Consider the following 60948-nt stretch of genomic DNA (forward strand, 5'->3'; position numbering starts at 1 on the left):
CTGGCATATGGTATGTGCAATAAATGGTGATGGTTATTATTATTATCTGCCCCATTGAATATGATATATTCTCTCCATAGTGGTAAGTAGAATGTAGAAATATCCATAGTGGTAAGTAGAATATACAAATAGAAATATTTTTCTATTGCACTAGGCATTCTAAGATAGACCATGTATGCAGGACAACCTAGCTCTTGACATGAACAGCATTATTCAAGTGCAATTTCCTTGTGTCAGCCTATCAGGCATCTGTACTTTTGGATATCTTAACATCTAGGTGCCTGCAGCTTCCTAAGGCTTGCATTTTGAGAAATCAGCCAAGTAGGAAGCAGGCCTCCTGAAACCTGTTCCGCCCTCTAACTTTGCACCTGCCATCTCCACAGCAGGATTGGTCTTCTAGGCACCCTCAGTACCAATTGATCTGGGTCCAGGTCTGCCCCTGGTGCCATGACAGTTGCCCAAAGTTCCCAAAGCCAGATGTCACCACTCCCATCTTACCTCTCAGATCAGATCACCCCTTGCATGCCATTGTCTGGCTGCGAGTTTAGCCACTCTCCCTGGGCTTAGATGTTAAGACTTCGATACATCTCTCCAGCTAAGAGAGGGTCCACCTTTTCAATCAATTGCTTTCCTACTGCCGCCTTATCCCAGGCTCTGTTTCCCACCCAACTCAACCCATCCTAGCATGCCACATGACACAAATAACTACCTGTCCTGTAAAAGATACTCACTAAATATTTGTTGAATTAATGATGTTCATGTTAATGATGGGGTTGGGGATATTCAGCTGGTATGGGCATGGGTGTGAGTAATTCTATATGTAATTGTATATTTAATACTTAGCACTAGACCTTATCTTGATGTCTTTCTTATTGTTTTGATTTCTGAATCTCATTCTCTGGTATATTCCTGGGAAAGGCACATGAGAACAGCATTCCTTGATAGCAGTTTATTTGTGCCCTTTATATATATATTTTCCTCATTAAACTTTTGTTTTAATGGGTCTCAAAATTCTTTTTTTTTAAGGTTTTATTTATTTATTTGTGTGTGAGAGAGAGAGAACACAAGCAGGGAGAGTGGCAGGCAGAGGGAGAAGCAGGCTCCCTGCTGAGCAAGGAGCCAATGTGGGACTTGATCCCAGGACCCTGGGATCATGACCTGAGCCGAAGGCAGACACTTAACTGACTGAGCCACCCAGGCTTCCCAGGGTCTCAAAATTCTGTGACAGATTTTTGGTCAAGTTGTTTCCGTTAAAGAGTACTGATTTTAAAAACTAGTAACTTAAAACTGCCACACACATAAAAAACCAAATGGTCCACAAAACATTCTCCTTTCCTTCTGGATTTTACGATGCATTATTATCATTAACCAGTGTTTTACTATTAAACGTAAATGACCAGTTGACACAAACAGTTCTGAGACTCTTCTTCCACCACTGATTAAGACTGGCATGGCAGGTATTAGGGATAATATTTGTTTAGCCTTCTGAGCTTTCTGGGCAGACTTGGTGACCTTGCCAGCTCCAGCTGCCTTCTTGTCCACTGCTTTGATGACACCCACAGCAAGCGTCTGTCTCATGTCAGGAACAACAGAACAGCCCAGAGGAGAACAGTCAGAGAAGCTCTCAATACACACAGACTTGCCAGGAACCATATCAACAATGGCAGCATCACCAGATTTCAAGAACTTGGGACCATCTTCCAGCTTTTTTCCGCAACGACGATCTATCTTCTTAAGCTCAGCAAACTTGCAAGCAATGTGAGCTGTGTGACAGTCCAGCACAGGTGCATATCCAGCACTGATTTGGCCTGGATGGTTCAGGATAATCACCTGAGCTGTGAAGCCAGCTGCTTCCATGGGTGGGTCATTTTTGCTGTCACCAGCCACATTGCCACAACAAACATCTTTGACAGAAAGTCTTTTTTTTTCTAAATATATTTTAATTACAAACCAATAACATTATTAACATTCACTCATAAATCAATAACAAAGGTTACATACAAAACTTTCTTCTGTGGCCTGAAGTTAGAATAAAGGACTAAGTAGCTTCGGGATTTCTTTATATAGAAACCCTATCCACCAGATTATTGTACTATAAAGCTGAAATAAATCCTGTCTCAAGAATCTTAACATACAACCTTAAGTCTTTCCTGTACTCAATTTTAAAGCCCCAAAGTCAAGGATGTTTTCCCTGAGAACCCAAGTAAACTTTCTCCAATGTGACAAAATGGGTGCTACCAGACCTTCCTATACAGGTACCTCAATCATAGGAGTAGGCTAGACATTTTTTTTTAATTTTATTATGTTAGTCACCATACATTACATCATTTTTTTAAAAATTTTTATTTATTTATTTGACAGCGAAAGAGCACAAGCAGGGGGAGCAGCAGAGGGAGAGGAAGAAGCAGGGCCCCTTCCGAGCAGGGAGCCTGATGTGGGACTCGATCCCAGGACCCTGGGATCATGACCTGAGCCGAAGGCAGATGCTTAACCATCTGAGCCACCCAGCCGTCCACATCATTAGTTTTTGATGTGGTGTTCCATGACTCATTGTTTGCATATAACACCCAGTGCTCCATGCAATATGTGTCCTCCTTAATACCCATCACTGGGCTAACCCATTCCCCCACCCCCTTACCCTCTAAAACCCTCAGTTTGTTTCTCAGAGTCCATAGTCTCTCATGGTTCGTCTCCCCCTCTGATTCCCCCCCTTCATTTTTCCCTTCCTACTATTTTTTTTTAACATATAATGTATTATTTGTTTCAGAGGTGCAGGTCTGTGATTCATCAGTCTTACACAATTCACAGCACTCACCATAGCACATACCCTCCCCAATGTCCATCACCCAGCCACCCCATCCCTCACCCCCCACCACTCCAGCAACCCGCAGTTTCCTGAGATTAAGAGTCTCTTATGGTTTGTCTCCCTCTCTGGTTTCATCTTGTTTCATTTTTCCCTCCCTTCCCCTATAGTCCTCTGTCTTGTTTCTCAAATTCGTCGTATCAGTGAGACCATATGATACTTGTCTTTCTCTGATTGACTTATTTCACTTAACATACTACCCTCTTGTTCCATCCACGTCATTGCAAATGGTAAGATTTGGGGTTTTTTGATGGCTGCATAATATTCCATTATATATATATATATATATATATATATATATATATATACACATACATACACACACCAGATCTTCTTTATCCATTCATCTGTTGATGAACATCTTGGCTCTTTCCATAGTTTGGCTATTGTGGACATTGCTGCTATAAACATTGGGGTGCATGTACCCTTTCGGATCACTACATTTGTATCTTTGAGGTAAATACCCAGTAGTGCAATTGCTGGGTCATAGGGTAGCTCAATTTTCAACTTTTTGAGGAACCTCCATACTGTTTTCCAGAGTGGCTGCACCAGCTTGCATTCCCACCAACAGTGTAGGAAGGTTCCCCTTTCTCCCCATCCTCGCCAACATCTGTCGTTTCCTGACTTGTTAATTTTAGCCATTCTGGGGGCGCCTAGGTGGCTCAGTCATTAAGCGTCTGCCTTCGGCTCAGGTCATGATCCCAGAGTCCTGGGATCGAGCCCTGCATTGGGCTCCCTGCTCCGTGGGAAGCCTGCTTCTCCCTCTCCCACTCCCCCTGCTTGTGTTCCCTCTCTCGCTGTATCTCTCTCTGTCAAATAAATAAATAAAATCTTAAAAAAAAAATTTAGCCATTCTGACTGGTGTGAGGTGCAGGTCATTGAAGTTTTGATTTGGATTTCCCTGATGCCGAGTGATGTTGAACACTTTTTCATGTGTCTGTTGGCCACTTGGAAGTCTTCTTTGCAGAAATGTCTGTGCGTGTCTTCTGCCCATTTCTTGATTGGATTATTTGTTCTTTGGGTGTTGAGTTTGATAAGTTCTTTATAGTTTTTGGATACTACTCCTTTATCTGATATGTCATTTGCAAATATCTTCTCCCATTCTGACAGATACATTCTTGACATTGAAGCCCACATTGTCCCCAGAAAGAGCCTCACTCACAGCTTCATGGTGCATTTCAACAGACTTTACTTCAGTTGTAACATTGACTAGAGCACAGGTGACCACCATGCCAGGTTTAAGAACACCAGTCTCCACTTGGCCCACAGGGACAGTACCAATACCACCAATTTTGTAGACGTCCTGGAGAGGCAGAGGCAAGGGCTTGTCAGTTGGACATGTTGGTGGCAGAATGCAATCCGAGTTCCAAGCAGCGTGGTTCCACTAGCATTCCCATCTTTATGGGTGACTTTCCATCCCTTGAACCAAGGCATGTTAGCACTTGGCTCCAGCATGTTGTCACCATTCCAACCAGAAGTTGGCACAAATGCTACTATGTCAGGGTTATAAACGATTTTATTAATGTAGGTGCTGACTTCCTTAATGATTTCCTCGTATCTCTGGCTATAGGGTGGCTCAGTGGAATCCATTTTGTTAACACCAGCAATTAGTTGTTTTACACCCAGTGTGTAAGCCAGAAGGGCACGCTCAAATTCACCAACACCCATAGCAACAATCAGGACAGCACAGTCACCCTGAGATGTGCCTGTAATCATGTTTTTGATAAAGTCTGTGTCCTGGGGCATCAGTGATGGTCACATAATACTTGCTGGTCTTGAATTTCCACAGGGAGATATCAATGGTGTTACCATGTTCATGTTCAGCTTTCAGTTTATCCAGACCCAGGCATACTTGAAGGAACCCTTCCTATCTCAGGAGCCTCCTTCTCAGATTTTTTGATAGTTCTTTTGTCGATCCCACCACATTTGTAGATCAGATGACCAGTAGTGGTAGACTTGCCCGAATCTAGTTGTCCAATGATGACGATGTTGATGTGAGACTTTTCCTTTCCATTTTGGTTTAGGCTGAGTGGTGGTTTTCACAACACATGTGTTCTGGCGGCAAACCCATAGCAATAAAAGCTGTGCCCTTTATATTTGAGTCAGTTTTGCCCCACAACGGTAATTTCAGCCTTCAGCGTCTCAAACTTCTCAAAGCTCTGGTCATTCCCTTCTACCCTCTTTGGCAATAGCAAGCCTACCTCCTATGCAATAGAAGAAATAGAAGCCCCATTTTCCCAATATAAAATATAAGCCTACTTCCCTCCTTCCTATTGTTACAACAGAGAGCCCATCCTTATTGCTCTTTAAAGTTAATCCTTGGCACCTGGGTGGCTCCATCGTTAAGCGTCTGCCTTTGGCTCAGGTTGTGATCCCAGGGTCCTGGGATCGAGCCCCGCGTCAGGCTCGCTGCTCAGCGGGAAGCCTGCTTCTCCCTCTCCCACTACCCCTGCTTGTGTTCCCTCTCTCACTGTGTCTCTCTCTGTCAAATAAATGAATAAAATCTTAAAATAAATAAATAAATAAATAAAGTTAACCCCTCTTCTCTGTTTAGATTCCATTCCCTCCCTCTAAGGAACATTACACTGTCAGTTATCATTTTCTGTTCTTGTATGTTCAAACTTTCTCTCTCCTGATTAGACCCTTCTTATCAAGTTTTAAATACATTCAAGTCATCCCCAATTTTTTTAAAAGGTCACTCAATCCTACATCCACCTCCAACTATCATCTTATAATCTTCCCTTTTGGACACACTTTTTCAACATATGATTTGTACATGTTATGTAGCTGCTATGGGTGCCTTCTCAATATCCAGCTCCCCTGTTTGCTATAGAAACTGATTTTGTTAGGAACAATAATGATTCAAACTGAAGAGCTACATTTTCCAGCTGCCCTTATAGCTAGGAGTAGCCATATGACACAGTCCTGGCCAATGATAAGTAAGCTGAAGTCAGCTGAAGATTTACAGAAAATGTTTGCTTTCCTGGAATGGATACCAGACCTTTCCCCTTGATGTTTCTTTCTTCTGCCTATCTGAAACACTGGGTTGAGAGTTAGCAGCCATCTTGCATGCACAATGGGAAAAAAAGCCACATACTGGGGATGACAGAGCATAAAGAAGGACTCTAGGACATTGGTGACATCATGGAGTCACTGCACCAGTCTTAACTGTCTCCCTCCGTCATTCTTGTTATATGAGGAAAATAACCCTATTTAGTTAAGCAACCGTCATCAGGATCCATTACATGTGACCAAATGCAATTCTTAATCTATACTCTTGCTCCCTACATTTCCTCACCTTCTACTCACTCTCAAAGCATTCCATTCTGGCTTCTGGCCCATCATTCCACTGGGCTCACCAATGACCTGCATGTTGTGAAATCAGGGGATATTTTCAGTTCTCATATTTCTTAACCTCTCAGCAGCATTTGACTCTTGTCCACGGCCTCCTCTTTGAAACACTGTCTTCCCGTGGCTTCCATGAAGAGTTTGTTCCTTCACCTCCAGCTGCTCCCTCTCTGTTTCCTTTGTGGATTACTCTTCCTCTTCTAGCCACACTCACAGTCTCTTGGTCTCTAAGACAGACCATTGCCTTAGTCACATGCTCTTCCCTGTGTTGTGAATGTTCTCCTCTCCTTCCTTTTGCCAGCTTAGTCTTCCTTATCCCTCAGTTCTCCATCCATTCTTCATTTCCTCAGGGAAGCTTCCTCTGACTTCCTTGTGAGGTCATATTTCCCTATTGTATATTCCTTCATAGCTCTTACATAGTTACAACTTCACCTTTTTTGGTGTGACTGAGTAAGCTGCCTACTCAGAATGTAGGCTCCATGAAGAGAGGGATGGTCTACTTTTGCTCATCATTTTATCCTGAGAATACAAAATGTTCCCCAACACATAATATGTGCTCAATAATTAGTTCCTGAATGCATAGATGGATGAATGTATAATTATATAGGGATTTATTTGCCTGTTTATCACCTGTCTTCTTCCAGCTCCATGAGAGAAGGAAACATACCTATTTTGTTCACAACCACATGTGCATTACCTAACACATACTGCATGGCACATAGTAGGAAACACAATACATTTTTTAACGAATTAAAGAATGAAAGAGAGAGACATTCCAATAGTTCTTTCCCTAACATGTCAGTGTTTGGAGATTATTTTACTACCTTTTCATAAAGTTTCTGGTTACAATAGAGTACCAAATACCTTTGTTGTCTCTAGAGAAGAGTCTTCTGGAAAATATTATCTGCTACCTTGTTTTCCTTACAATAAGGCATGTCTAAAATAGGTTGTCTATAAAAATCTTGAATGTATACACTTCTTCCCCTCTTCGTTGCCACCACCCTAGTCAAGCTCACATATTTCCCCTGGGCTGAATTTGGACTATACACCTTTCCTTAAGCATGATTTATTAAACTATAAATAAACTTGGTTGATTCAGAGTTTTGACTGTACCTCAGGGCCAAGGATCATATCTGTTTATGTTATCTCCAAAGAAACCAAAATATGGCACATACATAATTTTTTATTTTGTTGTGGCAGAGAATTATTTCTGTTCAACATTTGACAAAATATTTCATTTACTTAAGGAAAAGAAGTATTTTTAAAATAGCAACAAATCTTAGTTTTCAAATGACCAAACTGAAAACATTCAAAAAAAGCCAATAACATTTTAAGTCCCCCTACCTTCCTGCCCCATGAATTCTTAGTCATTGAGGTACCCCAGATGGGTTCACTGAGATTGACAAGAAGAGTAATTTATGCAATGTGACAGATTTGAGAATGCCCCCAGCCTTGTCATCAGCATATCTGGATTCTGCCCTTCCACCAAGGCCAAGCACCTGTCTTTCTTCCTCGACAGATCTTCCTTTTACTCACTCAGTATGTTTGTATATATCCCTTCTCTCCAGTCAGCCTGGGAAGGATGCAGCCCATATCTTACACATTGTTGTATCCTCAGGACCTAGTACAAAGTCTCGTTGATACAATGTTTTGCTGATGCTGATGCTTATTTTCTTTTTGCTAATAAGATTTACCGAGCACCTACAACTGTCCCAGACACTATGTTATGCTCAGTAGGTGCTATTTTCACTGATGAGAGTTGAAGGAACTTGCACAAGTCTTGTAGCTAGTGAGTAACAGACCCAGGACTCAAACACAGGTTACCAGATTCCAGAGCTGGTGCTCTTAACCACTAGGCAATCCCGCCTGCCATGAATATTCATAGGTTACAAACTCCAGCCAGGCTGCATTTGCTCCTAACTTTCAGAAGGCAGCAAGTGATCAGCTTTGCTTACAACTGATCAGAAGCATTTCAAGTTGTTTTCAAATGAAGTTGTAAGTCTGCAGATAATTAAGAAAGAAACCATTTTGGAAACAGCAGGAAGGGGTGATGTGTAGGCCCACTTTGACATTTTGAAGTGCATTTAAACACATAGCTCAGGGCTATGAAAAGTCACTACACTGAGATTGCAGAAGTATTAAAAATCAAATTGCCTTATTAATTTTTTAGAGAACTGTAAATGACAACCTTTCATCTCTGGAGAAATCTTTCCCTAAAGCTCTAAGCCTCTTGTTGACTAGGATGTAAGTTGGCCTCCATCCTTGTCATGTATCCATTCTCTGTCCCAGAGGGTCAAAGAAAACCATCTCATTTTAAAATGTAAGCTTTATTTGTTGAAGTTTCTAGCCAGTTAAACTAGAAGCAGGAAAATCCATTTCATGTGGCATGAGAGTAGAAAGCATTTTGCCACAGTCCAGCATAATGAGGGAAGACTAGTCAAGGTTATTATTAGGTTTAATCTCCTCATCTAATTGATAAGGTCAATTAATACTCTTCCTGTCAAGAAAAAAAGAAAAAAAAAAGCTTTACGAAGTCTTGACCGTTGATACTTTAACCAGCTTACCCTTTTGTATTTTGAGTGAGAGGCTCTATATCATGAACCACTGAGTTTCCTTGAAAGCTCCAGAGAATCCAACACTTGCAGAAATGTCCAGGAGTAAGATAACCCAGAGACTTGAACCTGCAGCAAAATGGAGTTTCTCCAAATTAGGAATCAGAAGCAGCAGATAAGAGCAACTGGCAACTGGAGATATCCTTGTTACTCTCTGGGCTACAGTCATGCTGGCAGAAGCTTTAACTAACTAAATTTACTTGTGAGTTCTCCAAAGGGAGTGACTGTGTTGCACCAGGGTCATTTTTCATAACATACTACTTTGCAAATAAGTTCCTAGGACCTTGTAAAATATTTGACTTCTGAACCTCAATATAAGTATTAAAATGCCAACATGTCCATTACATATCCCAGCTATAAAAAATATGAGTTTAACTGTTCGCTGGAAATAGAAACTCCAATAATATTTATGACTTATTTGAGCATACAGTCTTCATTTTGAAAGACTTAAAGCCTCTAGGAGGTAATTAGCATCCAGTAACAACACCTTGGGATATCCCTGTTTTGGCAGCATCTGTAGCCAGATCTGGTTACAGTTAATAAACTAATACTGGAGCTGTTGACCTTAGGAGGACAGGTGTCCTCTCTAACAGTAGGTCCATATTCTGGTCAATAAGGAATTTACTTGCTCGATTAAATTGGCTTGAGACCTGGTCTGTTTGCTCCGATATCAGGCCAACATTGTAGCCTCTTCACAAAGACTTAATGGACTTTTCATCTCTTCCTCACATAATGTGCTCTGTAATTAATTGAGCGTTACATTTCCTGAAAGAAATATTGTTTTGTGGCTGAATACATAATACCATTCACTAATTTATTAATTAATCCAATATATATTGAATACCTCGTATGTGTCAAGTACTTGGCAGGTCATGGAGATACAAAAATTAATGACTGCACCTGGGTGGCTCAGTCGTTGAGTGTCTGCCTTCGGCTCAGGTCATGATCTCAGGGTCTTGGGATCGGGCCCTGCATTGGGCTTCCTGCTCAGGGGGGAAGCCTGCTTCTCCCCCTCACACTCCCTCTGCTTGTGTTCCCTCTTGCTGTCTCTCTCTCTCTCTCTCAGATAAATAAATAAATAAAAATCTTTTAAAAAAATGACAAGGAATCTCTACTAATAGCTCAGCTTAGTAGCCCAATATTTGTTTGAAGGATCCAGATCTTTCTATCTATATTTTATCCAGGCAGCCCAATCTGCAAAGCCCAGTTCAGGTCTTATCTCCTCATTTATTCATTTAGGAAAACTTTATTAGGTTCCCTAAACTGTGAGGCACTGGAATGAAAAAGATGAGGAGAATAAGTCTCCAAATCACCAGGAGCTTCCAGCTTTGTAGGGAGGTAAGCAACATAGACAGGACCAGATTGTGGAAGATGTTTCAAGTCAGGCTAATCAAGGAATATGGGTTTTATCCTATAACAGTGAGGAGCTAAGAGACAATATAAAGGAAAACAAGCATGGTTCAATTTACATTTTAGAAAAATCAGTTTGACAATGACAAGGAAGAGTGGCCAGAAGGAAGGAAATCAGAGGGAGGAGAAATCAAATTCCAAAGCAGTTGAAGAAATAGAAATAACAAGATTTTAATAACAAATTGAATGTGAAGACTGAGGGAGAGAATGAAGTCTAGAAAGACTTCTAAGATTCTGTCTAAGTGACATTAGCAGCAGGAGAAAGAGAACAGGGTTAGAAGAAAAATGAGTTCAATTTTGAAAGTATTTTGGGGTGCCTGCATGGCTCAATCAGTTAAGCGTCTGACTCTTGATTTTGGCTCAGGTCATGATCTCAGGGTCATGAGATAGAGCCCCACTTTGGACTCTGCACTGAACAGGGAGTCTGCTTGAGGATTTTCTCCCTCTCCCTCTGCCCCTCCCCCTGCTCATGCTCTTTCTGTCTCTCTCTCAAATAAATAAATCTTTAAAAGAAATTTTTTTTGGAATGTGTTTTGTTGCAGGTGCCTTTGAAACATCCATGTGTCAATATCAAGTTTGCTGTTGTAAATGTTTTTCTGAAACTCATGAAAGAGGTGAGGATTCAGGACTCATCACCTTATAGATTGTAATTGAAACATAATTACGAATGATATTGCCAGTTCTGTAGCCATCCCATGCTACTCCCTAGTCTCAAATGTCTTGTACTCATCCAGCATTCATTTTTAAATTTATTTATTCATTAATTCATTCTTTTACTTGATTGACTAATATAGAAGGAACTCCAATATCATACTCCTGGTGACATTAAAGATTCTGAGTGTACACAGATAAATAAGCTTTAATTCCCTACCCTAAAGGTAACCTGGCTGTTGATTATAGGCTAATTCTCTAATTCTGTGTGCAACTTATTCTCTAAGAAGAAGATAAACTCTCAAAGTAAGACACTCCCTTAAGCGCCTTAAAAATATCCCCATAAAGACCTAGCCCAAGTTCTGCTCTTTGTAGATGCTTAATGTGAACCTTGAGTGATAGATTACTTACTTAAAAACATGGACTCCATGGGGCGCCTGGGTGGCTCAGACGGTTAAGCGGCTGCCTTTGGCTCAGGTTGTGATCCCGGGGTCCTGTGATCAAGCCCCGCATCGTGCTCCCTGCTGAGCAGGGAGCCTGCTTCTCCCTTTCCCTCTGCCTGCTGCTCCCCCTGCTTGTACTTTCTTTCTCTCTAATAAAGAAAAAAAAATTTTTAAAACATGGACCACTTTAGGAGCTGTCTGGGTGGCTCAGTCAGGTAAGGTCTCAGCAGGGAGACTACTTGTCTCTCTCCCTCTGCCTGCTGCTCCCCTGCTCCTGTGCACTCTCTCTCTCTCTTTTTCTGTGTGTCAAATAAATAAATAAAATCTTTTAAAAAAAAAAAAGACTATTTAGAGGCCAAAGGCAGAGACCTATGACTTTTTAAAAATAAAAAGATAGCATGTATACATAAAAGTAAGCTTGATAAAATTTTATAAAATGAACACATGTACATGAAACCTAGGCTAAGAAACAGATAATTACCAGAATCCCAGAAGCCCTCTTCTGCCTTCTTCTAGTTACTACACATCATGGCCACTTTCTTCCCAGAAAGCTCTCTGTCAATGCCTGAGCATGGTATAGGTACTAGTGCCTGGACATTTCTGCCCAACATGGGCCCCCTCTATGAGCTGACCAAGATTTTCTCAGAGCTTCTTCCTACTCTGTCTGAGGCTCTTCCTACTCAGTCCTCTTTTCTCTCCTCTCTCCTTTCCCAGCTGTCAAACCTGCATCATGGTCTAAAGATTTACCCTGTCTACTCCTTTACTCCTTTAACAGATGTTACCAGCAATAAATCTCTTGCAATTCTAACTCTGCCTTGATGTCTGCTGCCCAGAGAACCCATCAACACACATGGTACTGGAAGTGGTCTGCAATGACAAGCTCAGTTTGGGGACTGGACCACACACCTCCCTGCTGGCTAGGAGGACACCATTCAAGTAGTATATGGGCACAGATAGACTCAGATAGAAGGGGTTGTCCAATTGCTAGAAATATCACCAGTCTTGACTTGGGAGTGACATCCCAGTGGAGAATGCCCTGGTGAGATGATTCAAACCCTTTCCTTTTTTTTTTTTAAGATCTTATTTATTTATTTGAGAGAGAGAGTGAAAGAGCACAAGCAGGGGGAGTTGCAGAAGGAGAGGGAGAAGCAGGCTCCCTGCTGAGCAGGGAGCCCAACGTGGAGCTCCATCCCAGGACCCTGGGATCATAACCTGAGCTGAAGACAGACAATTAATTGACTGAGACACCCAGGCGCCCTGATTCAAACCCTTTTAAATGCAGGCGGTCAGGGAAGGGAGAGACTACACATAAGGATAATGGAATTGGCTGGGTTGACAGCCTACAGAAGAAAAATTGGAAAGGGAGGGCAGTTAACAGACAGTTATGGCTAAATATGAGAGCCAGCAGGCCTCTTTGGCAGCTTATAAAGTAGAAAAGCTAGAACCCAGGACCAAATTCAGGATTTGACAGTTAAGAGCCCCCCAAACAGTGGAATGCTCTGCCATAGCAAGTCTGTTATACCCTGGTTGAGAAAACGTGGGACCCTGAAATGGGATGGGAACATCTGGGTGGATACCCTCAAAGATACTGGCTCTGCAGTCTTTCCTGGACCTCCAGAATCTACAGATGTTGCCAATCCCTCCCTGTGCAGGAAGACACTGCAGAGGCCTCTCCTCAAGACAATAGATGCCCCCTCCCCCCCACACACACACCAGGAACTGTGCCCACCTCCTCTTCTGGCTGCCAGGTTGATAATTACCCTTAAATCCCCACATAACTTACTGGGACACAGCGACCTGATGAGGGCACTAGTGTTCCTCAGCTCATACCTGTGGCTGTTGGGGCCATCCAGTATAATCAGCTGAAGCAGAAGGAAAAAGTCCAACCTTGGTTTACAGATGGGTCAGCTCAATTGTGAGTGCAAGCTTTGTCATTGGAACTGGCACAATGGGCACATGAGTGGAGTGGCCATGGTAGCAGAGACAGAAGCTACATATGGGCCTAAAAGCATGGACTCCCACTTATCAAAGCTGGCCTCACTATCACTGCCTCTGAATATCTAACCTGTCAGCAACAGAGACCAACACTCAGCCCATAATATGGCTCTATTCCTTGAGGAGACCCACTGGTAATAAGCAGACTAACTGGGCCCCTTGGACCCCAGAAGACACAGTGATTCATTCTCACATAAATAGACACTTACTCAAATATGGATTTGCTTTTCCCGTCTTCAAGAGCTACAGCCATTACCGCTTTCCAGGGGCTTACAGAGTGATCCACAGGCATGGAATACTACAGGACAGCGTCTGACCAGGGGACCTTGTTCTGAACACAGGAGGTGTGGATATGGGGCCATGACCTTGGGATTCACTGCAGCATCCAGAAGCTGCTGACCTGGTAGGATGACCTGCTGAAAGCATAACTGAAATGTTACCTTGGAGATAAGACTCTTAATGACTGGGCACTCCTCCGGAATGCAGTCTATGCACTGAATCAGAGGCTTCTAAATGGTACTGTGTTCCTGGGAAGAAGAAAACTGTTGCCTAGGAATCAAGAAGTGGAAGCAGGAGGGAGTCCACTTACCATCACTCCAGTGACCCACTGGAAGATTTTATGTTGTCCATCCCTGCAACTCTGGGCTCTGCAGGATTAGAGGGCCTGATAAGGGGATGCACTCTTGCCACTGGGCACAGTGAACTACAAGCTGTGGCTGCTACTTGGGCACCTTGGATTCCCGTGTCTAGGGGCCAGCAGGCAAGAAGGGTCACCATCTTGGCAGAGGTCATTGTCCCTGATCAGCAAGTAGAGGCAGGGCTTCTGTTACACGATGGGGACAGGGAAGAATATGTGTAGAATTCAGGTGACCCACGTGGGTGCCTCTTGGCACTTTATTGTTGAATTGCAAACTTGGATGGACGAGTGCAGCAATCCCAGCCTAAGAAGGATATGGTTAACAAAAGCTCAGACCCCTCCAAGTGGAGCAGCTGCTCCCTGGATCTGTGGAGAGAAGTAAATCTGTGTGGCACAAGGGTGGGCTGTGGCAACCACGGATGGGTGTGCTGTTCAAATGTCCCTTCAAGAAAGAACTTAGCAATTGCGAGAGGAGCAGTTAACTGACAGCCTCAGGTTGCAGCACCTTTGGGCTCTGCTGTAGTTTTTGAGCTGAGGCCAGGCTTTTCCTCAACCAGCGCTAGCCAGTGATTGAGCATGTGCTCAACACTCTCTCTTACATTTGAGAACTTCTCTACCCAAACCCCAACTGTAGGGCTCCAAAAGGAGCAACCATGCTCTTCTATGTCCTGGCTCCCACCACCAAAGTTGATTGGTCTAAGGATGAGTGCCTAACTGAAGATAGGCAGTCACTCATAGTCCTTCCCTTGGATTTTTTTTCTTTTTTTTTTTTTTTAACTGTAACTGAGAAAAGAGTCTCTCTAGTGGGGAAGGTGTAAGAGGTAGACTCTGGAGTTATTGGTTTCTGGCCATGTGAAGAAGCCCATCCACAGTGAATAAGAATGAAGTCAACACACAGAGAAATTCAAAGACAAGAGACAGAGAGTGCCTGCAGAATTCAATTGCTTGAGGTCCACCGGTATCCGACTCTTCTAGGTTTGATTGTTTTAACCTTTTCCTTCTATTGGGTAAGATATTCTAGTATGTTTCCAATAAATAATCTGATCGGAATCAGATATCCATGATATGTGATCGCCTAAGAGATTCTGGCATTTAGGAGTAGTATCCTATACTTATTTTATATTAAAAGTTAACATTGATAGAGTTGAGGGTTTATTATGTTCCAGAGAGTGATCTAAGCACTTTACATATCTGAATTCATTTAATCTTCTCAGCAACAATGAGTCTAACCTAATGTCCTCTATTGTTTTCCCCAATTTACATATAAAGAAATGAAGGCTACTTTATTTTAAAATAAAAAATAAATAAGGGATTCCACCACATGTCCTTTTATTTTTTTTCAAAGATTTTTTTTTATTTATTTATTCATGAGAGACAGAGGAGGAGAGAGAGAGAGGGAGAGAGAGAGAGAGAGAGAAGCAGAGGGAGAAACAGACTCCCAAGGAGCAGGGAGCCCGATGTGGGACTCGATCCCAGGACCCTGGGATCATGACCTGAGCGGAAGGCAGATGCTTAACCATCTGAGCCACCCAGGCGCCCTCCACATGTTCTTTTAATAAGGGCTCCAGAGAGCCAACTTTAGAGATGTACAATCTTTAGCATTTTAGTCTCTCATGTAGTGATGACAGCTCTGATGTATGGCCTGAGCAAGGCAGGTTTGCAGCTGCAGATCCCTTCAACTTCTCAGAAAGGCATGTTTTTAGGAATACGGAGAGTAGGGGCGTCTGGGTGGCTCAGATGGTTAAGCGTCTGCCTTCGGCTCAGGTCATGATCCCAGAGTCCTGGGATTGAGTCCTGCATCGGGCTCCCTGCTCAGTGCATAGCCTGCTTCTCCCTCTCCCTCTGCCATTCCCCCTGCTTGTGCTCTTCTATCTCTCTGTCAAATAAATAAATAAAATCTTTAAAAAAAGGGGGGGGAATAGGGAGAGTAGCTTTACAGTAGTCCCCCGTTATCTCCCATTTTGCTTTCCACAGTCTCAGTTACCCATGCGAGCAGATGATCCTCCTTCTGACAATCATCAGAAGGTTAATAGTAGCCTAATGCTGGGCCACAAGCCTGTGTCATTCACCTCACTTCATCTTATCACATAGGCATTTTATCATCTCAGTTATCACAAAAAAAGGTGAATACAGTACAATAAGGCATTTTGAGAGTAAGACACATATGCACACTTATATAACTTATTACAGTATATTATAATTATTCTATTGTAATATTGTTAATCTCTTACTGTGCCAAATTTATAAATTAAACTTGATCATAGGTATGCATACATAGGGAGACACATAGTATATAGGGTTCTATGCTATCTGTGGTTTCAGGCATCCACTGGGGGTCTTGGAACATACCCTCCCAGATATGGGGTCAACTATATACATAAGCAGAACTGATAATTTCTGTATGTACACATTTTGGAACCATAAAACCAGGGTTCAAGGTTTGACAACTATGAGTACTAATATGGTCAGAACACGTAAGTGGAGACAATCCTGAAGAATGCCACTGGTACCTATCAACAGAGACTCCTAGAAGGCCAAATACCTTCATCACCAAGGCTTGAAATACAATGACAGTGAGTCACTTCTTCATGTGAAACATCCACATGACCTCTCCTGTCTTTTAAAATTAAACACTCTGGAGGGGTACAACTGGGTAATTAATACCTTCCCTACCTGAAGGGTGAGAAGAATGGAGGGGAAGAAAGAATGGAGAGACCTAGAGTAGTAAAAGGCAGGGAAAGGCCTTCCAAACCCACCACTTAATGGAAACTTCTGTTAGTGTCAGGATCCTGCCTCTGGAACAAGGCTGTCCAACAGAAATATAATGCTTGCCACACATTTAATTAACATTTTTCTAGTAGCCACATTAAAATTTGTTTTCTGAAAACAGGTGAAATTAATTTTAAACATATAATTATTTAAACCATCATCAAAAATATTGTCATTTCAACATGTAGCCAATTAAAAGTTAATAAGCTATTTTACATTAATTTATTTGATATGTCTTTGAAATCTAGTGTATATTACATGTTTAGCAAATAACAATTCAGATGCTCACTGTACTTAGATTTCACAAAATTTTAAATGGAAAGAGTAGTTTCATAGATAGACTAAGCTGTTCAAAACATATTTAAAATTTTCCAATAACTAAATCAAGTATCAGTTTTTAAATTTAAACTAAAATTAAATAAAATTTAAAATTTGGTTTTTCAATCACAGTAACCACATCTCAAGTGCTCATTAGCCATGTGTGGCTAGTGACAACCATATTAGCACAGATAGAGAACATTCCACCAGTGCAGAAAGTGTTATGGGACTATGCAGGTCTAGATGGTTCTGGCCTTTAGTGTAAACTTTAATTCACTACTTAGCCATACAGAGTCAGAGAAGTAGGTTATGTACACAAAACAGATTCCTTAACTTTCCAGAAGCCTTGAGATGCCTCTCCCTTGACTCTCAAACTGACTTCTCCAGGTCCCTTCTCTTACTCCATCCCCCCCGCCTCCTTCAAGCCAGTAAAGAGCAAGGACTCTGGAGTCAAAGATCCCAATTTTAATCTCAGCTCATCGCTTACTGGTTGACTTCCAACAGGTTAATTAACTTCTCTGAGCCTTAGTTTTCTCATTAATAAATTGGTGACAGTATTTTAAAGGATTGTTGTGAGTAGTAAGAGAGGTAATGTGCACAAGACATTTAGCATACTGCCTGTCACACAGAAAAAAGAATAAATGGTAGTTATTAAAAAACTAATTCTCTATATATGCTTTGTACATGTCTCCACCACTCTCTGCCATCCATGCCTGGTTATTCCTTGGTATTCTTAAGCAGGGCAGGAGTTAGAAGTAGGGAAGGGCCTGAGCATCTGGGTATTGGCATGCACCCCAGCTCAGCCCTGTGGTTAATTTATGAACACTGTTTGCTGCTACTGTTATCTTCAGCTCTTCCCTCCCCCTTATCTGTTCAGATGGCTTTTGCTCTAGAACTCCAAGTCCTACATGCCCCCCCCAACACTTTCTACTCTGAACTAGAACAAATGATTAACCACACAAAGCAGTCATCAACACTCTTTCCAAGGACATCACTGACCTCATTAAGTCCAAGCTAAGGGGCACTTTCTCCTCTACCTCTGCAGTGTGTGACACTGCTGCTTCTCCCTCCTCATCCTGGTTCTCCTCTAACATCCTACAGACATTCCTCCTTCTCCTCCTCCTCCTGTTCCAAGGCAAATCTCTTTACTGCTCCTTAGGCCTGAGCCTTCCCGGGCACAATCTCATTTACTCCTAAGCTCAGTTCTCCTAAACTGATGGCTCCCAAACCTGTACTGCCAGCTTCCACTTCAGCTTCAGGCCCAACCTACTGCTCCCTGCTGGCCTCTCCTCCCTCACGACCCACCTCTGAACTCAGCCTTGTTCCCCTCAAACTGGGTTCCCAGGTTGCTGTCAGTAGGGGAAGAGAACACACACCGACTCCAAGCTCCTGTGGCCACATCCTGTGCTACGTACTTCCTTTAATCTTCACAACAACTCTGTGAGGAAGGAACTGTGGTCTACATTTTACATCTGGGGGAGAAAAAGACTCAGAAGAAGAAGAAACCAAAATTAGGTCTGTCTGAATCCAGACTCCATTTTCTTTCCAATCCATAGGGCCACCTCCCATAATTCATTCAATGAATTGATGCTTTCTGCCAGGATGGGTAATATACCATCTACCCCCAAACAGTTTGCAATTTAGTGAGAGAGACAGAAAAGATACAGGTAAATTCAATGGTGTGGCAGTGCTATGATAGGATCCAATGGGAATGTGCAGAGGGGAACCTAACTCAGGCTTTGGGGTCAGAAAAAGCTGCTACCAAAGAGAAAATATCTCTGCTGAATCAAGAAAGACTAGTAAGAATCACAAAGGAAGAGACTGGGGTAGGAAGCATGATCTCAGGCAGAGGGAGTAGTGAGAGCAAATGCCTGAAATCTGGGGAGAGAGAGTTGGGAGGCTGCAAGCAGTTCAGTGTGGCAGGAGCCAGACCAGAGGTGGCGTGAGACAGAGGTAATCAAGGCCAGCTGGAATCTAGGTTGAGGGTACAGGAAACCATTAAATCCTTTTAGCAGAGGAGAAGCAGGTTCAGATTTGCATATGAGAAAGAATCACTCTGGCTGGAAGGTAGCCAATGGACTCTAGAGGGAACCAAAAAGGAGAAGGCAGGGAGACCAATTAACAGGCCACGGCCACAGTCCAGGTAAGAGATGATGACAGTGCAAATTAAGGTAATGGCCCCTAGATAAGGAGGGGTAGAAAAAAATCCAGGATGGAGACTGCATGGGACTTGGTGGTTGATTAGATGTTATTAGATGTGGAAGGCAGCTACGGAATCAAGGATAATATTCATATTTGGAAGTGGGCAACTATGTGGATGGTACAGTCATTAAGAGTGAGAGATACACAAGAAAGGACAAGTATGAAGGAATGTTGATGCATTTCACTTGAGACGTGGAGGTGAGGTGCCAGTGGGACACCCAAATCAGGATGTCTGATAGACAGTGGTCTATGGGTTTGTAGCTCAGGAGAAGGAACTGCTGGGGTAGAGACAGAGGTTTGAGTTTCATCAGTGGTAACTTAAGCAATAGGAGTATATGAATACTCCAAAGAGATATAAAATGAGAGGAAACACAGGTTGAAGAAGGAACTGAGACAAACATTTAGGAGTTAAGTAGGAGAAGAAAGACCTTAAAGGAGACAGAGAAGAAGCCAGAGAAGCAGGAGGAAAAACAAAAAAAGTGTAGTCTTGTGGAAGCAAAGGGAGGATAGGAGTAGAGGTAAAGATGCTGACAGTATAACTAGTTTCAATAGTAGGGAGGTTATGCGTGCACTTTTTGAGAGCAATCTAAGACAGTCTGAAGTGGGTTGAGGGAAGACTGGATGGTAAGCAAATGTAGATGGTGAACATAGAAAACTTCAAGTTCGAGCTCCACGTTGGGTGTAAAGATTACTTAAATGAATAAAACTTTTAAAAAGAAAAGAAAAAAACTCCTTCAAAATATCTATTTGCAGTAAGTTCACTGTAAAGATTAAACGAGATGGTGAAAGTAAAGCAATTAGCACAGTGCATGGCACATAATAATTCAGTAAATGTTAGCTACTACTATTATTATATATTAAGGAATATATCTTGGGGTGCGTGGTTGGCTCAGTCAGTTAAGTGTTCAACTTCTGATCTCAGCTCAGGTCTTGATCTCCTAGTGGTGAATTTGAGCCCAATGTGTGGAGCCTAGTTAAAAGGGAAAAAAAGGAATATATCTTAAGGAAGAGGAGAGACAGTGGTAAGCCGTGAGATGTTAAGTTTAGGGAGGATTTTTTTTTAAGGCCTCTCTCTTTACCATATTGAAAAAAAAAAGGGAAAAAAAGTTTTTAAAACCATTAAAGAAATAAATACAAATGGTTAAAAAAAAGCAACAATCCTCTGAGCCACTCTTTGCCAGTCCAGAGGCAACCACTTAGAGCTGCTTCTGTGTTATGGTACCTCCTTATCACTAATTAACCTCATAATGACTCTTTCTTGATTTATCAACCTTAGGCATTATCTATTAACTTCCTGCTATGCTAAATGAGAATTTAGTTCACTTATACCTCTCTCTTCTTTATCATCCAAAGTGGTTGTGTCACCATCCACTGGCCACAAAACCTACATAAACTCTATTTTCATTCCATTAATCACAGCATTTCTTGACTCCCTACATTTAAGATGAGGATGTTAGTAGCCTATTCTTCTCACCACCTCTCAAGGGGAGAGGTTTGTTTTGTTTTGTTTTTTAAATGTGAGAGATTCTTTTTTTTTTTTAAGATTTCATTTATTTATTTGTCAGAAAGAGAGAGAGAGAGCACAAGCAGGGAAAGCAGCAGGCAGAGGGAGAAGCAGGCTCCCCACTGAGCAAGGAGCCTGATGCGGGACTTGATCCTAGGACCCTGAGATCATGACCTGAGCCGAAGGCAGACACTTGACTGACTGAGCCACCCAGGCGTCCCGTTTGTGAGAGATTCTTGAACAGGGTTAAATGGGAAGGAATCAGTGAAAGCGACCAACTGAAGATAGATGGCAAAACAGTTTTTGTCCTGAGGTCCCTGGAGAGACAGAAGAGGATGTGTTCAGAATCCAGTATGGGACATCTCTTCCATAATGGCACAAGTCTAGGAAATTTCTGGAACGTGTGGAACTTCTTTGCACCCTAGATCCAATCAGCTATAAAATTCCATAGATTCCAACTCTTCAGTTACCCTCTTTCCATTCATTTCTCTTCTGCCAATGTCTTTAGTTTGGCCTTTCAGTATTTCTGACTTGTACAGCAGACTTCTAACTGATTTCTCTCTCCCCTCACTTTCCCCACTCACACAATGGGTCCCAGCCCAGCAGGCGTTATTGAAAAGGTGCAAGCTGGGTGGAATGGGGTGGAGGCCAGGGCAAATGGAGCATGTTCCCCAGGTACAAACATAGTTTCTCAGGATTGCCCAGAGCTTCAGGGCCTTACCAGAAGAGATAAAGGCTGGTTAGGCAGCCCAAATGTGCCCGTTGCAAAATCAAATAACCATAGCAGGGGCTCTGATTGAGAAAATCTCTTCATGCTTCCTTCAGAATATCACAAAAGAAGAAATACAAATAGCCAACCAACATTGAACATTTAAATGTTCGACATCATTAGTGTAGAGTGACAGCCATGAGAAAAAGTGTGTATTGTTTTTTGAAGGGCTTCCTTTGTGCCCATTATTAAATTAAATTAGTAACTGGACAGCTCAGCTGGCAGCTGCTTTCCCCTCCTTCTCTGGTCTCAGTCCTTTGGGAACTGGATACGCCTGGCATAGGGCACTAACTGCAGAGAGCATGTGAGGCATGTACCTCTGTATCACGGAAGCTCTGACACTGAGCAAGATTATTTTTAGAGGTGACCTTCTAGGTTCCAAGGAAAAGTAAACAGACAGATGCACATGATTTCCTCTGAGAGACTCGTGGTAAACAAATTGGCATGTGTGCACTCACTATTATCCTGTGCTCTGAATTCAGGGCTCTTAAAGAGCAAGCTCAGGTGAAAAGCTTTAGTGAAAGCCATAACCAACCAAAATGAACAAAGGGGAAACTTAGTGAAAGTTCAGTTTCTAGCTACTGGGTTAGAAAACCACAGATGAAACCCCTTATCTCGTCTAAATTCTTAGAAAACATGTTGTTTGAAATAACATTTCAACACTTTCTCATAAAAACAATGTTAAAACTTATTATTTAATTTCTTGCCTTTTATTTTGTATTATTCTATTTGTGTTACCTTTGAGGTTTTTCCTGTGTGATGTTCATTATTTTTAAGTGAACATTGTAAAAAAAATGTAGAAAGGAAAAAAAATCTCCATAATCCTTCTTATTAATACTTTGTTGTAAAAAAAATACTTTGTTATATATCCTTGAGATTTTTTTTTGCACATACTTATATCTGTATATCAACAAAAGAAAAACATACTGTCTTACAACATTCTTTTGTCATCCAGGACTGTGTCTTGCCATCTTTTCGTGTTGCTATGTATAGGTCTCTCTCATTCTGTTGATGGTCATGTAGGTCATTTCCAGTGTTTTACTGTTACAAACAATATGCATAAGGCATCTTTGAGCACTTGCATGAAACTTTCTGTTGGACAGCTTGTGGGAAGAATTTCTGGATCAAAACCTTTATACATTTTTTAAATTTTGCTTTAGTTATTGCGTTCCACCTGTCCTGCAAAACATGAAAATAAGTTCATTTCTCATGAAGACTTAGAACCTAACACAGTGCCTGGCACATGTTTATTAACTGCTGGTTAGATTAAAGCATCAAATATTAGTTATTGTTCTGGGTGTGAAAAAGTGATGCCTTTGCTCTACTGAAGCACATTGCCTTGCGTGCCTACTCTTTTTTTTTTTTTAAGATTTTATTTATTTATTTGACAGAGAGAGACACAGCGAGAGAGGGAACACAAGCAGGGGAAGTGAGAGAGGGAGAAGCAGGCTTCCCACTGAGCAGGGAGCCGGATGCGGGGCTCCATCCCAGGACCCTGGGATCATGACCTGAGCCGAAGGCAGACGCTTAACGACTGAGCCACTCAGGCGCCCTGCCTGCCTGCCTGCCTCTACTCTTAACTGTCCGAGACAACAAAGGTGTTTAAATGCTGGTAAAATGCTAGATTCATAGTAGTAGTTGTCATTGTAATAAATATAATAAACAAGTGCATTCCAGAATACATAGCACTTCTGATTGTCTCCTTGTTGACAAGCTATTGTTGTCACCTGAAATCATAGAATTCTATCATAAACAGGAGTCTAGACATCAAATAGTCTTTTTTTATTTTTTTATTTTTTAAGATTATTTATTTGACAGAGAAACAGCGAGAGAGGGAACACAAGCAGGGAGAGTGGCAGGCAGAGGGAGAAGCAAGCTTCCCGCGGAGCAGGGAGCCTGATGTGGAACTCGATCCCAGGACCCTGGGATCCTGACCTGAACCAAAGACAGACGCTTAACGACTGAGCCACCCAGATGCCCCTAAATAGTCTTTTTTAAAATGTATATATGAAGAAGCGAAAACTCAGAGAAGTAGTGTTTGGCCAAAGGTTTGAGAACTAATAGATTCTACTGAAAACACCTCTTATTCCCCACCATCCTTTCTTGACTTGAATGCACAGATTTAGTACAATTTTATTTCATTTGACTATGTCATATAAACAAGGCACATTATTGACTGAGATATGTTTCTTAAGATCTTCTTGGTTCTGTCAGTGTACCTGCGTAGAGCTTTTTTTTCTTGTCCTTCTAATTTCCTACTTCAAGTCAGCCAAGGATTAGAAATAAGATCGGCTTAATAGAACTATATGTCAAGTGGTGGGATCTGAGTGTAAGTCTAAGGTTTTCTTGTGAGTGAAACACGGGAGTCTTGGTACGACTTTTTGTCAGCTATTTTAGCTACTCAGGACAGCTTGTGTGTGTGTGTGTGTGTGTGTGTGTGTGTGTGTGTGTGTGTGTGTGTGTACATGTACATGCATATGCACTTCCTAAGTTTTAGCAGCTTAGGAACATGTTGCCATGTTCTGGAGAGATGAGATGGTATTGTATATAAATATTTATGTGGCCTGGAATACCTGGAAGATACTCAGAACCCTTTATATTTAAAAATTTGCCCAATTCTAAGGAAACAAATAGCCAAAGGGTTTGTCTTCAAATGCTCTTAGCATTTGGCCAAAGTCTATTTAAAGGACAGTGAAATAATCTTTTTTCATCCTTTTGCTGATACATAATGCCAACTTTGGTTTCATCATCAGTAATTTCAGGAATGGTATCTGTGGCAGGCTGAATAATGGCTGGTCCTAATTCCTGAAATCTGTGAATAGGTTACCTTATATGGCAAAGGGACTTTGCAGATATCATTAAATTAAGGATCTTGAGGTGGGGAGATTATCCTGGATCATCCAGGTGACCCCAGAGAAATTACAAGAGTCCTTAAAGAGGGAGTCAGAGTCAGAAAAGGAAATATGCTGACAAAAGCAGAGGTCAGAGTGATACTATTGCTGGAGGAAAAGACCATGAGCCAAGGAATGCAGGTGGCCTTTAGAAGCTGGAAAAGGCAGGGGAATGGATTCTCCCTGAGAGCTTCCAGAAGGGAATGCAGCCCACTGCCAACACCTTGATCTTAGTTCAGTGAGAACTTTTTAGATTTCTGACCTCCAGAACTGTAAGATAATAAATTTGTGGGTTTTTTTAAGTCCCTGAGTTTATGGTAATTTGTTGTAACAGCAATAAGAAATTAACACAGTGTCTTACCATAAGGTAGTACAAGTTTGAGTTTTGATTGAAAGACACTGTTCTTTTGCATTTTAATAAAATATTTAAAGAATGTGAAAATGTTTAAAGAAAAAAAGTTGAAAAAATAACCACATAATGATAGTTAACGTTTACTGACCACTTACTGTATACCCGACATTGTGATTTACAAAATTTCGTTTAAGGCTTACTGTGTTATAATGGCACTTATCTGTTTATTTGACAGATAAGAAAGTAAATATAAAAGAGGTGAAGAATTTAATTAACTTCAAAAAGCAAAGAGATCAGCTGAACTCTCCAGTGGGAAAGTACAAAATTCCATCCTCTCAAATCTAGCAGGGAAAAGTTGAAGGTAGTTACCATAAAAATCAGGCAAAGGTAAAACTTGCAAGGGATAGATGATGCCCAGGTTGTAAAAATAAATCCCATCTGAACTGCTTTGAGTTCCTACCACATGGCAGGCAGTTTCCAGCTATTACAAGCTATTACAAGTTCCCAGCGATTACAAGCTGGGTCTGCCAGCTTGTTAATTGGCAGACCTGGTAGAACCCTCAGAAGGTGCACCCCTTCCTCTCCCACCTAAACTTCCCCCATCTGGAATCTTTGACCAAAAACCCCCAAACCATAACCCCAATCTCACGTCTTTGAACTCTGAACATATCAGATTAATGGTGCCAAAATAAATCTCCTGCTCTCTTCCTTGGACAATGTCATTGGATAATGACTGCAGCCCTATTAACATATACATGCTGACGAAATTAACATCATTTTAATGGCACCTTCTATTTACAAGCTGTAGTAACAAACTTTTAACTCACTGTATTGCTTGTGTACATATTCTCTGTATTTAAGTTACTTGGAATATTTTAGAAAGCCTTATAGGTTGAGGAAAAACTCTGACATTAGATTGATTTTTAATTGAAATATTTAGGATTTGACCAATTAGGGATGTAGTGAGTATTTCAATGCTTAAGTGAATTTGACCTAATGTATTGGTTTGATCTTTATGCTGCACAGATGCCTAAGAGAATTTGATCTGGTAGTTTTACACTAACACCATAACATTTGTTGAGCACTTAGTACCCACCGGACACTGTTTTAAGTTTTTTGCATGCACTAACTCAGGTAAGGCTCACAACGACTCTGGGAGTTGTGTACTGTTGCTACCCCCACTTTCAGGTGATAAAGCAGAGGCACAAAGAGTTATATGACTTAACCAAGGTCACACAGCCAGTCAGTAGCAGAGCAGTCTGGCTGGCAGCCCACTCTTCTAACCAGTGTCCTTTCAGTGCTCAGGAGGACTCAGGAATACTCCGTAAGTGCTCTGGACTGGGCAGAAAATGGGCCAAGATGATTTAGAGTGTAAATCTCCCTTGTTAGGGGCATAAAGTACCTGAGACAATCAGAGAGCAATGTGTGAATTTGACATATTTTAAGGGAATTTAATAAATTAAGTTTATAAACAGTGCAAATGTGTAAGACAATTTGGTTTGTTGGATTTGGATGCTTTTGTTACTTTAATATGTAATGCTTAAGAAAATTCTATCACACTTATAGCAGTGTTTAAATAGAAAGTTTAATGTGTCAAATTAATAAGTTCACTGAACATTAAGCAAAGAACAAGTGAAAGTGTTTCATTTTTAACATAAAACTGATAGATTTATAAATGAATTTGAGATTTGTGTTTACATGCTTAATAACAGCTAGGCTTAAAATTTATAACACTAATAAATTTAAATATCAATTAAAAAACAAGCAGCTTTTTGGGTTCTTTCCCATGCACAAAAAGTCCCTTCTGACATTTAAAGTCTCCAGTGACAGTGCCTGGGTGGCTCAGTTGGTTGAGCGACTGCTTTCGGCTCAGGTCATGATCCTGGAGTCCTGGGATTGAGTCCTGCATCGGGCTCCCTGCTCAGCAGGGAGTCTGCTTCTCCCTCTGACCCTCCCCCCTTCTCATGCTCTCTCTATCTCATTCTCTCTCTCAAATAAAAAGAAAAAAAGAATCATGGGGGAAAAAAGCCATGAATTCTAAAAAAAATAAAATAAAATCTCCAGTGACAGTTGGTAAAGTTATAGACCTATTCTACAGAGGGGAAAACTGAGATAAAGAGAAGTAACTTCCCAAGTGGGAAGTGGTGGATCCTGCATTCTGGCCCAGGCAACACCAGACCGCCAAAGCCAGCACACTCAACCATTTCCTGTACTGCTTCAATGTATAGTGAAGCGACAAGATATGGGGAGTCTGTTTTTATAGAAAACAATGTCAGTTCCAAATACATAACCTGGAGAAATATATACCGATATAACAACGCTGGTTTTGCCTGGAGTGTAATTCTAAAGGGCTCTTATTTTAATTTCTATATTACTTAAGATTTGAGTAAAAGGAGTTCTCTACCCTTTCACCCCATTTTTCAACTAATCTTTTGCTGCCAATTTAAAACTAATAGGATTCTGTATCTCTTTATATTTTAATTTCTTCTGTGTTGTCAGTCAGCATTTTGTAATCATTTATTAATCTCTACCTCATGAGCTTTTTTTTTTTAACATTTCTGCTTATGATTCATTGTTTCAAATACCCCCTCAAATGGACATCATTCCTCAGTCAAACCTTTTCTTATACCCTCATCTGCATAAACCTCACAGAATTAGTCACTCCTTCAGTTAGGCTACTTTTGTACCTAGCATATGCTTTTATTAAACATGTAACACTGAATTAGTTGTTTTTCCATTTATAGGCCCTATTAGTGTCTGTGATATATATTTCTTTTTATTTTTTATATTTTTTATTTTAAAGATTTTATTTATTTGAGAGAGAGAGAGAGCACATGAGGGGGGCGGAGGGTCAGAGGGAAAAGCAGACTCCCTGCTGAGCAGGGAGCCCGATGATGCGGGACTCGATCTGGAGACTCCAGGATCATGACCTGACCCGAAGGCAGTCGCTTAACCAGCTGAGCCACCCAGGCGCCCTGTGATATATATTTCTTTTCCCTGGATCTAGCACAGAATTTGGTTGGTTAAACCAAACTTTTTTTTTTTTTTTTGGTGCAAAAAAGGTGGTTTTATTAAAGCATGAGGACAGGATCCATGGGCAGAAAGAGCTGCTAAGTCAAACATATTTTGCAATTACAGAAGCTGAAGAATGCTTCAGTTAAGTAAGCAGAGGTATTTTGTTTTTTGTTTTTGTTTATATTTTTTCTTACTCTCTAGGAATATTCTTTCACTTTATTAGTCTCTGAATGATATATATTATATATATTGTATTTTCATAAGGGTTATTTTAGAGTTTGTTCAGAGCCAGTGATAAAGACAATGTGGTTGTGGTTTATGAGGTATAGGAAGAGATGCTTAACAGTGGGGTTTCCACTGGCTACTGAGTGGAACATCCTCAAAGAATTGATAAAGCCACTCACTGTCCTTTGAGCGATTGTCAACACCCTAACAGGTATGGAGAAAGGGGAAACCAACAGAAAGGGGCTGCCATCCTGGGTGTGGCTTAGTCCAGTATTGTGCATTGTTTTGAGTGCTTGTCTTTAGGAATCTCAAATGTCAGGGTGCTTTAATTTTGCTCTTAGAGTTTTTGAGTTGAAGTATGCTTTGCATAGACAATTAATATACCTCCCTGCCCTTAAAAGGCTTATCAGTCTCCTCTGATCCTTTAACTCTTTGGTCTAGCACTGGGGTAGATGACACAATCAAGACTAAGTTAAACTAAAGGTGGAAGAATTCAATTAAGAAGCTGTTCCAAAGCCAGAAAAAACGAATTCTCTGAAAACACCGATCATTTGCGAGGAGAGTGGAGCCATGTCACATTTTAACAACTTGGGAGGGAGGGAAGATCTTGTCTTTGCTTTCCTTGAGGTGCTCCCTGTCCAGCTGCTTTCAAACTAGTCTAGCCACCACATCTGGTATGTATTTCTAAGGGTCCGGTTTTCTACTTAAAAGAAGAAAAGTTAACCACTTAACCAGAACAATATTTTTAGATAGTTGGGGGCCGGGAATATTTCAGTTACTTATCGTGGCCCCAGTACATTTGCATTTTTATCCCCTCCTGTTTCGGAGGTGGAAATCTTGAGAGTAGTGTTTTGTATGGTACAGCCCTGCAGACCATCTAACCCCCACACCACTGCCCCTGCGCCCTTGCCTGCCGCAGTTAGGAGGCCGTCCTGGGGTCGGAGACGGCGACACCAGGGCTGGCCCCCACCACTTTCTCCACTCCAAGTCTGCGGCCCGATGGGGAAAGTGAAAATGAAAACAGAAGCTACCCTGATTGCCTCCTATCTGGCTGACTACCCGCCCTGGTCACTTAGGCTGTGTGGGAGGTTGGGAAGCGCCACGTGTGCCTTCTCCTGTGTGTAGAGGTGTGCGCGCGTCTGTCGCGGGGCGGGGGAAGGGGTCTCCTTTCTCCTTTTTTCCTGCGCGGACTGGTGCAGCCTCACCAACCATTTTGGGGAGGTGTGATGACCCCCCCTCCCCCCACCCCGCCTCGCTGACTCCGGGCCCAATGCGTATCCACCCCAACGTGTTTCCGCCCGCCCTCTGCTTCCGCCCTCGAGGCCACGCCTCCTGGGAGCCCAAGCCAGCGGGGGGCGGAGCTTCAACGGGGGCACTTCCTTTTCTTCCTCCTCCCCTGTTCCATCTCCTCCTCTGCGCTGCGGGTAGTCGTGGGGACCCGAAGGCCAGGCAGAGACTGGGACCAGAAGAACCCAGGGTATTTTCTCATTAGGGCCCCATCTAGGCCTGGCCGTCCGGAGGTGGCGGGTTGAGTCTCTTTCTCCCGGGCGCATCTCTGCAATGAGAACCTGTCAGGGAGGGTGATCCTGAAGAACCGTTTGGGCACTTCCTCCTGATGCGCCAGCCCCACCCCAAGTGGAAGTGATAAGAAGGGGAATAGGTAAATAGATTGTTGAGAGGAAAATGCCCCTGAATTGCGAAGTGCCTAGCCGAAGGAAAGTCAGGGAGCAAGGACATGACAGTACTAAAATTTTTTGAGGTGAGTTCAGTTAAAAAATACAAATGGCTGGAATCACCATCAAAGTATTGCTAATTTCAAACTAATTAATTACAACTAACAGGATGCCTGTTAATTACAGTTGACACCCATCCTAATACTTGCAGACCAAGTTCAGATCGGATTATATAGAGAAATGCAGGTAGGAAGCAGGAAAATAGGGTATTGATGTTTTCAGAGTTCCTTTCAGGTATCTGAAAGATAATGGGGGAGAAACCTCCAACGAATAAAAATCCCAGGCATAATCAAGAACAACATATAGCCATTGTCATCTGTGTTTCTCTGTGTCTGACATAAGATTGTATTCACAAGTTATTCATTGGCTGGAGTAAGCCCTTGTGATCAAAATGAAGCTAGATGATTTAGGACATACAGTTGTTTGCCTATGTAGGGAGTTTAAAGGAAAAAAAAACACCTACTTCAAGTGCTTAGAATTGTACTTGAACAATTATAGAAGGTATCCTTTAGCTTCTGTGAATTTTTGCATAAGGAAATGTGTAGTTGTGAGACTTCATAACTACCTATTCGTTGTGAAACTTTGTCCTTTAGAAATTATTCAGCAGTGGTTGGTGGTTGGTGGCAGAGTGAAAGGTACATACAACCATATATGCCTGTCAGTGCTAACAAGGATACACTGAAAATTCTGAGCATTGTGGGCAAATGAGATATAATATCATGCTGTTTCTCCAATGTTGCTTCTGCCTCTGACATAAAGAATAAACGAATATGGCAGTCCCAGACAATTCAGGAGGTGCAGGTTTCATGCAGACATGGCCAAGTCCAAGAACTACACCACACACAACGAGTCAAGAAAATGGCATAGAAACAGCATTAAGAAAAAAACCCCGGCCACAAACATCAGAATCTCTTAAGGGGATAGACCCCAAGATCCTGAGGAGCATGTACTTTGCCAGGAAGCATAACAAGAAGGGCCTGAAGAAGATGCAGGACAACTCCACCAAGGCCATGAGTGGACATGCTGAGGCTATCAAGGCCCTAGTCAAGCCCAAGGAGATCAAACCCAAGATCCTAAATGGTGGCAGCTGCAAGCTCAGTCAATTTGCCTACATTGCTCACCCCAAGCCCAGGAAATGTGCCAGTGCCATATTGCCAAGGGTCTCAGGCTCTATGGGCCAAAGGCCAAGGCTCAAACCAAGGCCCAGGCTCCCAAAGGTGCTCCCAAGCCCCCATAAAGGCTACAGTGTAGAGGCTTCTCTCTGCCAATGTGAGGATACAAGTTCTGGTGTGACACCCTCCCCCTCCCTGAGCTTCTAGTTGCATGGGGCTGGTGTCCTCCTGTGCTATATATACAAATAAACATGAGGCAGGATCTGTCAAGAAGAAAAATAATAAAACAAATGAATATGGTGAACAGCCAGAAGTGAGGAAGAAATGATGAGTTCATAGATTTCTATTTGAAAGACCCCAGGTAGAAATTTAGAAATACGAAGTTTTTTTTTATCTCACCTAGTAATAAAAGGTGAAGTGAGAATAGGCTATATTCTGGACATTTACTGTTCTTTTTTTTTTTTTTAAGATTTTATTTATTTGACACAGAGAGACACAGCAAGAGAGGGAACACAAGCAGGGGGAGTAGGAGAGGGAGAAGCAGGCCCCCCCGCGGAGCAGGGAGCCCAACCCTGGGATCATGACCTGAGCCGAAGGCAGACGCTTAACGACTGAGCTACCCAGGCGCCCAACGACTGAGCTACCCAGGCACCCCTACTGTTCATTATTTTACTGTACCTTTACAATTCTGTGAGATCATTATCCTCATTTTACAGGGAGAAGAATCAAGGCTTTGAGAAGTTAAGGTAACTTTCCCAAGGTCACATGGCTAGTAAGTGACCAGTTTAGGATTGAACTCAGGTCACCCATTTCTCCAAATTAGAAACCATGCAGAGGGGCTCCTGGGTGGCTCAGTCAGTTGAGTGTCTGCCTTCTGCTCAGGTCATGATCCCAGGGTCCTGGGATGGAGCTCCATGTCAGGCTCCCTGCTCAGTGCAGAGTCTGCTTCTCCCTCTCCCTCTGACCCTCCCCCCTGCTTTGCTCTCACACTCTCTCTCTCTCAAATGAATAAATAAAAAATCTTAAAAACACCCAGAATGTGGGTGTATCATTTATCTAACTGCATCACAATGTACAATTTAAATAGATACATTTTATGTAAATTATACCCCAGTAAAGTTAATTTTAAAAAATCATGCCGGGGGGTAGGGGGGCAGAGTCTGCTTATCCCTCTCCCTCTGCTCCTTCCCCTGTGCTTTCTCTCTCTCTCTCTCAAATAAATAAAATCTTGTTTAAAAAACCAACATTATAATGATTTCATACATGATAGTTTCAGAGGAAAAAGAGATGGAGGTGAGATATATATATAGAGAGAGAGGAAAGAGAGAGAGAGATAGAATTAACATACTGAAGATTGGTGACACCACAGTTAAGGATTGTTCATTTAGTTGATCTTCCTAAACTTAAGATACAGATATATAGAAACAACAACCAGGATGCTACCACGGCTAAGGGGCATGCAAGTCTGTTGTGGAAATCAACCAAGCAAACTTTCCAACAAAACTGGAAAAGACATCTGAAGTATGTGGTGTCAAATCTGTATAACAAAAGTATGTTCCAAGTACAGAACATTAAAAAATTAGATACTTTTGGGGGCAGCCAGACAGCGCAGTCAGTTAACCATCCAGCTCTTGGTTTTGGCTCAGGTCGTTTTCTTTCCTTTTTTTTTTTTTTTAAGATTTTATTTATTTATTTGACAGAGCTGGGGAACACAAGCATGGGGAGTGGGAGAGGGAGAAGCAAGTTCCCCGCTGAGTAGGGAACCCAATGCAGGGCTCGATCCCAGGACCCTGGGATCATGACCTGAGCTGAAGGCAGTCGCTTAACAACTGAGCCACCCAGGCAGCCCCATTTTCTTTTCTTTAAAAATGGGACTGCCTGGGGCACCTGGATGGCTCAGTCGGTTAAGCGTCTGCCTTCGGCTCAGGTCATGATCCCAGGGTCCTGGGATCGAGTCCCGCATTGGGCTCCCTGCTTAGCGGGGAGTCTGCTTCTCCCTCTCCCTCTGCCTGCCTCTCTGCCTACTTGTGCTCTCTATCTCTCTGTCAAATAAATAAATAAAATCTTTAAAAAAATAAAAATAAAAAAATAAAAATGGGACTGGTACCTATTTGGGTGGCTGTAGGAAGGATTGCATGATACTGTGTATGGAAAAAGCTCTTTGGAAACTGGTCTATTCAAATGATAGTGTCAGAGGACAGAATATTCCTGAAGAAACGTTTAACTAACCATACTTTTATTTCAATGAGATACAAAGTGATTTAAATATTTTTTAAGTTTATTTGAGAGAGAGAGAGAGAGAGAGAGAGAGAGAGAATGAGTGGGGGAGGGGCAAAGGGAGAGGGAGAAACAGAATCCCAGGACCCAGAGATCATGATCTGAGCTGAAGTCAGACACTTAACTAACTGAGCCACCCAGGCACCCACAAAGTGATTTAAATATTGTATTAGAAATAATGTTTAGGGGCATTTGGATGGCTCAGTTGTTTGGGCATCCAACTCGATTTGGGCTCAGGTTGTGATCTCAGGTCCTGGGATATAGCCCCACCTCTGGTTGGAGGGGAGTCTGCTTGAGATTCTCTCTCCCTCTCCCTCTCTTCCTCCTCCCCCCCACCACTAAAATAAATAAATAAATCTTTTTTAAAAAAAGGTGAGATACTGGGCACCTGGGTGGCTCAGTCATTAAGCGTCTGCCTTCAGCTCAGGTCATGATCCCAGGATCCTGGGATAGAGCCCTGCATCAGGCTCCCTGCTCAGCGGGAAGCCTGCTTCTCCCTCTCACACTCCCCCCGCTTGTGTTCCCTCTCTTGCTGTCTCTCTCTCTGTCAAATAAATAAATAAAATCTTAAAAAAAATAAAAATAAAAAGGTGAGATACTTTTGCTGGTAGTATGCATTAAAGTCACATTTTCTGTGTATAATAATGTACTGTACTAAGCACTGTGATTATAAGCTGTGTAGCAGTATTTAAACATTTTTATTTTCAATTAAAACTTACTTGATTCCCTAAAAATAAATAAATAAGTCTTTTTAAAAAGTTTATTTTTTTTAAAGATTTTATTTATTTACTTGACAGAGAGAGACACAGCGAGAGAGGGAACAGAAGCAGCGGGAGTAGGAGAGGGAGAAGCAGGCTTCCCACTGAGCAGGGAGCCCGATGCGGGGCTCGATCCCAGGACCCTGAGATCATGACCTGAGCTGAAGGCAGATGCTTAACGACTGAGCCACCACCCAGGCGCCCCTAAAAAAGCTTATTTGAACGGTTGTTGAAACAAGCAAGGCACACAATTGCATTTGTGTTTAAAGGCTATATTTGGCTGTTTAAAAAGAATATACTGACTCCTTTTTCATTGTATCACACTCCATTTTGAAGTTTCACCAATTTCAGAAACATTTTGAATTTAAGGCTTTAATTACAATTTACAAATCAAATATTTTGTGAATTGAGTATTCTGAACAATTATGGTCACTTACGCACATGTAGAAACAGGGCATCAAACAGCTCAGTTTCTCCCAGAAGTAATAAAACTGGCTTTCTTAGGATGCTTAAACTGGTAGTGGCCGTCCCCACCCAATACAGATACATATGTATTGGTCAATTTAACAGCCCCAGTAATGACAAACTCCACAAGGCCTCAGGATAGGATATGACCAATGAGATTTCATGGTTAGAAATTTTGCACAACTTAAAGTTTTCCAAGAGAATAGTCTCTTCAGTGGCTATTGTGAAGACAGTGACATATCTTGGTGTAAAAGAAAATGATGGAGAGAGAAAGCATGAGTTAGGGCACTTGGTTAGGATGCATATTTAGCGCCCTTTGTGAAATGCAGGAGGAAACTGACCCAGTGCTGCCATAAGGAGAGTTCTTCCCAAGTTTGAGCCTAAAAGTAGAAAATCACCTTTCTTGTTAATCAGATATAACCAGGATGGGTAGTTGGGGAAAAGCACAGAGCCTGAGATGAGACCTCTGTGTGGAGCACCTAGCCTTCCTGATGGTAGTTCCTCTCTTTACTATTTTACTTCCTTAACATTTGTTTAATATTAGTGCAATTTAATTGGCAGTGAAAGCAGCTGCATCTTCTCAGATATGCATAAGCCTATGATTGATAAACTACTAAAAATGTTTTTACTCCAACTAATTCCTAGTATGGTTTTCTTAATTTATTCATAGAATGTATAATGATTCATTCCAGAAATGTGCCATTTACTAGAACCATTCTGAAGAGGTAGCAGCAACTTTAATATATGGATGTGTTATCCATTATAAATGCACATTTTCCCCCTGTCCAGCAGCATATCACCTTGAATTCCTATGTCTGTATGATAAAAATTGAAATACAATTTCAAAACTATACTTTGAATTCTTAAGATATTTTTTGGCAAGGTATATTAAGAATCTTTAAAAAGCTCATGACCTTTGATCCAATAACTACCTTCCTAGAAATCTATCCAAAGAAGATAGAAATTAAAGCAAAGATTTAGATATAAAACATGTTCACTGCATTTATAATGTCAAAGATTGGAAAATCTAATCTAAACAATAGTAAAATCTTTAAATAAATTAATATATCAATTTATGCTTACTTAAAATATGGTCATTTAAAATTTACAGAAATTTTAAAATGTGTTTCAAATTCATGTGATCTTATAGACTATCATCCCAAGTTTGTAAAAATACATGTATAGGCATAGAAAAAGGATGAGAAGCAACTAGATAAGAATGTTATCTGTAGTTATTGCTGAATAGTAAGATTGGGGTCATTTAAATTTTCTTTATCTTTTAATTTTTTCATATTGTTTATAATGAACATTATTTTTTAAAGTCAAGAAAATAATAAATGCTAGTTTTTTTTTTAGAAGTCTTTGTTTATTAGAAAGGGGGGGGCACCTGGGTGGTGCAGGCGTTAAGCATCTGCCTTCGGCTCAGGCCATGATCCCAGGGTCCTGGGATCGAGCCCCGCGTGGGGTTCCCCACTCGGCGGGAAGCCTGCTTCTCTCTCTCCCACTCCCCCTGCTTGTGTTCCCTCTCTCGCGTGTATCTCTCTGTCAAACAAATAAATAATATCTTAAAAAAAGGAAAGAAAGAAAGAGATAGAGAGCGACCATGAGCAGGGGGAGGGGCAGAGACACAGGGAGAAGCAGGCTCCCCGCTGAACAGGGAGCCAGATGCAGGACTCCATCCCAGGACCCTGGGATCATGACCTGAGCCAAAGGCAGATGCTTAATTGACTGAGCCAGCCACATGCCCCATAAATGCTACTTTTTAAAAAGAAAATGATTACGGGGCTTAATAAACATTTCTTGATTCATAACTAATAGAATGAGATATTAGTACTTAGGCATGGTAAATAGCCCAGAAATAACCCCAAATAATGACTACTTTAGAAATCAAGCAGTCTCACTCTGCCTTCTCCTTTCTTTCATTCTTATCCTCATCTAGTTCTTAAAAATGTTTCCTATAGTGGGGTGTCTGGGTGGCTCAGTCAGTTTAACGTTTGACTCTTGATTTCAGCTCAGGTCATAATCTCAGAGTCATAATATCAGCCCCTGTCTGGCTTGCACTGGGCCTGCTTGGGATTCTCTCTCTCTCTCCCTCTCCCTCTGCACTCTCAATGCATGTGCGCGCGCGCGCGCACACACACACACACACACACACACACACACTTTCTCTCAAAAAAAAAAAAATTGTTTCCTATGGTTGAAAGCCTATTACTACCAAAGTAGAATAGTATAACATGAATTAAGTCCAAAAGCTTATACCTACATAAGCCTAAAGTGCTAATTTAAAAAAAGATTAATAACACAAGCCCCCAAACAAATGTTATGTATCAGGACATGTTTCCTTCTTTCTAATAGCCTAAGAGTCCCAGGCCCTGTGCTAAATACAGCAGAATTGCCATAACTGAGGGTTTTTTCTACTAAAATATTCATATACATTTAAATTTAAACATGTCCGGGGCCCCTGGGTGGCTCAGTCGTTAAGCGTCTGCCTTCGGCTCAGGTCATGATCCCAGGGTCCTGGGATCAAGCCCCGCTTTGGGCTCCCTGCTCCGCGGGAAGCCTGCTTCTCCCTCTCCCACTCCCCCTGCTTGTGTTCCCTCTCTCGCTGTGTCTCTCTCTGTCAAATACATAAATAAAATATTTAAAAAATAAAATAAATTTAAACATGTCCTAGGAAAATGTCTGGAAGGCTACACCTTGATGTCAAGGGGTATTAAGTCCCTGGGTTGGTAGAATCATTAATGTTTTCAGGACATTTTTGTCAGTATTTTCAGACTGCCTTGTAATGTGCAAACACAGCCTTATGTTAAAAAAAAAAAAATGCTACCCAGAACTGTCAGAATTAGTCTCTTTGAGACCTTCCTAACTCACAATTAGGAAAACAAATTACCAGTTACAATATGGAGTTTTGACAGACTAAATAGTATGGCTTTATATTTGGTATCTGCCCAGTACTTGGGAAGAAAGAGAAATAATTCCTTTCAACTTATCTATGAAGCAATTTAGGAAATCCTTTTGGAAAACTCAATTGTACAACAATTTAAAAAGATTAAATTAATATCTTCCATTGGCAGTTATTTCAGTGGAGTCATACGTTGATGAATGATTTAAAACAAGACAGGTACTCCAATAGAAAATTAAGCAAACACAAAATACCATGGGGAAACCAACAAATTTCCTAAAAGAACGGCATCAAGTTAATAACTGGTGTTTAAATAAAAACCCCTGGGACATTTTTGCATGTCAGAGCTTTTAGAGATGGAACATTACCTGTGGGTTGATAACAAGGCCCATTTTACAAAGTATATTAGCACAGAGAAATATTCAGTATCTTATAAAAATTTATTTTGATTCAAACTTATACAATAGAAAATGATTCCTAAGTTTAATTTACAAATTAAGTTTGATTGTTCACTGAACAAAACATAAACTTGAACATCTGGATGAAAAAGTTTCAATCAGTTTGAGTACACACCTAACAAAATGAAACAAAGCCATTAAGATCGAGGCAATATTATGCACTGAAAAACACTGTGAACACTTGACATTGAGCTAACTAGCTTGTAACCTTGGGATTCATTTTCTACTAGTGTAAAATAAGGTGATTAAACAGGATCATCTCCAAAGATTTCTTCATGTTTAACAGTCTGTAATTTGAAAACAAACATAGGAAGATACTAAAAGATGGAGAGAAGGTAGATTAGAGACCTTGGGACCCAAGGCACAATACATGGTAAGTCCTCTGGGTTGTCTTTCTGCCTCCTATAACTTAGACTTGGAAGCTGGCAACTAGCACAAATTAAAGGAAAGCCCCAAGGGCACCTGGCTGGCTCAGTGGGTAGAGCGTGTGACTCTTGATTTAGGGGTCCTCAGTTTGAGCACCACATTGGGTGTAGAGATTACTTAACAAGAAAAAAAAAAAAAGGAAAGCCCCCAACAAAAGCCTACTCTCTTTAGCCAAAAAGGACAGCCTAGCAAGACAGACTTGTAAGCAACAAAAGCCCTACTCCAGCCAAACATGATAGAAAAAAAAACTGTGGCCCCAACCCCACCCATGTCAGTAGAGGCCAAGTGGAGAGCTCACCCTTCCACTTTTGCCAGGCTGTAATGAAGTGGCTTAACCCTCCCCGCCACCATCACCACCAGTGTGGTATCAGAGGAAACCTAGTGGAGAGTCAGGACTTTCACAACCACTGGTAGTAATGAGGCCAGAGGTCACTCACTCCCACTCCTGTGTTGTCACTGGAGTCCACATGAGGAGTGTTAAGGCCCCTTACCTCTCCCTACCAGGGAAGTATCAGTGGAGGCCTAGTAAAGAGCTGGAACTCACATATCCACCTATAGGTAATGAAAAGCACGCCTCCTCAGGTGCCAACACAGGTTGAGTAGAGGCTGAGAGAGTCCAGTACCCAAATGAACTTTTTTTTTTAAACATTTATTTATTTGTAAGACAGGGAGAGCACAGCAGGGGGAGCAGCAGAGAGAGAGGGAGAAGCAGACTCCCCGCTGAGCAGGGAGCCCAATGCGGGGCTCCATACCAGGACCCTGGGATCATGACCTGAGCCGAAGGCAGATGCTCAACCATCTGAGCCACCCAGGTGCCCCCCCAAATGAACTTCTATAGCCCAACCGGCAATAATGAGGTAGCCACTCCCCCATCTCCCATCCTTCTCCTGCTGGAGCAGTGTCAGAGAAAGCCAGCTAAAACATAAGGTTTAAATGGGATCCATATGGTTTCCTTTGAAAAACAAAAGATTTTAATCTTGATGAAGTCAAAAATTATGTTTTTTTCTTTTATTGCTCATGCTTTTGGTGTCATATCTAATAATCCTTTGCCAAATCCCAAATCATGATTTCCCCCTATGTTTTCTTATAAGAGTTTTATAGTTTTAGCTTCTACATTTAGGTCTTTGATCCATTTTGAGCTAATTTTTGCAAATGGTGTAAGATAAAATTCCAACTTCATTCTTCTGACTGTGGTTATCTAGCTTTCTCATCGTTTGTCAGAAAGAACATTCTTCCCCATTGAATAGTCTTGGCGCTCTTGTCAAAAATCAATTGACCATAGATGTATGATTTATTTCTGGACTATCTATTCTATTCTATTGATCTATATGTCTCTCCTTGTGCCAGTACCACATTGTCTTGATTATTGTTGCTTTGTAGTAAGTTTTGAAATCAGGAAGTGTGAGTCTTCCAACTTTCCTCTACTTTTTCAAGATTAATTAGGTTATTCTGGATCCCTTGCAATTCCATATGAATTTTATTTATTTTTTTTAAGAAATTTATTTATCTATTTAACAGAGAGAGAGAGCACAAGCAGGGGTAAAGGCAGGCAGAGGGAGAGGAAGAAGCAGGCTCCCCTCTGAGCAAGGAGCCCCTGATGTGGGGCTTGATCCCAGGACCCTGAGATCATGACCTGAGCCAAAGGCAGACACTTAACCAACTGAGCCACCCAGGCACCCCTGTTTTTCCTCTTGTTAATGTAAAATGTATCACATTAATTTGTGACTATTGAATCACCCTTGCATCCCAGGAATAAATCCCACTTGATGGTGGTAAATGATTTTTTTTAATGTATTGTTGACTTTAGTTTGCTAATTTTTGTTGAAAATTTTTGCACCTTTGTTAATCAGAGATATTGGCCTCTTTTTTTGTAATGTCTTTATCTGATTTTGGCATTAGGGTAATGCTGGCCTCATAGAATATATTTGGAAGCTTTGCTTCCTTTTATATTTTTTGGAATAGTTTCAGAAGAATAGATATTAACTTTTCTTTAAATGCTTGGTAGAATTCACCTATGAAGCCATTGGTTTTGGACTTTCATTTGTTGGGGTTTTTTTATTATTATTGATTCAATTTCATCACTAGTAATCAGTCTGTGCAGATTTTCTATTTCTTCCTGATTCAGTTTTGGGAAATTATATGTTTCTAGGAATTCATCCAATTTCTTCTAGGTTGTCCAATTTGTTGGCATATAATTTTTCATAATCTTCTCTTATAATCCTTTTTATTTCTGTGCTGTCAGTTGTTCTTTCTCCTCCTTTCTCCCCCACCTTTTTTCTAACCTCATTTTCTACCAGGCATCCCTGTGTACTGTGTTGCATACTGGCTTTCGTCCTATTTTGTACACACCAAGCACATTCATCTCTTAGAGTATTTGTATTTTCTGTTCCCTCTGTCCAGAATACCCTTCCTCTAGATATCTGCAAAGTTTCTTCTTGCTTTCTGGTCTCTGATAGAATATGATGACTACCTATCAACCTAGTCACTCTCTAGCTCCTGACTCTTTCTACATAGCACTTACCAATGCCATTACATATCTGTTTGCTTATCAACTGCCTTGTTTTCTAGATCATAATTTCCATGAGGGCAAGGATTTTGTTCACTACCAAATCCCAAGAGCCTATGTCAGTATTTGGAACATAGAAGATGTTCAGTAAATATTTGGTAAATGAATGAATGAAGATAATAGGGGAAATGGAACACTAGATTTTCCATAGAGACTGCCAAGCAGAAAGAGAAAAGTGAGAAGAACATAGATGAAAAATCATACCAATATGCATTGAATATGCTTAAAGTGAGCAGACTGCTGCCTGAGTAATAAAGGTCGTGTTCCTGCCCTCAAGTGCAGGAGCTGACAAGGTAATAGCCTGGTAATACCTATAACAGAAGTAAGACAATGTACAGAAGTAATATAATTTTGTGAGACAATAGAAGAATCTGTGTTCATATTTTTAGTAAATCTTTCTACAGAATTAGAAATGAAGAGGTATAAGGAGAAAGCTTATTTTTGGGTTATATAATATGGAAGACAATTTTGGATGATGGTTATGACTATGGCTTGACATAAACTTTGGTCACATTTTCTGAGTAGTTTTGATTCCTTACTAAAGATTGTGAAAGCAAGTTTGGCCTGATTTAGCTAAAGTGACACTAACTTCCTAAGGCAGCAGTAAGCCACCTACTTCATACCAGCATAACCTACTTTTAGACTAATTTCTAGGCAAGTAGATGGTATTCTTGTGGGTGATTCTTGGATTTAGTATATTTATGACTGCTTCTGTTACCACATTCCAGCTCAGAAATACTGGAATACTTCACAGTCTTAGGATTCAATGTCCAGTCAAGCAATAAATATCATAGAACCTGGACCTGGAAGATCCAGAGCCAGGATCTAGCCCAGTTTTAGAGTATATTGACCCAGATGGTTTATCAGCATCTCTGTTCGGAAAGGGGAATAATTTGACCCTGCCCTTATGTTATTTAACTCTCCTAACCTTCAGCAGTCCATTAATGATAAGGTAAAGTATAAACTCCTCCAACATCAGGGTTGATTGTACCTATGACACCTATGTTTGGTGGAATTCAGTAGTGAAGCCATATGGGCCTGGGCTTTTCTTTGTGGGTAGTTTTTTATTACTAATTTGATCTATTGACTTGTTGTAGATCTATTCAAATTGTCTATTTCTTCTTGAGTTAGTTTTGGTAGTCTGTGTTTTTCTAGGAATTTGTGTATTTCATTTAAGTTATCTTGTTTTTTGGCATACAATTGTATGCCATAGTATTCCTCCTTATCACTTATGGCTAAACTGAACTGAATATTCCTCAAAATGGCCCATGGCTTCCTGCCCTTTCATTTTTGCACTTGGAATGCCCTCAACTTAATCTCTACCTATTAAAATGTATTGGATATCTACTGGTACCAAAATATTCTTCATGTTCTCTAGGGAATGCATGAACGATAGCTATGATAAGGTCTTGGCTTTGGAATAGATAGCTGTCAACAATGTCAAGTGTTGCAGAGAGGTCAAAGAGACCAAGAAATGGCACTTAAATTTAAGAATCTTGAAGTCAGTGTCAGCTTTAAAAAGAACAATTCCAGGACAACGTGGAAGCAGATGAGAAGAAAATAATGAGTAAGTAGAACAATACATGAGCTCCAAGAAAGCAGGGATTTTTGTCCTTTTTATTTACTTTGTTCCCCATCATGTAGACCATGCCTGGTATATTGAAAGCTCTCCATAAATATTAGTTAAATAAATGAATTAATGCATTGGTAAGTGGTGGTTAAAAAAAAAGTAGAGGCAATGGGAGTAATAAAGGAGAAACTAGAATAATGTTGTAGTTGAAGAAAGGCACAAGTTGAACATGCTTTTAGGGGGAGGACTCCAGTGGAAAAGTGAAAAATCAAAGATGTTAAAAAAAAAAGATGGTAAAAGAGTTGGGGTGCCTGGATGGCTCAGTCAGTAGAGCATGCAGCTCTTGACCTCGGGATCATGTGTTCGAGCTCGGGATCATGTGTTCGAGCCCCATGTTGGGTGGGGGTAGAGATTACTTTAAAAAAAAGATGTAAAATAGGGAAAACTGATGCAACATTATCATTAAAGCAATACGAAAAGGTCACAAATAGTAGAATAGGAAGAGGGAAGTCCCACTTAATGTATAAATAGGCTCATTTGCAACTCTTTGCAAAAAAAATTATTCCTCATTATGGGTTCCCTATTCCCATAATAGGGAACTCAAACACCCAAGCTAAAACTCCGGTTTTCTTTAACACCTCCTTCTCTTTCGTCTTGCCTGTTTAAAGAAAAAGAAAGTTATCTCAGTTCCACTTCTGTAATGCTCTATTTCCACTCCCATCTTCGATCCCCACTGGCCCTACCCTAGGCGAGCCATTCAACATTTTCTTGACTGGAATATTGATGAAGGATAGTTGGAAGGCAGGGAGACAGGGACAAGGGGCCCCCACACTAAGAGAAAACCACCCTTAAAAGGATTTTACACCACCCTGAAGGGAGCCCCCACCCTTTCCCATGTGATAGATAGGTGACAAAAACCTGATTGGATGACAGGCGCAGGGAGGGTTAATCAGATGAAAACAGACCATTAACAAGCCCATAAAAACCCCTAGACTTAGAAACTCTGGTGGCAACCTTCTTGGGTCCCTTCCTCTGGGGGAGCTTTGTACTCTAAACTTTACTATCACTCAATAAACCTTGCTTTGCTGCCCACAACTCTGTCAGGTCTACCTCTTCATTCTTTGAAGTGGTGCGATCAAGAACCACGGGCACCACCGACAGAGGAAAAAATCCTGTAACAATATTTTAATGATTTTCTGACTATACTGTGAATTCAGTAGCTTTCAGCTTTCAGTCCCTTCTTTACATTGCTATCAGAACTATGGTCTTAGGGGCACCTGGGTGGCTCAGTCGTTAAGTGTCTGCCTTTGGCTCAGGTCATGATCCCAGGGTCCTGGGATAATTGGGCTCCCTGCTCAGCGGGAAGCCCTGCTTGTGTTCCCTCTCTCGCTATGTCTCTCTCTGTCAAATAAATAAAATCTTAAAAGAAAAAAAAGAACTATGGTCTTAAAACACAGATATGATCATACCATTTTCCTCTATACACAGTATTGGCAAATATGTAGGAAAACAAGAAGCCTTATCCACTATTGGTGAACGTTACTAGATACCAGCTTTTTAGAGGGCAATTTAGCAATAATTGTTAGGGCAAATTGGTATTATCAAAATTTTAACAATAGTTATCGCCAGGGTTGTGGAATTATGAAAGACTAACTTTCTACTTCTCACAGTATTTCTCACTACTTTTTATAGTATTTAGTATTTAAGTGTTTATAATATCAACTTACATTTTTCAATTTGAAAAAATGAAGACACAAAAATGGAAAAAATTACCTTTCTTTGACGGATTCACACTTTTTAGGTCCACATTCAAGGCTGTTTAAAATGAGTCCCTAACCTACTTCCCTCCACCATTCCCACTTTTCACCCAGGACCGTCCCAGGTAGTGCTTTTCACTTTTCTGTGTCTCTGATATTCCTCTAACTAGAATGCCTTCCTCTTCTCCTTTATTAATCAAAACAGTACTCATCTTCCCAGAACAACTTAGGAGTCACTGCCCTTTCTCTGTGAAGCTTGTCCTCCCATCTGGTTTAAATTGCTCCTCCTTGGTGCTGAGGGGGTAGTTTGTTTACACCTCTAACAGAGCGCAGCTTGGCTTGCATTGTTGTTACTTGTGTCTGATGTCTCCCTTGCCATCTTTTATTCTCCACTTTATTTGCCTTTTCTGTGAAATAAATGTTAATTCCAAAATATTACTCAGATTCCTGTATGTTCCATACATAAATCCATACTTAAATTACACAGTTTTTAGAGATGCATAGCTCAGCCATGTGGGCAATTTCCTTCAAGTCACAAAATGCTAGTATTTGAAGAGAGTGCAGGAATTAATTAAACATGTCTATAGATGCCTGGTGTTTATTCTCTGACAATGAGCCGGAATTATTACCTCACTTTAAGCCTTTCTCTGGTGATTTGTTTACAGAGAGTTGTGCTAAATAGCTGAATTGTTGTCATGACCCTTTGCCTAGATCTTTTCAAAACAGTCATTAGACTTGAGTTTTACATAACAAACACACACACACACACACACACACACACACACACACACACACACAATCTCAGAACAGAGAGACAAACTGAAAACAATTCTTAGAATTTTAAGCTAGCACTGTATTAAGATTAGATTTATAGTAATGGGCATAGCCCATAATTTTGTAACTCAACAATAATTAAATGTGGCCACTTATAAGTGCTGAAGTGTCTGTGGTTGCCAAACTGTGATAAAGTGTAAAATTAACTAATTACCTTACATGAATTTGATCAATAGGGCTCCTTTCAATAAACCAAAGAATTAACTACTTTTTGCTGTTTTGGTGACTACACAGTTTCAGGTCCCCAAGTGGGAGTAGCTCTTAAAGCAAAAGTGGCAGCCCCATTATCATTTGTAAATTTCCACTAACAAGCCAGCCTGGCAGTGTCTGTTGGCTGCGCAGGCTGTGACCTTTTCTCACAGCATAGTATTCGTCATTGTTTTGTTTATGAGCATCTATATATGCCGTGGAAGTTCTGGGGAGAGAGTTTCAAAAAAAGAAAACTGAAACTAAGAAGGAAATCAAAAGCAAGAAGCCAGAAATTACTTCTTTAGCCCTTTCTTTATGATCTCAGGACTTTAGGGACCTTGAAAGATTGATTTCCTCTCACTCAAGTTTCTTAAAAAATTAGCTTTGGCTCATACATTTGTAACACAGTAGTTAATGTTACAAGATAAGCAGTATAGGGGAAATGTATCTGAGGGGAAAATCAAGTGCTGGAAGCTCAAGAGACACTTATAAGGTCACAGAACAAAGCTGGTAAGTAAAGTGGTCCCACTATAGACCTGCAAATAGCAAAGGGTCTGCTTCAGGTTAATTTCAGTGTATCTTTCATCACATTTCACTTTTCTTCTCAGCCAGTATTAAATATAAGTGGGCCTACTCAAACCTGTTCTTTGAGTCTTTTGAATTACTCAGTCGAAGAGCAATCATGATTTAAGTTGAGAAATTTGAACTTTGTTTTAGCATCCACTTCCCTAGAATGGTCCCAGAGACTGTACTAGCAACAGCAATGAGTGTATTAACTGGGAATTCATGTTCACAGTTACTTATGTCATTTCAAGAAATTAAATGTACTTTCGGATAAGCACCATTGGCTATCTGAGCTGGAAGGAATATTACAGTCTTTTAATTCAATCTTCCTTTATAGAAAGGGTTTCTAAGGCTCAGAACGGCTCCTAAGGATGAAGCAGTTTGCTTAGGAGCAGAGCTGGAATTAGAGCCAGGTGTCTTAGCTAATCTAGATTCCTAATCTAGAGCTCTTTATACTCACAGTGAGTAAACGCCAGAATAATTTCTCACTTATAGTCAGAGAAAGTCTCTGTGAATTAATTAATCTTTTTATTTGGATATGTTAATCTTTTAAAATATGCAGAAGACTCATTTCAATATATGTCAGCACTGGGAAAATACTCACAGATAGACTGCCTTAAGAAACATCTTAGGGGGCGCCTGGGTGGCTCAGCTGGTTAAGCATCTGTCTTCAGCTCAGGTCGTGATCCCTGGGTCCTGGGATGGAGCCCTGCCCCCACCCCCTCGCCCAGCGAGGAGTTGGCTTCTCAGTCTCCTTTTACCCCTCCCCGCCCTCTCCTCCTGCTTTCTCTCTCTCAAATAAATAAATACAACCTTAAAAAAAAAAAAAAAAAGCATCTTAGAGATGCCTTCTAAAACGGTTTGATGGGACTGGCCTGTAAAACTGTCCAATAAACCACAAATTATAAACTTTTAAGAGAACATGAACTGGGACTATTACATTTCTACCTGATTATCAAAATGCTGTGTTAATCAACTTCTTCAAAATTCCCTTCAAGTCAGCCATATCACTGAGGTTCCTCTCTGTGGATGCAACACTTCACAGGAAAGTTCTGAGGGGTACAGAATTCCTGTGAAACACACAAGGCTACTTATCCTCACCTCCTCTTAGTATCTTTTCCCCTAAGACATGGACTTGGCATTTCCCAAGTATGTCACTTAAAGTGTTAATTTAGATTTGAAAAAATGGTTCCATGATCAAGTAAATTTAAGAAATAGAGTTAACTTAGTTTCTTTTATTATGCTAATTTATTTATTCATTCAAAAATATTTCTTCAGTGCCTACTATGTGTCAGGCACTGTTTTAGGTGCTTAGGATACAGAAGCAAAGGACACAAATCTCTGCTTTCATGAAGCTCATAGACAATATGAGGTAGGTAGCTTTTTTGTGTGCTGAATTATTATTTTTTTAAATATTTATTTGAGGGGGGAGGGGCAGGAGAGGGAGATAGAGAATCTCAAGCTGACTCCCCACTGATCACTGAGCCCAATGTGGGGCTCAATCCCATGACCCTGAGATCATGACCTGAGCCTAAAATCAAGAGTCGGACACTCAGGCGCCCTTCTGCTGAATTAATTCTTAAGTTAAATTCCCAGAAATGAGACAATGAATTGCATAATTAATAATTTGCAATAATAATAAGTGCTATGAAAGAAAAATCAAAGTAGTATGGGAAGATATAATAGAATTTATTAGGGACTTGTTACCTTGTGGAGGGTTGCTCCCAATGAGATTCTGAATCTGGCTGTGGGTAAAGAGAACTTGGTATTTTGAAAACCCCTCTTAATGTTTCTGGTCTCTTCCACAGCCCTCCCTTCCTTCTGTGAGAACCCTACACCACACCCTGGAGCTCCATTGGGGCAGAGCAAAACCCGAGCACAGCCAGCTACTGTGGCCTCAGGCTCTTCCTCCCACCCCCAAATGTTCTAGATGAGCAACAAACAACAATTGGCCCTGAAAGGAGAGCCAAGTGACAGAAATTTAAGCATGAAAGAGTGACTCAAGACTCTCACCATTAAAGAATGACATTTCCTTTTAAACTTGACATCTAAGCAAACTTTTTCTGAAATGTAAAAAATATTCACTTTTTTGTCAAAAACCATGAAAGTGCATAATTATACCCTTTGATCCAGCAATCCCATTCCTGGGAATTTCGCTTGAGAATTCAAAAGTAAAACGACAAGGGCGCCTGGGTGGCTCAGTTGATAAGCATCTGCCTTCGGCTCAGGTCGTGATCCCAGGGTCCTGGGATCGAGCCCCGCATCGGGCTCCCTGCTCCGGGGGAAGCCTGCTTCTCCCTCTCCCACTCCCCCTGCTTGTGTTCCCTCTCTCGCTGTGTCTTTCTCTGTCAAATAAATAAAATCTTTAAAAAAAGAAAAAGTAAAACTACATACACCAAGTTGGTCATTGTAATGTTAAGTGTAATAATAAGGAGGGAAAAAGCAAACAATCTAAATATTCTGCAGTTGGGAAGCTATTAGATTGTGGTATATTAACTTGTGGCCATCATGTAAATGGTAGAAAAATATGAATGAAGTAATGGGTCAATTATATGCTAAGGAATGCAAACTGTATAAAAATGGGTATGTGAAACACAGATGGCAAGGTAAAATGGAAAAGTGGAGTCAATTTGCTGGGGTAGTAAGACAACAGGACAGAAGCCCATCATGAACTGGCCTGTGCAGACAGGAGAAAATTCAGTGGCTCAGATAACCAAGCCTTAGGTAGAACAGGGGTGGCACTGGCTTCAGGGATGTCTTGAAAGAGGAACACAAATTGCCATCAGCACTTTATATCCCTCTCTTTCCACTTCTCTCTGCAGGGAAGCCTTTTTTCTCTCAATCTAGCTTCTTCCCAAGATGAGATCCTCATCTTCCCACAATATGTTTAGATCACTGTAAACTCATATTCTTGTATCTTCCAACTAGGATGAGTTTAAGAGCAATTTAAGAACTCGAGTTTAAGAACAGTTCTGGGAATGGGTTGTGATTGGCCTGGCTTCAGTCGTGTGCCCATCCCTGGGCCAATAACGGCCAGGTTATCATGATTGGTACCCACCTATCAATGTACCATATGGTCAAGGAATCTGGGTCATTTAAGAAGACAGTCACTTCTGGGGCACCTGGATGGCTCAGTCGTTGAGCATCCGACTCTTGATTTCAGCTCAGGTCATGATGATCAGGGTTGTGAGATCAAGCCCCATGTCAGGCTCCACACTCAGCTCGGAGTCTGCTTGAGATTCTCTCTCTCTCCGTCACCCTGTGCCCCTCCCCCCTAAATGCATTCACGTTTTCTCTCTCTCTCTCTCTCTCTAAAAAGAAAAAAAAGAAGGAGGAGGGGGAAGAAGAAGCAGAAGAGGAAGAAGAAGACAGTCAATTCTGTGTTAGGATCCTGTGTCTAGAAGAAGAGGGAAGCATTTCCCTAAAAGGAGAGAGGTGCTGCTCTCAATAGAAATAATTTGCCTATTGTTCAATTTAATCTTTTAGAAAAATATCTTATTCTCTTAGTACTACTCCCAATAGCAGGTTGCGATTTCCTGATGTAGTGTGTTTCACTATAAGGCCACATAGTACAGCAGAAAGAGCACTACGCTGAATGCCGGGAAAATGGATTCTCCTAGCTTTAACATGAATCAGCTCTGTCCTTGGACTAGTTCTTAAACTTCTCTGGATTTCAGTTTCTTTGTCTCAGAACGGTGTCATCTCCATGAGGGCAGGAACCAAGTCTGTCCAAGATGGAGATTTACACTTGGTAACAACCTCTGGGGCTTGGGTTGGATAGAAGAAGAAGCCGAACTGTGATATGGTTGCAACAAAGACTTCGGATAGTCATGGGGAGCCCTAGACTGAGGATGATCTTTCAGAGTTGTCACAAATTTCACCAAGTTGACCTACTTTATATCCCCATTATAGACTAGATGTGCACTGTCCATAAGAAGGGACCTTAAACTTGGGTGAAGCAGTTTCCTGAGCCTCAGCAACCCCTGGAGGATTCAGCTGAGAACTGATGGCAGCCAATAGCCCCAGCTGCTGGAAGAGTGTGTGCCTTGGTCCTGAAAGAGGATAGCCGAGCAGTACACTGTGACATCTACTATATATAATCAGTATATTCATAGCACCAATAGGTACAGTGCTTGGCACAGGGTAGGTGCTTATTAATTATTTGTCAAATGAATAAACTATGTGAAAAAGAAGGTGTGGAGAGGTGCCTGGTGGCTCAGTCAGTTGGATGTCCAACTCTTGGTTACAGCTCAGGTCATGATCTTATGGGTTGTGGGATTGGCCCATGTCAGGCTCCGTCCTCGGTGGGGAGTCTGCTTGAAGATTCTCTCCCTCTGACCCTCCCCCTACTCATGCGCACACTCTCTCTCTCTCAAATAAATAAATAAATCTTTTTTTTTTTTTAAGGAAGGTGTGGATTAGATAATCCCTCTTGACAGTATTGCATACATCTATTTGTCTCCCGGAGGATGTGTGGAAAGGGTGATTAATCAAAATACTCACAGTTTTTGTTATTGTTCTTTTTAAATAAAGGAGTAGGAATAGAACTAGGAGAAGAATGTTTACTAAAATTAATGTTGACTGACCTGTTTGGCTAGAGAGCATAAAGCATTCTTTGTGATTAACAGTAGAAAACATTAAGGAAGCAATTACTATAGATATTCCATAGAGTCACACTGTGCTGTCCAATACAATAGCCACTAGCCACAGGAGGCTATTTCATTTAAATGAAATAAAATAAAAAATTTCAATTAAAATGAAATAAAATAAAAAATTCATTTCCTCAATCACACTACTCACATATCAAGTGCTCAGTAGCCATATGTGGCTACTAGCTATCACATTAAACATGCCGAATATTTCCATCATCACAGGGAGTTCTAGTGAACAGTACTGGTCTACACTGAGTAGTTGTGTTCTTTACTTCCATTCAATAAAAATCTAATTTACTCTCATGAATTCTGCTGCTCATTTCAGTGAGATGGCTGAAACTGGAGCCAAAACTTTGAAGGGCTTGGGGGAAAAGGATTGCCCTGTATCCACATTTTTTCTTAGAAATCCAAGTAGTGGGGCGCCTGGGTGGCTCAGTTAGTTATGTGTCTCCCTTCGGCTCTGGTCATGATCCCAGGGTCCTGGGATAGTGTCCTGAAACAGACTCCTTGCTCAGCAGGGAGCTTGCTTCTCCCTCTGCCTGCCACTACCCCCCTGCTTGTGCTTTCTTTCTCTCTCTCTCTCTGACAAATAAATAAATAAATAAAATCTTAAAAAAAAAAAAAAGAAATACAAGTAGCACAGGACAGTTTTTTTGTTGTTGTTGTTTATTAAGATTTTATTGGTGACAACAGAGCTTAAAACAAATCGACCAGAAATCAAAAGTTACATTGCCTTGGTACAGATGCTCCTCAATTTGGAAAACAGTAACTGCTGCTATGAAGGTGGAGAACAAAGCAAACAGCACAAAGCAGAGGCAAAGCATTCCAAGGAATAGAACAGGGCAGGTGGGTGGGCACAGGTGTTGCCCACGGGGTGTCGCACAAGGGGTCATAGCGGAAACCTATCCAAACTCTATGCCTCTATGTGGCCTACCAAAAGAAGGGGAAAACCGAAAGCCCTACAGCAATGGTAATAAATAAGAGGCCTAGCCAGAAGGAAGGTGGCCTGTGTGTCCCCATCTCCCAAGTACAAGCTGGAATCTGGAGGCTTTGATAAGGGCCAGTGTCAGCCTCACAGGGACGGGGACGCTGGGGGGGGCGGGGGTGTGTGTGGTCAGGGTCACCAGGGCCTGGGTAGGCAGGGGATGGTCCCCAAGTAGATGGTTGTCAGGGAGACTACTACCCCCACCGTGGTGTGCAAGGAGCTGGGGAGCACAGGACAGTTTTAAAATGCAATATTTGTTGTAATTTTATCTTGCTCCTGTCAATCTGGATCATCCGGATGTAACCAAGACTAAAGGCCCTGGGCTTCCAAAGGGTGCTCTGCTCCTGGCTCCCCACAGCACGGGAGGCATGCCTGCTCCTTCAAGCCTCAAACTGTCCAGATTTAGACATTCAACAACCAGATTTTCAAAAGAATAAGTCAATTTTTTACTATCCTCCAGAAGATTAACTTTTTATTCTTTTAGTATCAGTATCAGAGGTAAACATATTTGATGTGTTTCAATCTACTGTAGTTATTTTTCTTATACAAACTGTTCCATCATTGGCCGTTGGGAGCATCTTCAAATTGGCTCTAAAGTCCTTTTGAAATGACCTCAGCAGTCTTTGATAATTTCTTTACTGTCTGTTATAACAATATGTACCCATTTTCTAATCTATTTGTTTTGATATTCTTCTGCGAAGACACCAGTCACTCATGACTATGCAGTCCCAGAACCGAGATATTTTTTATATAAGAACATAGAGGGGCTCTTGGGTGGCTCTGTCAGTTGAGCGTTGGACTCTTGATTTTGGCTCAGGTCACAATCTCAGGGTTGTGAGATTGAGCCCCACGTCAGGCTCTGCTTGGTGTGGAACCTGCTTAAGATTCTCTCTTGCCTTCTCCCCCCTGCCCCTCCTCCCCAGTCATGCTCTCTCTCACTCTCTCTCAAAAAAATAAAAAACTTATAAAAAAGAACATAGAGATGCAGTCCTTGTATCTTCAATATATTATGAATAATTTATATTCATTCGTTTTTTAAACAAATAGTTATTGAGAATTGGCAATGTATCAGGCACTAGTACAATTCTCAGTCCAGCAGGAAAAACAGTAAAAGTTATGTAAATAGGGTGCCTGGGTGGCTCAGTTGGTTAAGCGACTGCCTTCGGCTCAGGTCATGATCCTGGAGTCCCGGGATCGAGTCCCGCATCGGGCTCCCAGCTCAGCAGGGAGTCTGCTTCTCCCTCTGACCCTCTTCCCTCTCGTGCTTTCTATCTCTCATTCTCTCTCTCTCAAATAAATAAATAAAATCTTTAAAAAAAAGTTATGTAAATAATTACATGTACTGGTTATATGCAAGCATGTAATAGTGAAAAGCACTATAAAAGAAAAGGAGAGGGCACAATGAGAATATATGACACCTAGTCAGAAGAGTTGGGGAAGGCTTTCCTGAAAAAGTCAGAGGGAAGCTTGAAATGCGAAGGGTAAGTAGGATGATGCAAAGGAGTAGAGACAGAATAGTATGTGCAAAGTCTGGAGGTGGAAAATACCACATTCAGGAAACTGAAAGGCTTGCATGAGTTGGACTGTGGTGAGGACAAAAAGGTACACGATGGAGCTGGAAATGCATGCGGAGGTCAAATCATTCAGAGCCTCGTGGATCAGGTTAAGGATTTTAGACTTCATCCTAAAAAGGATGGGAAGCCACTGGAGTGTTTTAGAAGAGAAACAACATGGTCAGATTTCCATTTTTATGAGGCCACTGTACCTGTTGTGTGGAAAATGAATTGGTAGGGGCAAGAATGAAAATGAAAATTGGGTGGGGTGCCTGGGTGGCTCAGTTGTTAAGTGTCTGCCTTCGGCTTGGTCATGGTCGCAGGATCCTGGGATCGAGCCCCGCATCAGTCTTCCTGCTCAGTGGGAAGCCTGCTTCTCCCTCTCCCACTCCCCTGCTTGTATTCCCTCTCTCACTGTGTCTCTCTCTGTCAAATAAATAAATGAAATCTTTTTTTTAAGATTTTATTTATTTATTTGTTAGAGAGAGAGCAGGAGAGCACAAGCAGTGGGAACGGCAGAGGGAGAAGGAGAAATGGGCCCCCTGTCGAGCAGGGAGCCCAGTGCGGGGCTCAATTCAAGACCCTGGGATCATGACCTGAGCTGAAGGCAGTCGCTTAACCAACTGAGCCACCCAGGCGCCCCTAAATAAATAAAATCTTAAAAAAGAAAATGAAAATTGGGGGCTATTGCCTGTGAAAAATTGTAGCGGTTTGAACTTAGGTGACAGCCATGAAAATAGAAGTAGATAGATAGATTCAAGAGATTTACAGACAACCAAAAGCCAACTTTGTGCTTACTTGGAAAACAACAGAAGCATTCTCCCTAAACCGAGTGTTTTTAACTGACTGTCTTTTTTACAGGAGTAGAGATAGAACAGCATGTGCAAAGGTCTGGCAGTGGGAAACACTTTGTCGCATTCAAGGAACTGAGAGTCCTGCTTGAGATGGCCTGTGGTAAGAGAAGACAGGGCATGTGTTGAAGTTGGAAAGTAAGTCCAGAAGTAGTGAACAGAAAGTGAGGCAGTGGAGGCCAGGGAGACAGACAGAGTGGCTGCTCAGGGAGCAGGATAGAGTGCTAGTGATCTGTGCTTACCTAAGTGTTCAGCCCCACCTGCTTCCCCTCCAAGAGGGCAGCATAGGGATTCTTCATTGCTACCTTCAGGGTAGCGCCGTAAACAAACTAGACCTTCGCGAATGCCTCCTAAGATTGCTGGGCTGAGGGACCTTGCTTCTTCCTAGCTCTCACTGGAAGTTGGTGACTTAGCAGTGCATTTTTCAGTTCTTCACAAGACATCCCCACATTTGACTTCATTCATACCAGCAGGGGATGAACTTGGCATTGTTTTTCCAGGAATGGGATGAGTGTAAGAACCTCTACTCTCTCCAGGCCAGCCCTCCTGTGGTGAAATCTGCTGCACATAGGCCAGAAAGTCAGCTTATCACAGGGTGCAGTTTGTGGTTAGGAATGGAGGAAAGCTAACCTGATAGTTGAACAAGACCCTGACCTCATTACCCATTATCCTGCCCAAGAGAGTTAACAAAGGAAGTGGCAGTGTAGACCTAAGAAACGCAATTTCACACACCTAACTAATGCCTGATTTCCTGTCCCACAGTAGCTTGCACCCTGGGAAGGTGACTTGAAGTCCATTTCCTGGAACAAAGGCACACAGCAGTCCTGCTTTGTGAGCTGCCAAGTAAAATTGTCAGCATCTATTTAAGAAAACCAGGCCAGTCTGGCTGTGTTTATTGAGAGTAGCCATATGAGACAAAGAGGAAAGTAAGAGTTTTCGTTCAGTTCATTCACAGATATTTATTGAGTGCCTATCATGTGCCAAGTCTTGTTCTAGCTGGTAAGCCTACAGAAATGAGCCAAGCAGACAAAACACTTGCCCTCACAAAGCTTACATTCTTAGTGTGGGGGGGGGGGGGAAGATAGACAATAAAGATAACAGACAAAATATCTATATATTAGGAGGTGGTAAATGCTAAGGTTTCAGTTAGCATAAAAAGGTGTATGTAGGACATTTTTAGGACACAAAACGGGTGTTGGTAAAGAGCATGGATAAGGTGAATATTAGTTATTATAGTAGATATAGAGTGATCATTGAAGAGCTTCGGGAGGTGGTATTTAAGCTAAAACCTGAAAGATGAGGAACCAGCCTTGTGAAGAGTGAGCGAGAGGGAGAGAGAAATGTTACAAAGGCCTGAGTGAGACAAGAACATGGAGTGCTCAAAAGACAGAAAGAAGGCCAATTTCTACAGTGCACTAAGCTAGGGGAGAGATCCTAAACACAAGACCTGGGAGGCAGGCATGCCGTGATAAGGAATGTGGGTTTTTCTTAACTCACCGTGCTCATTATGGCACAATTATCTATTCTGTAACACTGCCCACTCAGAATTCACTGGCCAACGCGGCTGCCTGGCCTTACCTCAGAGAGAGGACATCTTAAGAAAGTCCCAAGAATGGCCAGAAACAGATGTAATAAAAACCATGCTCTAAAGTTCATACACAACACTCCTTGGGGAGCTTCTGGGATTTGCACTCAGGTTCTTTACTTTCCTGTTAAATACCCTTTTAATAAATTTCCTTATCTGATTTCCAAGCCCACAGCAGATTACAAGGGTAGGGAAGGGCAGGCATTCTGCTCAGTTGACATTTTAATTCAGTGAGTCATTTTGCTTGGAAACCACCTTTCCCCATGACTGACCTCATCCTGTACTGAAGGACGCCAGGATTCATCCAAACCCCCTCATGACATGTACATTTACTGTGCCATGATGTAGTGGTAAGAACACTGACACACATTAGTCCTGGACACAAATCCTGACTTCAACATTCATAATTCTATGTCCCATGGATTGTGAATGATTTAAGGACATTGTGTCTTAGCTTTGAATCACCCATAACCCATCCCCCTACTCCAAGCCTGAGATAATGCTAGTCATGTAATAGTGCTTGACAAATGGATCTTGAATGAATAAATGAAAGTATGATTTGATAAGTTCCCCTCTCTGATCCTCAACTGTCTCATCTAAAAAGGATGGGCTTCCTTGGAATGTTAAATAGCAATATACATAGAAAGCACAATATAAAGTATAATGTATGATATAAATGCAAGGTATTTTGCTACTCAGGGTTGAATCAGAGGTGTCTTTCAAAGGGTCAAGGGAACCTTTAGGTCCTTGTGTCTACGACTTGAAGTAGTTGCCACTAGATGGCAATGTTTTCTTAAGGCACATGAAGCCATTTTTGAGTCTACCCTAGTGGCCTTCAAACTGGGGGTTCTCATACCACTGGGAATACAGAATGCTTTCCAAGTTGTGCTCAAGTATAGATAACTTTGAGGAAATCAGTTTTCCAGTCGGCAACGTCTGTGTGTCTTCTTTCCTAAAACTAACCCGCTTGGGAAGGTACCTGTGTTCGTAATGGCCCTACTCCAACTTTTAAAAAACAAAGACGTAGCCATTATTCATCCCAAATCATATTTTATGGCACAACCAGGTGAATAATATCCATCAGAGAATCAAACAAAGGGGAAGTCTCCTTCACTGCTTAACAAGGAACCGGTCTTTCCCTATCTTTTACATACTTCTATGTAGAGTGAAACTTGGCTTTAGAAATGGGGTATTTTGGCTTCATGTTGTTATGGTCTAAAAGAAAATATATGGTACAGTGGGGTGGTGGGGATAAGGTTTCTTCCATCCCCTAGGAATTATCAAAGAAAGCATTTACCTTTAGGAAGCAAAGCACAGAGGGTGTTTTTTAAAAATTCTAAACAGTAGTTTTTTCACATTCTTAAATCTAATTCTTTTCATCTATTCTCAATACTCATTCCACAATCATTAGCAGGAAAGAAATATGTTGGAATGGCCAAAGCAGTTGATTGTTTGATTTTTTTATTTTTGTTTATTAAATTTTTAATTAATTCATTAATTTAGTTGATTATTTCAGATGTAGCTAAAATATTTTTTAGAATAACCAAATTCTTCATGACCCACTAGCTAAAACTAAGTTTTTATATGATCTCTTTCAAATTTGGTGCATAATTCAATAAGATAGTTACTAATGATTTTTATCAAATCATATGAAATATTTACTCTACTATTAATGATTTTTATTTTTATTGTATCTTATTTAATTTTATTTAATATTATCTACTTCCCATTAGCAAAAAATTATATTTTATGTGCAATTACAATTAATTTTTACAATCTATACCTTTCTATTTCATTAAATTATAATGTCTAATGAAATAATGGTGCTATTTCTGATTTTTATACTTGAGATTTATTTATTGTCAAAAACCTCAGAGTCTGAAACAGGTAAATAGTTACATTTGATCAAAGAAATATCAGGACTTGTATCATATTCCTTGCTTTATAAATAGCTTATAATTTGGCCAAACATGACATTGCAATATAACAAATGAAGAATAGGTAATGAAGAATAGCATATTGATTTGTTACTTTGATTTTCTAAATTTAAAAATTAAGAGATAAATGAATTATACTAAATCTACCTTAATCTTAACCACTTTTTTTTTTTAGATTTTTTATTTATTTGACAGAGAGAGAGACAGCAAGAGAGAGAACACAAGCAGGGGGAGTGGGAGAGGGAGAAGCAGGCTTCCTGCCGAGCAGGGAGCCCGATGTGGGGTTCGATCCCAGGACCCTGAGATCATGACCTGAGCCGAAGGCAGTCGCTTAACCAACTGAACCACCCAGGCACCCCAATCTTGACCACTTTTAATCCTTATAACAACCCTTGAAATAGGTCCTATTATTTCCCCCAGAGAGGTTAAGTAATTTATCCATAGTCATAAAATCAAAAAAAGGCCTCTGAGCAAGCCAACATAAATGTCACCATTACTGTGTATTAAACTTAGGCAAGTTATACTTTATATATTCCAATGTTACACAATAAAATAAGCTTGACCACATGATTTCCAAGCTCACAGCAAAATAGGAGAAAACTAGAAGTCGGGGGAGCAGCACCTACTAGAGACAAACATTGTGACATTAGTGAGAACTGACAGTCAACAACCTAATAGGTTGAGTTTGGCCTCAACTTATTTATTTACTTATTTATTTACTATCTTACAGAGAACTGTCTAGGACCTCCAACACAGTGTTCAACAGGTGGGACTAGCGTGGGCATTCTTGCCTTGTTCTTGATCTCAGGGGGAAACCATTCAAACTTACACCATTTTTTTTTCAATCTTACACTATTAAGCATGATGCAGCATTAAACTTTCTGAACGTTCTGAACGTTAAAACTTACATTCCTGGTATAAACCCCACTTGGTCATAATGCATTATCCATTTTATATATTATTGGATTCAATTTGCTAATATTTTGTTAATAAGTTTACATCATGTTCATGAGGGTTGTTGGTTTTTCTTTTCTTGTGATATTCTTGATGGTTTTGGTATCAGGGTGATGCTGACTTCACAGAATATGTTGGAAAACATCCCTCTTCCTTCATTTTCTGGAAAACTTTGTGTAGAATTGGTATTATTTCTTCTTAAATATCTGGTAGGTTTCTCAGTAAAACCATCTGGACCTAGCATTTTCTTTGTGGAAGGGTTTTCAACAACAAATCAATTTCTTTAGTAGGTATAAGGCTAAGTTACGTATCTTCTTTTCAATGACGTTGGTATTTTGTGTCTTTAAAGAAACGTACATTTTATCCTTGTCAAAATTATTGGCAAAAAAGTTGTTTATAATATTATCTTATGATGCTTTTAATGTCTGTAAGTTCTATAATGATATTTTTCTCTCTCATTCTTAACATTGGCAATTTGTGCCATTGCTCTCTCTCTCTTTTTCCCCCCAGTGAATCCGGTTAGAGGTTTATCAGTTTCATTCTTCTCTCAAAGAACCAGCTTTTTGGTTTCATGATTTTCTCTATTATTTTTGCTTTCTATTTCATTGATCTCTGCTCTTATCTTTATTTTTTCCTTTCTTCTGTATACTTTGGCTTTAATTTCTTCTTCTATTTCTAGTTTCTGAAGGTGGAAGCTAAAGTCATAGACTTAAGACCTTTCTTCTTTTCTAATATAGGTGTTTAGTGCTATACATTTCCCATTAATACCCACAAATGTTGATAGGTTGTTGTTATTTTCATTCAGTTCAGAATACTTTCTAATTCCCTTTTTCTCTTTTTTTGACCCAAAAGTTATATAGAGTATATTTATTTTCTAAGTATTTGGAGGACTTCCCAGAGATCTTTCCATTATTTAATTCTATTTTGGTCAGAGAAAACACTTTGTGTGAGTTGATTCCTTTTAAATTTATTGAGACTCGTTTTATGGCCCAAAGATGATTAGAAATACAATCCATCTGCAGTACCTGGGTAGTTCAGTCGGTGAAGCATCTGACTCTTGATCTCAGCTCAAGTCTTGATCTCAGGGTTGTGAGTTCAAGCCTCAGGTTGGGCTCCATGCTGGGCATGAAGCCTACTTAAAAAAAAAAAATCCACCTAATAGGAGAAAATGTGGTCATTATTATGCTAATAAAAGGACTAAGGTCTGAGCAACAATATGTTTCTTTTCTTTTTTTAAGGTTTTATTTTTAAGCAATCTCCACACCCAACATGGGGCTCAAACTCAGCTCGGAGATCAAGAGTCGCCCACTGTACCGACTGAGCCAGCCAGGTGCCCCGATGTTTCTTATCATAGATCAGTATATTGGAGTTTAGATTTTACACATCAGTCTGATGAGCTCAGTAAATATGAGTTCCTTACTGAGAGAACAAGCTGCCACTTAAAGTTCACTACGTACAATGGCAAAGATCTTAGTTGAAAACTGAACATTTCAAAATTCCAGGTATTTTCAAATATCCATATATTTTTACTCATATATTTGTTTTACCTTTAGAACATAAATGATGATTTTAGGCCTCTGAGTAAATTGTCCTTTCTTGGATTACTTTGTTACTCATCTGAGAATTTAAAATTAAGTAAAGTTAATTTACTATATTTATACATGAGTGTATTTTGAGAGGAAGTCCATGTTGCTCAATATCACTAATTTATCAGTTTAAGTGGCCAGTAAATATGTAGAATTTGAGCCTCCTTAGAATCAGTTCCAAAGTTTTATTCATGAACATAATGAAATTAAATATTTTCATAGCAATTAGATGGTGTGTAAATACATTGACTCAGGATATTTTTCAGTGTGCTACTAGGGGTAATTGCAATATCTGAATGAGAATTACTGACCTATTAAAAGAAGTTGCTGGGGTGCCTGGCTGGCTCAGTTGGAAGAACATGCAACTCTTGATCTTAGGGTCATGAGTTGGAGCCCCACGTTGGGTACAGAGATTACATACATACATACATACATACATACATACAAACTTTTAAAAATTTTTTAAAAAGTTGTTACCAGTGTCAAAAATCAAGGACAAAACAAAACCAATGAAAAAAGTGACCCTCTGCTTCCACAAAGCAGAGGGGAGTGGCCAGGGAAAGAAAAGTCTTATCCTTCCTGTGCTGTCCTCACAGCCAATATTTAGTCTCCTTCGTGTGCCTCAAGCGCTCTGTCCTTTCATGACTGGGGCTGCTAATCCTTAACTGTGGTAAAGAAGGCATAGTGACAGTAGGATCAGTTTAAGTCATCAGGCCCTTGTGAAACTGTTTTCTCTCATGAGGCTATCTGGCTGTTTTAAGCCCTAATTTTCAATACTATCTTAATGTATGTATGTAGGCCCCACATGCCCCGTAGGAGGCATTGAGCCTTTCAATTGCAAAATGTAAAGCTGTATAGAAAACTAAGTGGCATAGCACCAGATCTCAGGAACCAATCATCAGTCTGGGGAGAGGGGAGACTTTTGTTCTAAAATAACCACAAGTCTGGGGGTGCCTGGCTGGCTGAGTCAGTAGAGCATGAGACTCTTGATCTTGGGGTCATGAGTTCAAGCCCCATGTCAGAAGGTAGAATGTAATCTTAAAAAAAAAAAAAAAAAAAAAACTTTAAAATAACCACAAATCTGGATGCACAAGATGAAATTAACTGCTCCCATTTATAACATGTCAATGATAATAACCTAACCCCTCTCATCTGGTGTTTTCCAACCAACTAAACATTGTTGGCACACCATTGTAAGTTTTATGAAAAAGAGAAAAAGAAAGTATTACT

General features: G+C 40.8%; 1 long non-coding RNA gene and 1 pseudogene across 2 annotated transcripts; both read left to right on the forward strand.

The window, feature by feature from the left end:
- The first annotated feature begins 30551 nt into the window (after window positions 1-30551).
- Window positions 30552-30974, forward strand: LOC113938432 (annotated as a pseudogene).
- Window positions 30975-42196: 11222 nt separating this feature from the next.
- Window positions 42197-50690, forward strand: LOC113936979. Of its 2 annotated transcripts, none has more exons than XR_003524439.1 (3): window positions 42197-42268; window positions 46894-46987; window positions 48935-50690. It is a non-coding gene; the product is annotated as an uncharacterized LOC113936979 (long non-coding RNA). The 2 variants fall into 2 exon arrangements; XR_003524440.1 differs by lacking the exon at window positions 42197-42268 and adding an exon at window positions 45423-45561.
- The last annotated feature ends 10258 nt before the right edge of the window (window positions 50691-60948 follow it).

The sequence above is a fragment of the Zalophus californianus genome, chromosome 8, assembly GCF_009762305.2.
Source record: "Zalophus californianus isolate mZalCal1 chromosome 8, mZalCal1.pri.v2, whole genome shotgun sequence".
Classification (NCBI taxonomy): Eukaryota; Metazoa; Chordata; class Mammalia; order Carnivora; family Otariidae; genus Zalophus; species Zalophus californianus.